Genomic DNA, 66427 nt, shown 5'->3' with positions numbered 1-66427 from the left:
CGAAGGTTATCTACGCTAGTCGTCTTTAGTTTTGACGTAATAAACTCGAAGCGAAGGTTAGTCAACACCACACACCACCAACTCCTGTAATTTAAAAACAAATAGAGAGATTTACCATGTAGTACAATATAATGTCCCCCACCGCTGAAAGGGTAAGCATGTTTGATGACGGGGTTCAAAATCTCGACCCCCAGATATCAAATCGAGTGGTTTAACTAACAGACCATGTTACACATGTTAAGACTAGTCTTACACTGCTAAATTAGGGATGGCTAACGCACATAGTTCTCGTGTAGCTTTGCGCGAAATTCAAAACAAACCAAGATTAGAGGGAAGGCAGCTAATCATCACCACTAATCGGCAACTCTTGGACTACACTTTTACTAACGAATAGTGGGATTGACTATCACATTATATCGTCCAAACAGTAATAGGGGGGAGCGTGTTCAGTGTACCGGGAATTACAACCCGTGATCCTCAGACTACAAGTTGAGTGCCCTAGCCATGCCAGGGCCCCAATAAAAATACTGCTAAAAACAGTTTCTTTACTTTTTTTATTTTAAATTTTCCTCGGAAGTACCGAGCAATTTGTGTGTTCGCAAAATTAATTAATGTTGCATTGTTTTTCCCATAAAATTCATAAATGCAACAGAGTGAAAAGGTTATTTACACGAGAAGAAGGTCCTTATTTATATTTACCAAAAGTTGATAGAATTATCTTATATTTTACAAAGACAAAAACAGTCTTAATACATTTCCTTCCTGCCTGAAGTTTCTCACTTGGTATTAGCTTTGTTTGTTATTAAATTAAACAATACTGCGGATATTGAACCCCAAGTTTAGCCTTATAAGCCTTTAGTGTTTAATGTTACGAATCAAAATAATTTCAATGAAAACAAACAGAATATTAGCTTTTAATTTTGTATTTCAACTTATTGAATAAGTAAATAATAATAATAATAAAATGCATGTTAATCTTTGGTAGCATCTTAAATTCTAATTTTGTGAAAATACTGAGCGAAACATTGACCGATTAATGTTTTATTTAGGACAAAATTAAATAATTTCAAATTATTAAGTTTTATTTAGAAAATATGCCATAGAGAACTGTTATAGTTTCTGAACAGATTTCCTTATTTAGATACTTTACCTTCATAGAGACAGCCGTGTGTTCTATATTAATTTGCATTATTGAAACAAATTCATAAAATAATCGATTATTTAATTTTTTTATTTAACATTAGCATACAGATCTACAGCTACGTTAATTGACAGTTTTACATTCTGTAACTCTCAAATAATTATTTTAAGTGCAGTTTAAATTTATCTTTCACATTTATTCATTCTATCACACACAAACATCACATTATAAACTATTTAAAAGTACAATCATTATTTGGAATTCGTTTATAATTTATAATTTCTTAGAAATTAAAAACAGTAATGTATATTTTAATTGTCAGAAAAGATAACTATATTTGTTAAATTGTTCAGAGGAAAAATTGTATCTCTAATTTATTAAATACATGTAATACTTCAACTATTCTTAAAATACTGAAAAATGTACATTAATTACATAACACAAGTCAAACGCATGTCTTAAAACCTATTCAATGAATCTAAAAAATATTTATGCTAACATGTGTTAGAAACTGCAAAGTGTGATGTCATATATTTTTACATTTGGCGTACAACAAGAACAGTCCAAAATATGCAAGTTTTAGTTTTATATATATATGTACAACTACAAGTACAATCCAAAACATTGAAGTTTATTTATAATATGAATTGAATTTAGTATTTTATTTGATAAGTGTGCAATCTGTATTTGGTTTTATCTGGAAAGAGTGAAATGTCCAACAAGATGGATATTTTGTAAATTGTTTAACAGCAGAGCGTTTTCTAAAAATTAGTATTTGCATTTAGAATGGTTGCATGGTTGTATTAAACATAATTTACTTATTAAAGTGAAAACATTATACGAAATTCGTAACTTCGCACGTTATTTAAAAATATTACTTGTAAACTTTTATGACAGTTTTTGGTAGAATCGAATACACATTTCATGTTGTTTCTATGAAAAGGTTCTCTTACGAATGTTTTTTACTTTAAAGTTGAAATACTGTAATTCTGATTCCACTAATGTTGATTGGATTTCCCATACTTTTATTTTACAAACATTCAGAAAAGCTTATATGTTATTAATATGCATATATATAGATGGATAGATGTTTATTCCAAATTAATGAAAATTAAGTACCTAATCCAAATAGAATGCAAATTTTGACGTATTCTGTTTGCGGTAAAGATGGAGCTTTGTTTGTTTTGAATTTCGCGTAAAGCTACTCAAGGGCTATCTGCGCTAGTCGTCCCTAATTTAACAATGTAAGACTAGATAGAAGGCAGCTAGTCATCACCACCCACCGCCAACGAATAGTGGGATTGACTGTCACCTTATAACGCCTCACGGTTGAAAGAGCGAGCATGTTTGGTGTGATAGGGATTTGAACCCGCAACCCTCGGATTAGTAGTCAAGCGCCTTAGCCCACCTGGGCATGCTGGGCGCCAAGATGGAGCTAAAAGGTTGTAATATGTTTATGTGTGATGAAGACCACAACAATGGAAGAACAACTAAAATAATATTTACTTATGTTGATGAAAATAAAAAATATTAAAGTTTTTTGAAAGCCTTATTTAACGTCTCTCTGTCAAGACATATTTTTATTCCAACACTGTGTTTGGCACCTGTTTTCAATAATAAAGCTTATTTAGTTTTGTCTTCTTATAAGCATTTAATAAGGGAGGGTCAAACGTAGGAGGGTGTTTAGCTTCTAGCCTGACATTATAATTTCAATCTTTAAACACTGAAATTCTTTTTTTTTCTGTAATTTTGGTTGGATTTTCAATACTTTTAAATTATGGTTTATCTTGAAAATTCAACGATTTCCATCCATCTCAGATTAACCAAAAAAGAGGATAAAGCTTTTGAAACTTCCAAGGTAAATCACATTAATCCACTATAAACGTTCTTGAAATGTCATACACCTGGTCTAATAATACTTATTATTTTCCAGTATTTCTGTTAAATTACATATAAATTGGAGGCGTCAAAATGTTAAAAATAGTTGTTTAACTATAGAGCATAGAACGTATTTAAGATTATACTTTAGAAATAGGTTGTATTAATTGAACATTTAATTGCCTGCCAAACTTTCAACAAAATTGTTTAGGTTCTTTCGTGGACCAATGGACAGAAACCAACGTTGAGGAAATCAAATGATAATATAATAGATGCAGCGTGGAGCGTTCCACGAACTAATCCAGTTTTATATAAGTATGTGAACATTTTAACTAGTCACAATAAATTGTGATCGACGATAATAAATTTACACAGCACACGTTATTACACAAACTACTAAGTTATATCCTCAGTGTTTGACACTCTAATACGTACACAGCACGCGCAAAATATACAACGTGCGTATAAACTGGTCATATCATTCTGGAAAACGTATCAAACGATATTTTTTAAACTGTCAACTTATTGGGTGAACTAAACATATCAATTCCTATTCACACACAACAAATTAAAACTGGTATAACTGAATATAACTTCAGATATTGAAATGTTACATCACCAACTTGTCTGAGCTTTACAGAAAAATAAAACCTTTTTCTGGCAGACGGTTAATTATTTTGCTCATCCATCTCAGGTTCATTTCTCTAGGGAATTTGATAATTAAGTTCAGCATTATTTTTCTGGCTGAGAATTCAAAGTGTTCACTGCATTTCAAGAACTTTGGTGATTGATGTATTTGCAATGTTTTCAAACGTTTAATATCCATCTCATCCTTATTTAAATACTTCGTTTTACTAATCAGTCCACGAAGCTGTTGTGATGACATGACATGCACAGCCACTTAGATTTAACCATTGTTTTTGTTAAGTGTGTGTGTGTGTTTTCTTGTAGCAAAGCCACATCGGGCTATCTGCTGAGTCCACCGAGGGGAATTCAACCCCTGATTTTAGCGTTATAAATCCGTAGACTTACCGCTGTATCAGTGGGGGACGTTTTTGTTAAGAATCTCGTTTGTAGTAACAGCATAGAAATACTTTTAACTTATAATTCTCATACAACTGTAATTGTATCAATTAACAAAACTTATTATCGATATTAAAAGAAAGGCAAACAAGCAAATAAAACCACGATTTTTGACACAGTAAAAGATAAAAATATTTAATAGTTGTTTCAACCAACTAGATTCGATAACATAGTTATCATCAGCAGGGTTAAAATGGCGCTAGATACATCAACTATGGTATATGTGTGTGTGTATGTTTCTTATAGCAAAGCCACATCAGACAATCTGTTGTGTCCACCGAGAGGAAGCGAACCCCTAACTTTGGCGTTGTAAATCTAAAGGCTTACCGCTGTCTCGGGAGGGGACCACCAGCTATGAGGCCCGGCATGGGCAGGTGGTTAAGGCGCTCGATTAATAATCCAAGGGTCGTGGGTTCAAATCCTTGTCACATCAAACATGATCACTCTTTCAGCCGTGGGGGCGTTATAATGTAACGGTCAATCTCACTATTCGTTGGTAAAAGAGTAGCCCAACAGTTGGCGGTGGGTGGTGGTGACTAGCTGCCTTCCCTATAATTTTACACTGCTAAATTAGGAACGGCTAGCACAGATAGTCCTTGTGTAGCTTTGCGCAAAATTAAAAAAAAAACAAAGAAACAAACCATCAGCCATGATGATAGTAACCATGACATCAAAAATGGTTCGCTTAAATAACTAATAAAGGCTTTCATTGTGCTAAAAAACTAAGCATTTTTATTACTTTTATTAAACAGTATTATAATGAGGCTGGAAAGAACTTACTCGTTATTTGAGACCACAGTCTATAAGCTTAAATATGTTCACCTTTATTAATTATTATTTACTTTCGTCGTTTTCTTTTTTCACTCTTGCGTCTCAGATTCGGCTTAAACACATTTTAATTATTTTGTGGAAAGTAGAAAATTGATACTTTCATAAATAGATTGGTGTTTTGTTTGTTTTTTAAATTTCACGCAAAGCTACATGACGGCTATCTGCACTAGCCGTCCCTAATTTTGCAGTGTAAGACTAGAGGAAAGGCAGCTAGTCATCATTACCCATCGTCAACTCGTGGGGTACTCTTTTAGCAACAAATAGTGGGATTGACTATCACATTATAACATCCCCACGGCTGAATGAACGAGCATGTTTGGTGTGACAGGAATTCGAACCCGCGATTCTCGGATTACAAGTTGAGTGCCTTAACCACCTGGCCATGCTGAGCCTTCATAAATAGAAAATAAAAAGTATATAGCTGACGACCAGACTTTAACAAGAAGCTTCTATGCTAAAAAAGACACGTTTTTGATTCAAGAAAATGATCTATATCAGGGTTGTGGCGGTTGTAATTAATTAATTATGGTAGAAAACTTTTTTTTTTTCCTTTCTGCGGGACCCGGCATGGCTAGGTGATTAAGGCACTCGACTCATAATCTGAGGGTCGCTGATTTGAATCCCCGTCACACCAAACATGCTCGCTCTCTCAGCCATGGGGGCGTGATAATGTTACGGCCAATCCCACTATTCATTGGGTGGTGATGACTAGCTACCTTCCCTCTAGTCTTACACTGCTAAATTAGGAACGGTTAGCTCAGATAGCCATCGAGTAGTTTTGCGTGAAATTCAAAATAAACCAACCAAACCTTTCTGCGGATCAACATAGTTGGTTGAGCTAGGCAAATTAAGGATTGTGAGGAAAAAAAACATGTAATTAACATGATTTTTATATAAAAAAAATAGGGTTTTTAGCGTTTAAACAATTATTTACTTATTTTACTTTGCTTTCAACTAAGATACTTGGAGTAATGTGCATACAATAAAGGATGTTTGCTAACTAAGGCGATGCAGGAATTACAATATAAAGCACATCGAAAGAAAAATACTACCGCAAAATGAATATTACTTCGTAATAAATGAAGACATAATGATATTTCCAATAACTCAAACATAATTCCTTATTTGTTGACACACAGTAAAATACTTTAACATTTTAGTTTCCTAAAATAGATTGTTTTTCAAGGTAATACGTTAGCAACTCCACGGCAAATACAAGTATAGTTAAGTCTAAAATATTCGGAAAAGGTTCTATTAATTATCAGTTTATTAATGTGTTGGTGTGGCATAAACCTCCAGAATGTTACAATGTGGCCGACTGCTCCTGGTTCTTTCGCTGCTGATGCACTTTGACCTCCAGACACGTGTAAGGAATTGCCACCAGGATGAACACTCCTGCTAGAATGTAGATCTCCATGGTTGGACAGAGAAACAGACTGCCAGAGAAGGCCAGAGTCAGGCCTAATGCTTGGACTAAGGAATAAGCGGCGAAGGGGCCATACCATTCATCTGTGTATGTGGTAACGATGAATGCTAAATGAAAGAATTACATGTTAGATAAGTATATCTGTATATAATGCTTTTAAATATTAAAAGTTATAACACTTGTGATGATAAATGGCGAGTTGGAAAATATTTTTACATGTTTAACTTTATCGCTTTATTGGGTTTTATATTTATACATCGGGCTCAAAGATAAGTTAGAAAGCAAAAAAAAAAAAAAAAAAACTCGGGTAAAAGTCATTAATTTGTTGACAGTTTCAAAGTTTCAAAAGTCATTAATGCTGTAATTATCAGTCATTTGATTGTAGTGCTATAAATTTCAATAAAATCGACCAGAAGACAATGTTTATACATTAACTATAGAAAGTATTGCTAAATGTTAGAAACCATGTAGTGACTGTAATATATTTCATCCGCCAGTAGTCTTTATGAGATATACAAGGCCATCGTTTTTTACAAATACCTTTCAATATGTAATATATTTTATGGTTATAAATCTATTATACTGATCGATAATTTCAGACATGACATGTTTCATCGATCACAGATCTCAGTCAAATGACGTAGGTGGAAAAGCTAAACCAATAGTAATGAAATGAGAATGACGTAATCAAAAGCCGCGTCTTGAATCAGAGGATAGCTAATCTGTTTAAAATGGTTATTGCCCGACATATATATATATATATATATATATGACTAGTTGATTTTAAATCGAAAAATATTTATCATAACTACGAAACAACAATAAGAAGCAGCAACAAAGCTAAGAAAACTTAATATCCTGAATAAAAAGGTTTGGTTACCCGTATGCAGTTTAGAGCGAACACTTTCTACTATGAAGTACGGTACACTTTGCCCACTGATTTGTCAGTGGTAAATTTACAGATTTTCAACTATGTTGAAACAGGGCTCAATTTCTCGTGGACAAAGCGCACATAGCCCGTTGTAGCTTTGTGCTAAAAATCATTCTGACGCTATCCAGATAGTTATTAAAACAATAAGTCCGACAGAACATGCTTACTTTCGGTATATTAATTTAAATTATGATATTAATACATACAAGATGTCATCTTTCTACTAGAAAGTCAGGATTTTAATGCTACTGGACCAACGTGTACCAGAATAACTACAGATACAACTATGACATGTAAAGAGCTGATTGTAGGAATGCCACAGTCATAGTTTCCAAAGGGCGTTCAGAAATAAAACTAAAAAAGAAGTAAGTAGTTCTTGTACGTGATAGAAGTATACAAATCGCGAAGAATACAGTTGCTTCAGGAAAAGAGAATGTTCACACATTTTTATTAATGTGTGCCCACAAACAATACAAGGTTCTGTTTGTTTGTTTTTGAATTTCGCGCAAAGCTACAGCGCCCCGCTAGTACAGCGGTATGTCTCCGGATTTACAACGCTAAAATCAGGGATTCGATTCCCCTCGGTTGGCTGAGCAGATAGCCCGATGTGGCTTTGCTGTAAGAAAAAAACACACGCAAAGCTACTCTAGGGCTATCTGCGCTAGACGTCCGTAATTTAGCAGTGAAAGCAGCTAGTCATCACCACCCACCGCCAACTCTTGGGCTACTCTTTTACCAGCGTATAGTGGGATTGGCCGTCATATTATAATGCCCTCACGGCTGAAAGGGCAAGCATGTTTAGAGGTTCTCTATTCATCCTTAAAATAACAAGAGCTTATATGTTAATCTTCAGGTAACAAGAGCTTATCGTATGCGCAATTCTTCAGATAAGAAGAGTATCTTTTGCACTATCCTTTAGATAACGAGACTACCTTATACGCTATTTTTTCAGGTAATAAGAGTTTATTTTGTACACTATTTTTCATATAACAATAGCTTATCTTACACATGTAACTGTGATAGTTGGTGGTTTTGGAGTGAAAAGGAAAAAACATGTTTAACGTTAAAGAAGGACATCAAATGAAAACAAAACGTTTCGAATATTTACCATCGGCATCTAGAACAAAACAATAACTGTGGCATAGATATATAAATACATTAGCTGCACATATCTCGTGTGAGTAATTTGTGATTGGTCAATAACCTTCGTAGTTTAAGCGTGAATTAAACAGTTCGTTCCAAAAACAATTATACGTAATTTTCCACAGTAAAAATTGTCATTTAGGATTAAATATAATGAATCATGCTCTAGGGAGTATGGTTAATTGGTATTAATTTGGAAAAGCAGAATCGAGCTATACTCTCATAAATTATGATTTACTTTCATAAAATAATCTAATCATTGATCAATATTTTTATCTAATTAAAGACTGACACTAACAAAATTCTTTGGAGATTTCACGTTTGAAGTCAAAATTATAATCCCGTGTCTTAAGATCCTATAGCAATCATTACTTGCATTTCATTTATTACACTAATAATCCTTTGGTAGTGAATTCTGTCATATTTAGACTTAGATATTGTATGACAGATAGGAGATCGAACAATGAGCACAAACTGTAGAATTATATTAATTTTTGCAACTATTTCAAACCAACTTTCTCTGTAATTATTATAAATTAGTTTCGATTGTTCCGTTCTCCTATTTATTAATCTTTTTGGTGCATCAATTGCCATTAGATAACGAGTGAAAATAACAATGATTATAAATTTTTTACTTCCTTTTCATCTAATTTACAAACGAATAATCTAAGAACATAGTTCGATTTCAAGATTATTTTTCAATTAATTTTTAAGCATCATGCTTTAAAGTAAATGTTTTTTGTATACTCACTCTAGCCGTCCCTAATTCTGAAATGATGAACTAGAGGGGAAGGTAGTTACTCTACAACAATCGCCACCAACTCCTTGGCTATTCTTGTCTGATTAAACAGTAAAATTAGGTCGTTATTCTTACAACGGACCAACCGGACCGAAGTGCGGAGCACGGTTTTACAGGAAAGAAACACGATTTTTAGCCCAGCACATTAACCACTAGGGCATAGCCGGCCCTGAAATCTACGGAATACTGTGGATAAACAAACACACGCTACCAGAAGAGGGCGTTAACACGAACAAATAAGTATATATATACACACGTATAACTACAAACAGAATTATTCTATAACTAATCAGCTTATATTTGACAAACTGGAAAATGTCATGTTCTTTAAAACCAAAAACTGAAGCTACACAAATATCTCTAACTCCTCACTTAGGTACCAAGCAGCGAAAAGAAATATTCAAACAATATGTATTCAAAGCTGTTGAAGCTAGTGTTTATCACATTATAATTCTGATACTAAAACTATAATCAGTCGAACTCCTGCGGCGGTAGAGGACAGCGATGAAAGACAGAAAATCAAAACTCGACAGATCTATGGATACATTTTGAGCTGTGTGAAATCGAGACGAAAAAAGAAAGAAAGAAAACCAATATATTATTGACAAAGCGCCTGCTTTAAAAACAGAAATTGCATAACTTAGCGAGTCACTTTGTCGCCATATTGTTTCATCAGGGAAATTTATTTTTTTCCAATTGCATAGAAATAAAAGATACATGTCATTGTTTTATAGTTATAATATATTCCAATCTTTGTTTACAGATTGATTTACTTATAAATTCTTGTTTATATTGTTTAAAATTATTGTTGAATATTTTAAATTATAATTATTCTTAGGAAGAGCACTTCGTATTATTCTTCTTCTGAAGAATAGTGGATTATTCGAAAGCGCTCGAGTTTTGGGTCTCGTTTAAAAACCATTACAAGTTTTGTATGTGATCCTGTGTGCTTACTTTTGAAACAGAACTTGCATTATTGGTGTAGTGTACAGATTTTGGTGTTACCTAGTTAGTTATCTGTTATGCTGACCAAACATCGAGGAATGTTCAGACTGATGACTCATCACATTCTAATGACTAGAGGTTGTAGTTTTTTGGTTTATTAATTTATGCCATTAAGTATGGGTAGTCAGTTCATTATACAAGAATATCGTTCTTAACTTACAAGTTAAACTCAATCTATTTTAGTTTTGTGTGTATAATGAACTTCTTTGGGTCATACGTTCTTAATAATAAACGAGACATATTTAAGAGATAAATGGATTGACACATGATCATTGAAATCAAACAATTTTGCATCACTCATTTGTTGAAGCTATCGACATGAATGTTTCAGAAGATTAAGCTACTTTCCTATAGAAATATTGCAGAAGGTATTTTCATTTGGTATTTAATACAAGGTTTTTGGACTCGTGATGCTCTCTCTCCCAGTAGTATCCAATAAATAAGCGTTATTTTAACAAGCATAATAAAAAATGTTTAGTTTGTTTGGTTTTTGAATTTCGCACAAAGCCACACCAGGGCTATCTGCGCTAGTCGTCCTTAATTTAGCACTGTGAGATTAGAGGGAATGTAGGTAGTCATCACCACTCACAGACAACTCTTGAGATACTCTTTTACCAACAAATAGTGGGATTGACCGTCACATTATAATGTCCCCACGGCTGAAAGAGCGAGCATGTTTGATATGACGGAGATTTGAAGCTACGACCTTCATATTACGAGTCCAGTGCCCTAACCACCTGGCCATGCTAAGCCGGAATAACGTTTAGATTTAAATTTTATAAAGACAAACAGGAGTCGATATATATATATAACCTAGCTAGCTATAAGAATATAGAAAGTTTTAAAGCAAGAAAATTATTGAAATAAGAAAGTCAAAACTAAACGAGTTACTTCAAACTTTAAAAAAATTATTATACTTGGTTCGGACTAGAACAATTAGGAAGTGTTACTAAATTAAGGATAAAAGTTTATGAGTTTTAAATAACCCGGTGTTTGTAGTTTTGACTTTGTTTCAATAGCTTTAGTAGCGTTAAACCTTTCCATATTACTCTAGCTAGCTTGCTACGTATATTCTGATCCCTGCTTCATCATACTTGTTCGTATCCTAATTATATGCTCAACGTGGTGCAGCGTCAGTTTTATATGTATACTTATACAAGTATTCTTTTTGGCATAAGAAATAAATCAATGGAACCCCAGACAGAAGAGTTCTGTGAAATAATTAGATCGATAGCTTTCGCCATTTTGTTTCTACATTTGCCTGAAAAAGTCACTTACATATTTACTTAGATGAAAATTTGTTAAAATAGCCAAGTTTTGATTAACACCATAAACATATATATACAGTAATTTAGGCAACCTTGTAAGTACAATAAGCTTTATTTTTATTCAGCGAACACTGTGAAACTGTCATTATTAATATTCAGACATTTTGAAGGTGGTTTTAGACAGGCGATTTTTACGGCAGCCATTTTGTTTTACCATGATCCCTATTGTCAATTACTATGTTTTTGTGTGGTTTTCTGACAGCAAAGCCACCGAGAAGAATCGAACGCCTGATTTTAGCGTTATAAATTTGTAGATCTACCGCTGTCCCAGCCGGGGACTGTTAAGTACCGTACGTAACGATGTTGAAATTATACATTAATTGAAAGAAAGTAAATTTAGTTATTGACCGTTGGATTTTTAAGAATGTTTAAATATTGGCAAGTGCGTGGTTGTCAGTGAACACAGTTCTGTCAAATTCTAGTAGCCATATTCATATTCAGGAAAGGTATGACGAAAGGTTCCTGTTTGTCAGAAACACTAGAGTAAGGTGTTTTGTCAATATAACTAAAACTGTAAAGTCACACCTTTATTAAACTATATATGTTAATAAAATGGGTGTAAATACTGTCATTACACTGCCATATAGTTCTAAGTTCAAACTGTAAACACTTCTATGACATAGTTCAAGTGAGTCAATTTTTCACTGAAAAGTAACAAGAGAATTTCTAATAACACTTTGTAAGACTCAATACGCTCAGAGAATAAATAAATACACGTTACTTTGCATTAAATTTTTTTTTTACCTTTCTATTTTTATACATAACTATTATGTTACGTACGTATTACAATTTCAAATAGCCAGAAGTTAAATGTCGAAACGTATTAAATTTATGATATTTATCAACAGGATTGATACACACAATTTTCTCTCTTAACACAAGTATATTTTGATATACAATTAACAATACAATTTATGATAGCGGTTATTACAAATTTATTGACGGTGCACTAAGAGCGAATTAATTTCAATTGATATACAAACAATATTAACTCCTCTATTTGGTCTGCAACTGAATATTTTATCGACGATCCAGGTGCTTGACCAGCGAATTACTTCCGAGTTGATACACTGTACACTTTCTTAACGGGAATGCTAGTTAGATCTATTCTCGTTTGGCCTAACGCGATTTACAAGCTTACTTTTCACAGCAGAAGATAAATATCTAATGTCCTCGTAAAAATACACTCGTCTGAAGTTAATTCACTGAAGTTGAACGGTTCGTAATGTTCGAAATCTATAAACGTTCCTGGTCAAATATCTGTAGTTTTCTGATTAACAATCGATTATAACAGTTATAACTTCTTTGGCTTATAGTATACTGCCTGTATGTAGCAGACCAATAATATTATGTATAATTGTGTTGCGATAGTTACCTTTTATGCACATTATGCGAGACTGTAAAACATATATTGTTGATTATTACTCTCGGGAATCTTCCACAAATTTAGAGAACAGGCGGGACTTGCGCAATACACATTTAACAAAATACATTATATGCATTAAACTGAGATAAACGTACATATTAAAATAAATCTATAACGATAAATCTGTTACAATAACATATAAATTACTTTGAATTTGAAGTAAAACTGATATTAACAAATAAGGAATGATCGAAGAAATGTCCTTTTTTCTACAGCAATATTAGAATACTGCGAAATCATTTGAGAAAGCAACGAACTATAGAAAATATTTACAATACATTGATTAATATCTACAACATAATAATATAAAATGTTTAAAGAATAAATGTAAGTGAAAATATTAAGATAGAAAAACTTACTTAAGGTCAGAGTTTCCCAAACTGCATTACAGAGCCCCCAAGCGGCAGCTATAACGTAGAATACAGCTACATCATCCCTGACGGGTTTCCATAACCAAAGAACCATGAGTAGTCCAGCGTGGAATACGAAACCTGCTGCCATAATGAGTGGTCTCTTGAAGTGTTTTGCGAACTGGTGGACTGCTAGCGCCCCCACGGTATTCATGGCCCCCATACACATCATAGTATAGCCAACTGCTTCTAGTCCCAGAGCGCAGCTAACGTAGGCCTATAAAAGCATTCATACCGTAAGTTTTAGAATGTTATCACACATTTAGCAAAACTTTATCTTATTTTGAAATTCAAATTCAATATTCAAATCTTATAATTGCCAAAACTTATACTTTAAAAAATTAATAAATAATTCTTTATTTCCAAAACTGCTAGTAATATGCATGTTAAAATCCTTATTTACTGTATGTCTGATATTTCTTCAAACATCTTTTTATCTGCATATTTGTTTGTCTATCTTTTTGTCTATATTTGTCTCTTATCTGTCTTTCATCCTGTTTATCAGTGTATCTGCCTGTCCTTTCAGTTTATCAGTCTCTCTCTGTTTGTCTTTCTATCTATCAGTTTATTTACCTCTTTATCTATTTATTTTTTTTATCTATCTATGCATATATTTCATAGTTTACCTAAAATAACTACTTTTTGTCTCTCATATTTCAACTCCGGAGACACAAGTTAATTCATTCCAAAAAACATAAGCTATTATAACTACTATCATTACAAATGGAAAAGTTTTAATAAAGTCACGTAAGAACATAAAATATGCTCACAGTTCTTCTCTGTTTCTATCTTCTATAATGAGATTGAATATCTTATACATTCGGAATTATAGCACCTTAGAATATGGAGAAAGTGGAAGTACGTTATATAACAACCTAATCTATAGGGCAAATAAGATCTTTATTAGCTGCATACTCGACTACTGTATTTTGGTAAGGCGTACGGAAAACTTTTAGGGGCATCTGACGGATTTATTTCCCTTTCACGGACTTTTTCTCTTCGAGTAAGACAGAAACAGCCTCGGAAAACAATAGCAAAAATTGTATAGAATGAGCATTTTTTAAATCGAGTGTCTGATGGACGTTCTGTTGTTGAAATGTTTAGTTTTTTCACACTGGCAGATTCACCACGTCATCAGAGCTTTCACTTTCAAAGATTTTTTTCAACATGACATCATTAATCTCTTACATATAATTATTAACGTTTTTATATTGTTGACAAAAAAGTTTCGGCTGAAGTTCCATTTTCTGAAATAAAAATTTATTGCTTTGATCATGGGCTAACTCCTGTCAGTTATGTTTCTGAGTTATTGGCTCTTAGGATTCAGTGCAAGCGTCAGTATTTTAAGGATGGGCATGGCCATCTGGTTAGCGTGTCAGGCTGCGAAGTTAAGGATCCGAGGTTCGAGGCATGTTGCTCCTAACTTTCACCTAAGGACAATCGACTCCTTGTTCGGTTCAAATAAACTAACAAATTCATTGTGGCGGTGGATACTGCCAGCTGTCTACCTCTTCTCTTTTCAGTAGCTCAAAATTAGAGATGGATATATATATATGAATACTGGAGATTTCTGGACTGGACGTTTTGGTCACTTCCGCATAAGGTTTTATTTAGGTTAAAATTTAATTTGTTTTCTTGTTTAGATTTCTCACTAAGCCTTTTTACCTGTATTTGTAGATTATATATTACATTGTTTTCACCAAAGAGATGACTACTTAATTCCTTATGTTAGTCGCATTTGCTCACTCGTTACATGTATTTTTTTCATTATAAAAATTATTAAGAAAAGGTAAAGAAAATGTTTACTTTTGCTCATATTACATGCAACAATTATTTTAATGTGTATGAGAAGGAGGACAACAGAAACTTTGGTGAGTAAAGGGAAACATTGGTTTAGGGAAATATTTCCTATTTTGCATATATTCGTCTTTAATTATCTGCAGTCTTCAATTTATTACTTATCCTTATCAGAAATGTATTACCTGTGGTATGCCAACCACCTAAGGTATTATTTGAACCTGATTTTTCGATTTAGCGGTTCTCAGGCTTATCAGTCCTCTCATATTTTCAACTGTTAAACCATTGCTTGGGTCGTTTTGCGCCAGTATCCGGAACAAGTAAACAAAGCTTATTGAGTGGCTTATAAGACTCGTATTGAATTGATGTTGCGAGATATCATTCAGTCATGACACAATAATATATGGGCGTCAAATGTTTTGTGAAGTATGGAGTTAAATGGAGAAGTGCCATTTAGAGCTACGTAATGGTGAACTAAGAACATGCCTTCAAAGAGGGAAGACAATTCCTGCTGAACATAATGCCATTGGTACAAAATGCCGTTAACAGTACTGTTATATTAAACAACGCTCATCTATTCAGATGCCAGTTAAAATTAACCTGCACCCATCCTCTACTTTTCACTCTTGATGCATTCTCGAACGAAGCTGATTATACGACCCCAAAGCATTTAGACTAAACATAAAGTCAATGGACAACATTCATGCCAATTGTGTTATAAGCTCAAGACGCACTCTGCTTAGTTGCTACATCATTTGAAGTACAAAATATTGTATTTATTACCCACGGTATTGTTATTTCTACTAGAACTTGTTACTACAAAAGCTATATGAATAGAAAAGGGTTTGCTTCTAAGTCGTGTCAGGTAATATACACAAAATAAAAACAAAACAAAATCAAATTGCCACAGTACAAATGTGAGTGTTCTTTTGAAAAACACCCTTACAGGATCAAACAGCACAGACTTTGATGGAGCACAATTATGAGTTTGGAAAATACTGTTTCTTTGAAGAAAGCAATAGATTTGGCATGATGTGCTTTGGTAAGCAATTAGATTTACTTTTACTTTTTCCTTTTCAATTGTAGCATCCGACAGTACATCTTAAATGGGACTGTTTTAGAAAGACTGGGTTAATAATGCTTCCACATTAGCTTAAGATGTCTTATACTGTGTGCATTGAAAAGTTCTAAGTGTGAAATTCAAAATCAAAGTTAGGGTATGCATAAGAAACAGACATACACCTGTCAAACTAGTGAGGATTGTATTTAGTCGTGGACATACTGTGGCTATCCTAGGTTAATATCTCGCTGATGGACAAAATAATGATGCAGAACTTACACATCATATATTTCTAACTGATAATTAGCATCTAAGTACAATCGTTTCACGTAAATGTTCTGGATATTATTTACAAAATGGGTGTGGATATTTTGATTCCTTTGCTTTATAAAGAAAGGGCGTAACCAAGATCCTGCAGAAAAATGTAAATGTGTTGGGTGGTGGAAATTATTATAGAAAACAATGGATTATGTGGGAATTGTTAATGCTAGTTGGAATTGTTTTTTTTTTTTCTAATACAGAGCATGGAAGTTGAATTTGTTATTGCACTATGCATGCTCGATCTAATAAATGACTCAATAGATTTTTCGAGCTAGAAGGTTTGGTGTGAAAGTTCCAAACAATAGTATATAACACAATCAAGAAGAATTACCTTTTAGAAACGAGACCAATACTGTATAAGTTAGTCAAGATAAGGCTTTCACTCAAACCTTTTGTTCAGCCATCGCATAGTTCAAACAGTCAGAGAACGTACTCATACTATTCTATACAGAGTCTTACTAATTAAATTGTCAGACACGATGCGCGTGGACGTCTGTGTGAAACTAACAGTTTAAATGGGCCCTGAAGAAAGTTACCTTTGTATCCTCAATGGATTATGAAGAGCAAACAGTGAGAAGTGGGATGCTTTCAACATGACAATTTTGCAAGATTATCTTTTGTAATGGAAATTACGCTGATGGGCCATTGCCAAGATTCATTGTCATCAGATAAAACACTAACTGGCGTGACGATATGGATTGTAACGTTTAGGTTTGTTTTGAATTTCGCGCAAAGCTACATGAGGACTATCCGTGCTTGCCGTTCATAGTTTAGCGGTGAAAAACCAGAGGAAAGGCGACTAGTCATCACCATCCACCGTCAACGAATAATATAGTTTACCGTAACATTTTAACGCCTCCACAGGTAATAGGGCGAGCACTTTTGGTAGGACAGGGATTCGAGCAGTAATGAGGGTTAAAGATCGTTTTAATAGAACATACACAACTGCTTTATGCATTCAGTTTATGTGTGAACATTTGGTCAGTCTCTATCTTAGCTTTTTTTCTTGCGAAAAAGATGATCAATAAATTCCTAATGAATGATAACCTTCCGTCCCATTTTTTGCCTCCTCAAAACTTCAACGAACAAATTCGATCATTAAAACCGTCCTTTGGTTCATTATATTAAACCACGTGGAATGAACTTTGTACGATTAGAGATTTTATTGTTCATGATGTTATTGGTCAGAATGTTATAACTAGTTGCGACTGTACTGATTCAACTGAGATTCTAATCATTATTCCGCTGCATTATTAATGATTTCCTTTCTTTTATACAAATAACGTGCGGCTCAAGCGTTATGACATAGCTCGATATCAATATCTCTGTTTATTTCTCGAAATTAATGGCTCACAATAGAATTTTGATACCAGCAATGGTCAATTGTGTAGCTTTGTGCTTAATAACTAACAAACAAACTTGACATTGGAATGAATTTAAAATGGAGTTAGAATAGAAACACATTAATTGCACTTTGGAATAAAATAAAAAAAAATTGTATTCAATTCACGAACGGGCATTCTTTCATTTTCTTAAAAGTTCCGATTATCACGCAGAATAATTTAATTACCAGCAGTATATTTATGTGTGTAATAAAAGTGTTAAGTCACTCAACGTATGACGCGACAATTCCATTCAATCTTGAAGAATGTTTTCTTTCAAGTTAACAACTAAATGCATGACTATGAATCATGATAAAACGTATGCCCAACTGAATTTCAAGTTATTTAGTATTGATAATCTGAAGCTTTTGCGTTGCTCAAAAAGCTTGGGCCAAACTATAACAGAGATGGCATTAGTAACTCCAAAATTTCCTTATATGCTTTGTAAGACTGAAATATCTGAGCTTTGGACTCAACACCCTTTTTTCATGGGAAAAGCTGATGCATCCAAAAAATAATACCGTCATATATTTTGGTTCTGGTGCAAAGGTTGAAAACTACATACGTAGATAATCATTGTGTTGTTACTTTATTATTATTTGTTGTAAAATTACCTGCAACAATGCGTATGAACAGCAGCATACTTCTGTCATTGGTTTTACGGTAATAATACATGTAAGAGTCTGAAAAATAGATTCAAACCATAAGAAACTGTTGATCATGATGCTAGAAAACAGACTGATTTCAAGTCAAATAGATTTATATCTAAGAAGATGTTGGTCCTGTAGACAACAGATATATATATATATGTATTACAAAATCGGACTGATTTCAAATGAAATGAACACATAGAAGAGATGTACGTTTGTCAGTATACATTATACTCTTAATACAAGACATGTGTTTGTCAGTTTACGTTAGTCTTGGTAGAACACACGTGTTTGTTAGCGTACATTATACCCTTGAAAAAACACAAGTTTTTGTCAGTATACACTTTACTCTTGGTAGAAAACATATTAATTCGTACATAAAGTTTCAAACTAATGTACTGAGAATCTATATTATAATTTTTAATTTCTCAACCACAAATACGTACTAAATCATCTCTGTATTGTTACATACATCTTACTTACACGTTCCGTCTATCTGTGTCATCTCCACTTGTTTGTAGTTTCTGAAGTAAAATTAACTATACATTGTTTTGCTCACGTTACTGCTCCCCTTTTTCTCATGTTGACAAAAATTCGGGTTTTCTCCAATCCCCAAACATATCCAATATCAAACCTAATAAGTACTTGGGAGGGTTACCATGTGCTAATTATGTCAGTAGTTCTGTTTTGACTCCCCTCTAATAAATCAAGGATACGTTTACAGGCTTACGACGATAAACACTGGGCTTCGATATACGTGGTGAGCAGAGCATAGATAGTTGTACGCTTAACAAGAAGCAAACATTCCTTTGTTTTTCACTTCTCTGTGTTACACCTCATGACTCCCTCTGTTAAGCCTCCTTGTGTAATGTCTTTCTGTATAAAAAACAGACATGTATATCTTTCTCTGTTACCTATGCATGTGCATTGTTTCTTCTGAACTTGCCCCCCAGTGGCTCAGCGGTATGTTTGCGGACTTACAATGCTAAAAACCGGGTTTCGATACCCGTGGTGGGCAGAGTACAGATAGCTTACTGTGTAGCTTTGTGCTTAATTCAAAACATCTTCTGAACTAAGTACCCAGACGTCACGTGTACTGTTTCACTCTATCAATTGTTTAACCTTTAGTTATTTAACAAAACTATTTATTCGTGCTTTGTTTATTCTTCGACCGTTTCGTTGTTGTTAATTCCCCACGTATTATTTATTCACCTTCTCCCCCTTTCCTGTGTTACTAATCCAAGTGTTTCGTTTTTCAGCGTTATTTATATAAGCGGCTTGTTTACTTACATTCCTTACACGTGTCATTTCACTACGTCACCTCTCAATTTGTTATGCAGCAAAAGGCTTTGTTAAACCAAGTGGAAAACTAAGTATTTAGGTTCTAAAATAATTACGTTTAAACATTATACTCTCAGCCCCGACAACACAAAGTGTTAGTATTACAAGCTAGGCAGTTTTAATTTTTTTAAATCCCAGACGACCCTAACACGTTCGCCCTTCCAGCCGTGGGGGCGTTATAATGTTACAGTCAATCCCGCTATTCGTTGGTAAAAGAGTAGCCCAAGAGCTAGCGGTGGATGGTGATGACTAGCTACCTCCCTCAAGTCTCACATTGCTAAATTAGGGACGACTAGCGCAGATAGCTCTCGTGTAGCTTTGCGCGAAAGTAAAAAATGAACAAACAAACAAAACTGTTTTTATGAAGAAATGATCATAGAAGTTACGAGCAATGACATACTGTTAACAAAAGGTGGACAGCTTGCTTTGTCCAGTATAAATATCTAGAAGTTTAAACAAGGTGCGTGCTTTGTTGTAGTAAAGTTACATCGGGATATCTGCTGTGTCCACCGAGGGAAATCAAAATCCTGGTTTCAGCATTGCAAATATGACGATCTGCAATTTAAGTATAAGAGAGAGCTATATCGATTGTTCTAGAACCCATGAGAAACACATTGCTAGTGTATAAACGGTTAACAGGTCGTATGACGTTTCATTTCTGGATAATATTTAAGTAAACGTGCACTTTAACCTGTTGACTGCAAAGTATTTCAGCTGTTACAATACAACTCTAATGCTTCTTCATTTGTAACTTTTTTCGTGATCGAAAGTGAAACAATTTGTAAGTAGGTCAAATGCGTTTATGGTGCTGAAATCTAGCGTTGAAGTTAGGTATTATTGAAAACGAATTAACTCGTCTGTGGCACTGTATTACCGATCGTCTTGGACGAGTTATCTCGTCTACGGCACTGAACAGGTTAACACCATTTTTTATTTCAATATTATTTATCTGTCGTTATGGCAACAAAACGTTGTATAAATTCGTTTTTGAATTTCACGCAAAGCTACTCAAGGGCTATCTCTGCTAGCCGTCCCTAATTTAGTAATGTAAGACTAAAGGGAAGGCAGCTGGTCATAACCACCCACCGTCAACTTTTGGGCTACTCTTTTACCAACGAATAGTGGGATTGACCGAAACATTATAACGCTCTCATGGCTGAAAGGGCGCGCACGTTTGATTTGACAAGGATTCGAACCCGCGATCCTCGGATTACGAGTCGAGTACCTTAACCACCTGGCGATGCAAGGCCTGCGTCAAGAGACAATCTATAATCTATATTGTTGGTTTTCTATACTTAGTACACTATAAATCTTGGAAGCTATAGCTGTGATTAACGCTTATTAATCAGGAAACTATAAATATTTGGCCAGGAAGGTTTATAGATTTCGAACGTTACAAAACATTTAACTTTATTGAATTCACATTAGACAAAAAATTTTACGATAACATTACATAACTTTAGCGGTGAAAAGTCACTTTGTAAACGGCATGAGGCCAACGAAGAATAGAGAGATAGCTGGATAGCTGTTAAGTGAACTACACTGATATCAACTCGAGATTAATTTGCTCGTCGTGAACCGTTGATAAAATATCTAGTTCCAAACATGATAGAAGACTCAGTATTGTTTGTAAGTTTGTAAAACGTTTGTAAATAAATCATTATTTCTATTAAATGTTATTATTAGTCAGTTAGTTAGTTATCACCATTAGATTCCATCTAGGAACATAGGGCCGCAATCGCTTGCGGATTCTTCAACAAGTATTTAAGTGAGTAGGTTGTTAGCCCACTGCACCGAGCCGTCCCTAATTTAGTAGTGTAAGACTAGAGGCAGCTAGTCATCACCACTCACCGCCAACTTTTGGGCTACTCTTTTACCAACGAAAAGTGGGATTGACCGTCACATTATAACGCTCCCACGGCAGGGAGGGAGAGCATGTTTGGCGCGACGTGGGATCGAACCCGCGACCCTCGGATTACGAGCCGCACGCCTTACGCGCTAGGCCATGCCAGGCCCAAACGTTATTATAAATTGTATTATATTTTGTATATTTAAAATATATTTGTTTTAAGGAAAAAATATGTGTGCATCAATATTGTTAGTAAATGTCATAAATTTGATACATATACACATTCAATTAACTTCTAACTTACAATTTCAGGCCATTTGAAATTGTAAACGTAACAGTGGCAACAGCGTACGAACAAATAATTAATTACCGGATTCAAAGAACAAGCATTCAAGATAGACTCTGCATTTATCTCTTAAATGAAATACAAGAGGGAATCTTCAATAGGCGCGGCACCTAAAATTCTTTTTAAGTAGGATTAGAGTAAATTTATCTACAATACCTTTTTTTTTCATTTTATTAGCTATATTTTTGTGCACCTGCAAAAGCAAGTGTGAGGCGCACGTATACCCGATTATTTTAGTGCTCGTCAGGGTCATTACTGGCCTACCCTCAAACCGAGATTCGTTTAGGCAAGATTAGAATAAATTAATCTATGAGACTTTGGGCGTGGTCAAACACATCAATCGAAAGGGTTTGGCTTCCGGAATCCAAAAATTAATTAAGCCTCAAATAGGTCAAGAGATGGCAGAACTATGAGCTAAAAGATTCCACTTAAAAAAAAAAATCAGAGCTGTTCTTCAAGTTGCTACTCCGTGGCTACTAATTTAACTTTAAAATAGAACGCAAAGCCATAAGAAAGAAAATCAAGATTGATATGTCGAGAAGTGATCATGTAGCGTGAGATTGAAATGTTAAATAGAGAATATACCTTTAGAACATTAAATAGGGGTAATAATAATGCTAGCTTAGAATAAACTACTAAGAACTCGAAATGTAACTTTGGACGAGTAATCAGTTGAAATAATGTAACTTTAGGATGGAACACTGGAATGCCAGAATTTGGCTTTGACGCAAAAGAAAAGAAACCTTTAATGTCGAGAATACAGCATAAAGTATAGTATTTTGCGCCAAAATAGGACATAGATCAGTAATAATTAGGGTTTCGAACACAGAGCAAAGAATATGTGGATTTAATTTGAAAACAGGAAATCAAAAACTTGCTTTGGAATATTAGATATATTTCACCAATAATGTAGCTTTAGAAAACAAAACTACGTATATCACCAATAATGTAGCTTTAGAATAAAGTATGAAAGAAGAATATGCCTTTATAATGAAACATATGGAAACAGAACAAGTAGATCTACAACAAAATATGTCCACAAGGTGGCTTCGGCATACACTGATATTTTGATACACAATAGGTTAGCAAGAAAGGCCATTCACAATAGAAACTATTTTCCACATAAAACATTTAAAAAAACACGAGAGGGTTAAAAAAAAGATAGAGAGTGAAAAAGGCAGAGCTCTTTGTGATCGTTAAGTAATATCACATGGAGACCGTATACTAATAAAGGGGAATCCAAAACGCTGGAGTGGCGGGTTTGTGGGTTTATGTATTTGATCCAATTATTAATGCAAGTAATTGTGCCCATGAGAGAATACAAGTTACTGAATGTAAAAGATTGAGCTGGAAAAATACAATTACAATTATAGTGAATGAACAGTAAAAATGGGCTATATGAAATGTGCTCATCATGGATATATAAACCCGTCTTATAACGTTATAAGCCATCAGACTTACCGCTAAATCTCTTGGTGATTGTGAATCTATTGACTCGACTTAGAACGTAAAAGAACAAAGAAGATTAAATTGTCATTTAACTTTCTACGTAATTTAACAAACTTTTTTTGATAAAGATAACGGCTGATTCGTGACATTTGCTAGAAAAGTGGAAGTAGTGAAACAAGGTTCTTAATTATAGTCGTTTACATCAACAATAAAAACGTCAGTGTATTGTTTCAAACAAGGTAATTAATGTGTTTTTTACATCAACAATAAAAACGTCAGTGTATTGTTTCAAACAAGGTAATTAATGTGTTTTTTCTAGTTTGTCGTTAGCCTTAGGACTAAACACGAAGGAGAATAATATATATACATATCCCTTAATTATTCACGACATGAAAGCTAATAACAAATAGTTTACGCAAAAAGAATCGAAAAATCGATATTATAAATAAACTAGAAAGAGTAAGGGAAAAAAATCATTTTTCGTTCACATACCAAGAGTTTCATTTATAATAATATTTCCCGCACGTTTTATCACGAAGGCAAGCATTCGATAAAGTGAACAAAGAACTAATTATATCATGTTCCCGATGTAGTTTAATCTGAAACCTATCTAATCTAGTGGGTGAATGTTGTTGGAGCGTGTTAAGAATGGCATGTTAAAGTACACACAAAATAAATAAAAAGAGAAGCTAGCTGAATCCGGAAGATATTTGGCAGATTCATGCTTGGAAAGTTTGAGGAAAGAGCGACGTGTTTACAAGAATAAGGTTCTTTTGGGAATTACTAGAGTTAGACTTGTGATAATGAGAACTCCGCCGATGTCATATTTGACTATCAGACTTGTATTAACGTGATCATGTGATTGTTCTTATTACATTCTACGCACTTTAATGGATAAAAGGATACGAAATTACGACTAGTTAACTAAACAACGGCAGTTTCTAAATTAAAGTTTATTAATAAAAACAGAAATGAAACAATTATACGTATTAACTTTATATAACAAACATCACAAGTTAAGTACATTTTAAATATATGACATCCTAGGTAATTTTTCATAAGATATATTTACTCTTCTTTTTAAAAAATAAGAGCAAACAGTAAACATTGAATCTAAAACAATAGTTCATTATTAAGTTAATATATTACATTACAATAACATCAAGAATAAATCTATATATTTATCTTACAACTCCGAAGATAACATATTCTGAGAATATAATGGAATGCTGTTGTAAGATTAAATAATTGCAAAGGAATTTTGCTAGGATATGAACATAAATAGCAAAGTAACTTTGTTGGAAGTTTCAGTGTTGTCTGCTAGTAAAGCTTTGGCATGTTTCATATTTAACATGCTTATTTTCTGTTTTCATCCAGAGCAGCACTTTTACCGATACGTGAACAGAAAGGCCAGGTCAAGCATAGCAGAAAGGGTTTCCTATATGTTCACTTTTTAGTGAATAACGGAATTAATTGTCGCTTAAAGTGCGAACGGTGCCAGTAATTTTACGTCTCAAACTTCGGGCCGTTCGATCCAAGCCCATGAAGTTAAGTGCTCGGCCACACCCGGCTCATATCTCGGAAAAAAAAATAAAAAATTATATGTCACATGTTATTTAGCTTTTATTCAGAACTTCGTCCTGATCCTGGCATGGCCAAGTGGTTAGGGCACTCAACTCACAAACTGCCGGTTCGTATCCCCCTATCCCATCAAACATTTTCGCCCTTTCAGTCATGGGGGTGCTAAAATAATGACGATCAATTCTAATATTCGTTGATAAAAGAGTCATCCAAGAGTTAGTGGTGTGCGGTGCGACTAGCTGCCTTTTTTCTAATCTTACACTGCTAAATTATAGAAGGCTAGCGGAGATAACTCTCGTGTAGCTTTGCGAGAAATTAAAACAAACAAACAAATTACGTCCTGTAGGTAATGCAGAAAATAGGAGAGGGTGATAAGTGAAGAGTGATGGAATGTGAATCTTAAGAAGGTTTTATTAAAAGTCATCAATAATTTGTTGTCGTTACTTCATCGATTAATATTCAAACCAATATAACTACAAATAATATATGGCTACATACACTATTTAGAAAAATTATGTATTGATTAAGTTTATCGGAAAAGTTTACGCCAAGTTATGTCGGAAATTATTAGAAACTAGGCTATGCAAACATTTACTACCTAGAGTACAAAATCATATTTTATATGAGGTTCAGTTTGGTCCTGTGGTGGGGCATTAAATTTTGGAGCCATAAATACGAAACACAGATTAATATTTTATGAGGTTTAGAAGAATTATCAGCCCAAACCCATAAGTTTTAATTTTACTGATAAATAAATAACCTTTCTTTACCCTGCTCTCAGTGGCTCAGAAGCACATCTGTAAGCTTATGACGCAAAAACTGTGTGTGGTTGGGGGAGCACCGATAACATCTTGTGTAGGTTTCTGCTTTACAACGGCCAAACCAAACCCACTCCTCTTAGCATAGGAGCCCAATGTTAAACTGTTAACATGTTAAGCTGTTCTTAGTTTTATAATGCAAGGCTACTTAATAGGATATCTTCTCTCTTTTCTCGCAGCGGAATCGAACTCCGAATTTTGATGTTTTAAGTGTGTAAACTTACCGCTGACCCACAGTTGAACCCCTGAAAAAGGGGACATTTAGAATACTGGTATTAAACCACGAAGAAAGCATTGCAGCCAGGATATGACTTTCACTTACTAAGCTGTTTAAAGCAGTTTCTTTTAGGTTTGGCAACACATTGGTATCACAATTAGTAATAACAGATTTCTGAACTTTGTTCAGACTTTCGAATAAAAAAAATATATACTGAATATTGGTGAAGAATTTTATCTTGATTAGTACGTTGAATTTACGTTCAAGTCACAGTAGTGAGCTTTACTTAAAAATTGATGTTAATTATTTGCTCAGATAGTCTTTGCTAAATCTACTTTCGTTGTTAACTGACCGTAAATTTGGAAGACTGGTTTAAAATAGTCTTTCCTAAGCTTGTGCTATTTAAGGCACATATAAAACAAGTAAACGGAAAATGCGTCACGCCCGTGGCAACACAAACACACCTGAAAAACACAATTTCATAGGTGAAATGGTTTACGATTGTATTTTCACTTGTTTATGAAATTGAAAGTATTGCTTTTAATTAACTTTATTGTAATCGTTTGTGAGTGTTTTTTATGTAGAAAAGTGGATTTTGCAACAATGGAAAATATATCTAGATATATAATTATTCGTTAAATCTGAATGTTTAAATTACGTAAGAAAATGAATCTAAAATAAATTTTGGGTTTTTAACCTTTAGAGAATCTTCGATTATCTTTCAGTCATGCTGACATTGATACGTTAATATATTCCAAATTAAAGGGTGTCAGTATCCTGTCAATGTTAGAAATGTGATCTTCCTGTAACTAGTTGAATTACATATATAAATCACGGGCTCAAACCTAACATAACATATATAAGTATCCTACAGTACTAAAGTTCCTCGACCCTTTCTGACTTATAAAAAATGTAAATTAGTATGACGTACCTGTGTAAATGTGGTAGACATGAATCCCTGTTCCAGTCCTATGAACAAGACGAAAGGCAGAAGAAGCCGTTGCTGAGGATCCACAAATGTGAGTCCTAGATTTTTCAATGTCCGCAAACATAATGATCTTTCAAGAGGATTCTGGTAAACATACAGGTCAAATTTATCTAGCAAGGTCGTTACTATGGCAACACCAGTGAGAGCTAGGCCAAGATATACGCTGACGAGCATGAGACTAACATTTGATGGAAGAAGAAAGATAAATTTTGGTACATCTCGTAAGATACCAAAGTCTTGACATTCATTGGTGGCACATAAGGAACGACTAGCCACTTCTCTGGACAGAGTAACTGTCAATGAAGAATCGTGTTTTTCTGAATCTGGGTCGTATCTGACTTCTGGCTGAGAATCCAGTTGTTGCTGAGTTGGATAGACGTAGACATCGCCGCCATAGCGTAACAACAGAGCCGTTAAGAGATTTCCACTGATTCGACTGATGTTAAGAAAGAGATAGAACATTCGCAGGAATCGCTGTTGCACTCTTTCTTGAGGTACATCTGTGAGACAAGTAATTTTTGACACCAGCTGCATCAAAATAGACGTATATGCGCTGAACATGGGGCCTAAGGAAAGGCCTAAGGGAACTGCGCTAGGAATAAGAGTATACAATCGAGGATAGAAAAATGTGGAGATCAAGAGAGAAATCATGACGAACGAGAGAGCAATTGTCCAATTAGGAGTCAGTTTCTGAACAAACATAGGGCCGTACACACTAGACAAGATCATTAGACCATAGATACAACAAAAGGCTTTTATTCCGAGGCCAGTTTGTTGAAATATGGAGCTCTGGATGTTCTGCAGTGCAAAGAAAGAACTGAAGACAAATACTGATGATATTCCTAAGATAATCATGTTTTTTATCAACTGTTTTTCAGATATGACCTGGTCTTGTCGAATTCCGTTGTGGTTATCATCAACAGCCGCGTGAATTTCAGGTCCTTTGGGCTTCACTCGAGCCGACACGTGGGATTTTGGCCCATCAAACCGTACTTCAATACTCAATTGGTCTGTTGTGGATTTTGAACGTGCACTGAGGAAACGGGCTTGTTCATAAAACTTGTGTCTTCCTGATGACGTAGACATAGCTGTATATCTTAATATACTACCGAAGCAATATTATTTATTGTGATTTGATGGCTTGGCAGTTGTTCACCGAAGTAAAACAGTGGTTTTATTGAAACTATTATATCTGGTTGTTTTAATAGAACGGCGTAATGGTTTAAAGATAGGCCAATTTTTTTCTGTTTACAATGCGCTTTGAAACCCGTAAATTGCGCAAAATATACGATAGTTTTGTAAAACGAAAAGTCAAGTATTTGAAACCATTTCAAGAAACATTTGAGATTGTTTTTCGTAATTCTTATAGAACGACTTGAGCACTAGTGTAATATAAAGGTCTGTTGTGAAGTTATGCTTAAAAAAATACGGAAGATGGGATAATTGTATCTATACCAATTGTTTTTTCATAAGCAAAATTAACATTCGATGGTCCATGTATCAAACCTGAATCACATGAATTACTATTACTTAATGACAGTAATTATCTTTCTTTTGTCCTTTTTAACTGGGATAGACGGTATGTTCATTGAATGAAAACAGTCACCACAGACCAGTATCTCTGGGTTCTTTTTAACTAGGATAGACGGTATGTTCATTGAATGAAAACAGTAACCACAGACCAGTATCTCTGGGTTCTCTTTCAATTGATGATCATAGTATAAATTCCTTTCGTCTATATATCATATATCAATACAGAAATTTCAACAGGCGCTCTTCAGGTAGTTTCCACCATTTAAATCCAGGGTGGATGTCGTAAAAACAACCTATTTTTGAAGAAATAAAACAAAGTTATTTCAAAAATGAACAACGTACTTATTATGCCATTTTTTGCTCATCCTTAGTGCATTTTAGACTATTAAATCAGGAAAGACAAAAATAAATTGTTCAGAACATATTTTTAAAAAAGTTATTTAAATCGACTAGAAGGGTAATTTATCCATAAAAGAAAGTGAGTAGGTTGGGAAGATCAACGTGGAAAAGTAAAACTGAATGATAAAAAGACGAGCTAGGAAACTGAGGGTGTAAAGACAAAGATTTTGAAATTGTAGGGTGTAAATTAAAAACCCTAAATTTAAGAAATAGTGAATCGAAAGTAAGAACAATAACATAGTAATTAATAATATAAATATTTCCCAATGGATCAGCGATACGTTATTAGATTTATAACGCAGGAGGCCCGGCATGGCCAGGTGATTAATGAACTCGAATCCCCGTCGCACCAAACATACTCGCCCTTTCAGCCGTGGGGACGTCATAATGTGACGGTCAATCCCACAATTTGTTGGTAAAAGAGTAGCACAAGAGTTAGCGGTGGGTGGTGATGACTAGCTACCTTTCCTCTATTCTTACACTGCTAACTTAGGGACGGCTATTGCAGATAGCCCTCGTGTAGCTTAGCGCGAAATTCAAACAACAAACATACAACACAGGAATCTGGGGATCGATTCTCCACCGTGGAAAGAGGAAATATAGTTTTGCGTAGCTTATCAAGCAATAATAACAGTAATAAAATAAATCATTTAAATTAAAAAAAATATGAGAAAGAACCATTCAAAGGAAACATAAGAGAAGAAATCTAAATAAAGTGCGAAAAAGTAGTCAGTCTTTGTATCTTAGCGCAAAGCTACAAAGTAGGTTATTCGCGCTGAAAAATAGTTAGTAAACAGCATATGACATTGCAGAAAAACACAGGTCTTCGAGAGATTGTTATAAAGTAGTTCTTTACTAATGATTTTTCATAATTTTTTACTGATTTTCTGAATCAGTGTTAAGTTGAGCTAATGATTTTGCTTGATGAGTATATATACAGCGCGTGTCTGCTCTTTCATGGCTCTTTCAGATGTCCCATGTTCCTCTACAAAGATAATTTAGTTTCTAACGTGAAACCTACGTGAACATGTTATGGCAGTTAGACAAGTCTTAGCTAAGAGAGAGAATATCTTGGTGTTTTGAGCTACAGGAAAGGAAAAACAAAAACTTTATTGATATCGATCGAACACCTTATTTACCCACACATGCGGTTTCTACCAAAATAGATTACTGATTCTTCATCTCCTATATGCTAAGAAAAATATGTTATTGTTAATTATTTTATATATAATGCGAACCGTGGTGTCTATCCCCCGTTTGAAAAGCTGCGCACGCAGGTAAAGCTCGACATTCACTTTTGAAATGAGGGGAGAACAGGTATGAATAATATTGATACAAAATTTTATTTCACAAACAGGATATTCTACATTACTTCATATTTCATAAAGAGGATATTTTACATTAAATTGTTAGGAATTAATCACACCATCATTCATATTTTAAAGTGATACGTAACTTGAATAACAAAAGCGTAGATTTATCGTAAGTTATTGTTGAATGACTTTTAGCATGCCTCAAATTTTCAATAACTACTTTTCATGGTGGACGATACAAATAGCTTAGAGATTTGGCTCTGAGTGAAGCCAAGAGTGTACCAGAATTAACTTTTTAAAGTCCGTGAGATACATGTACATGTATTTACACTTCTCCTATCACTGGAGACGGATACTTTTATTTGTGTAATTATAACCTGAGGCACCCGTCCATCATACGGATACATGAAGACTGAATACAAGACTAGAACTAATAAATTAAATCGATAATTTGTGTTTAGATGCATAATTTATTTTATACGTAATTTACTTTACAACTACTTTATTTCACACCTAATTTCGTTCACATCACATTACAGAAATGGTGTTACGATTACTTTATTTTATTACTTTTGCCAATCCCTCTACAGCCTCTTTGTTTATTGATACTCTGGATACTTCTTGATGAACCTTGATGAACTTAATTTTTAAAATGAAAAACAGAATTTAAAATAAAAAAATTGGGACTACAAATTGATCCAATCTTGTAGAGTCATTAGCTAAACTAATATATTTTGTGCTGGTGTTGACCAAGTTAGGTAAAGCTGAAGACTAACCACTCTATGACATGCCTTTCAGTTCAATGTGTCATATAACCTAGTTTGATTGAGGCTGGTCCAAAGAATACGGAGTAGTTCGTGGACTAATAAATAATTTTATATTTACCCTTACAAGAATATATGTGGTACATGCGCACATTTTTGGTATAATAGTACAGCCCTTTAAACCTTTTTTTAGGGCAAGGAAATTATCTTCCCCAAAGATAATTACAAATTTTGATGCGCGTGACATGCATAACTCCGGAAGTGTGGTGGGGTGGGAGGTAAAGTTTCTTAGATTATAGAAGGTTTAGTTCGTTATATTAAAACGACTTACAATATGTAAATAACCAAGTCAGGTGACAAATAAAAATCGCGGTGGAACGTCATGTATCAAAACTACAGTTTGATAGTGCTTGATGTATAAAAGTTGATGTGGTGATACTGAAAGCTGGTTAACTTTGGGAAGAGTCAGTAACATCCATTTCCAACGCCAAACCTTCATACCATCAGACGCTGTTAAAATCGAGAATTTATATTTTACAAAACTGGAGTATCTCTTATAATTAATGCTATTAAAGGAATGTGGATCAATTTGAGGTACCAGGACCACCTACAAACTTCAACTAGTCGTACCCGAGGTGTTGTAAGCAAAACGTGGAATTTTAAGAGAGGTGAAAATTCGCAAACTCAAAAATCATTGGCAAAATCTGTCTCCGTGACCTAGGCAACAGTACACAACGTAATGAAGAATAATCTTCTTCAGAAAAAGTGACACAAATCATGCGTACATATAACCCTTAAACCATTCCTTATGTCTTGAAAAGCTGAATAATGAAACTGGTATTCATGCTATTTCATACTAAGATATACCAGTCAATTCGCAAAAGCAGTGTTTATAGATTTTGGCGCAACCAGTGTGTTCAAACTGTATTTGGGGCAACTATCCTAGTCGTACACTAAATAGACTATGGTGTATGCTTTAGACTTGACAGAGTCATTTGCAAAGGAAACTGCACTGTATCGCTACTGTCAAGATGCAAGGTCTTCAAACAGAGCACGAACGGACTTAGCAACATGGTGGTTAGGCTCCAAAACCGTTTCAATATAGCGTACGCAACCTTCTTATAACCTTTAATTTAAATAATTTTTCAGTCAATTTAGTCGTTTTCGGTAAAAAAAAAAAAAACAACGAAAAAATGCTCCGGATACAGCTAAAATACACACGAGAATGTATTTTTTTAAACTACAAAAGTTGATTTAGGAAACAACCAATGAACAAGAAAGTAGTTTCAGTAATGTATGCCAATGTTATTCAACCCAGAGTTGTACGTATAGATTATTGACTAATTATTGGTTAATTCATACAATTTAAAAGACGTGATTAATTTGTTGTTGTTGTTTTTTACAATTTTCATATAAAGCTACACGACAGTTGCCCCTACTTTTGAAATAAATGACTAGAGAGAGAAATTGTTGTTATATTCTTCATGCAAAGCTACATAAAGGGCTAAGTGCATTATGTCCACATTTGGGAATCAAACCTCAAATTTAGCATTGTAAGTCCTTAAACTTAAGGCTGACCCAAAGGAGGCGTTTATGTAGTAGAGATCTTGTACAATGATTTCTTAGTTTGAATAATCTCCAAATAATCATTTTGCCTAGAATATTAGCTGGGGTTTTATATATATAAAACTATGGTTTTTAAATAAAAGCATAATTTTTAGGATTTATCTTCTATTTTTCTTGTTATCATTATTTATTACAAAAGTTTGGATCAGAATATGTCACAAAGTGTTAAGATAAAAAGCTTAGCTCAACGATTACTTAGGAAACAGTACTAGATGTATGAGTCTTAGAATAAAATCTGAAATCTAGCTGACAGCAAAGCGACCTTACCATTTTATGTAAAACCAATCACAGCAGCTGTTGCAATGCAACCATTAAATTGCCAACCTTATCTATCTACGAACCATTAAGTCCCTCCCTCACTAGTGACGTAAAAACCACTAACCTTAAACACTGACGTCTCAAAAACAGTTTACGGAATATACGAAAGTTAGTTTGTAAGAAAATAAGGTTTTGTTGTTTTCTCGATCTAGAAGAAAAGCACACATGTTAAAACCCATTAACTGAATTAAGGCACGAAAATTTATTAAATTAACAAAAAATTACCTTTTATTTGTCGAATGCGATCGATTAAAGCAAAGAAATAAAAGTTCGGATGAATATGAAAAGTAATTACAAATACTTACGTAATTAAAGTCTTGCAACGTTTGTGTCATGCTGTTTTAATGGCTCTCTCTGAAACATGTCATATCCTGTATCAAAACCAGTAAGTATTATTGTAGGAGAGAAAATATAACAGTATTCATATTGTGAAAGATATACTATAGCACCCTCCTTTTCACAATTTTGTTTATTAAAAAAAAGCTTTATTCTCCTACATATCATAAGAATGTATTGCGTTCGAGAATTCTGCGAGAAGTTGAACGTTATTTGATTGTTATAAGTAATAAGATATTTCATATTTTCTATTACTTTCTGTATCTGTTTTATTTCTCTAACACAAATTCCATCACGCGTAGGTCAATTTAAGAAATCATATATCTTAAAACCACTAAGAATACTTTACCATTAACATGGGGTTGTTTTAAAACTATAGGTATTTTGTTTAATGTTTATAGTCTATATAAATAAACGTCGGCATGTGTGTGCATCTGGTTCTTATACGTTTCCACATTTCTTGATCAATCAGCACCAAACTCGACAAAATAATACAGGATGACAAGAAGTGGGAGGGTTGGATACCTTCATATAATTTCATATTGACCAAATTCTTGAAAACGGTACGTTTTTCTCTTCAGTAATGATACCTTTACGTATTTTTATTACACTTTTAATGCTTATTGCGTTAAGAAAAGAAAACAGAAGCACAATTTCCTATTTTTTGTTACAAACGAAGAATTATTTCACCCATCCAACTGACAGATATTTCAGTCTAGAGTGATATGTAAGTAACTGGTATTTTTTATTAGAGAGGAGTCATATTATTAATCAATTCGTTTTTAAGGAACCAATATATATTGTGTTAATGTAAATTAGGCCAAAATCAAATATGCAAAATAAAAACACGTATACATTTAAATTTCAGATTAGTTTAACCCTTTATCATTAATTAATTTTTGATAGGTTCTTCTAGTAGAAGAAACGAGGAAAGGAAATTATAGATACTTCAAAATGTGAATGATGGACATTTGCTTAACCAATCATTAGAGTCTGATTTCAATAAAGAGAGCCAGCTTTTATATGAAAAAAATGAAAACAGTGTTTCTTCTGCTGTGTTTCTTGTGTTTTATTCAATTTTTGTAACTGCATATTTATTATTTACTTTCATAAATGATACTAAAATTTAATTGTAGAGTAAACCTGTTAGGAAATACTAGCTATAAGTCTCAACAGAAGGTATCACCAACACCTAATCGATGCTGTTATATATCTAAGGCAAAAAGAAAGTATACTAAATATTTTTTATTAAGTTTGTCTTACTGTAAAATGAGTTTTCTAAGCCTAATACTGTAACATAGAGTATAAACATAATGCACAAAATTCATAACTACAATTTTCTACTCAACTTTCCTTGAAAACTTGAGATATTATTCGTTATGCTCAGATTTCTGACCGATATTCTATTTTGCAAGGCATAAATGCAATATAAAACCTAAGTGTGAGATATAATAAAAATACTTTTTAAAACCTGTTTAATGGTTTGTGGTCTTTTTAATTTTTATGCTACTTTTTAAAAACGGTTTTGACATATTTAATGTTTATCAGTTTTACATGTTTTGTCTTATACTAGCAGTATATGTTCTTTCACTGGATTTTGTGCACTATTTCAAATTTATCTATTAAAATATCCCACGAGTTCTTAATTTTTTTTATTTTGTGGTTAGAAGTTACTGTAAATTATACGCATGATTTTAGTAGCTTTTCCATTCGTTTAGAGCTAAAACTTATGTTGTCTTTGAATTTTATTGTGAAGTATATTTTACTCGTTTCGTATTTGAAAACAGTTAAAAATTTGGAGAAAACGTAATGTTTTATTGAGTTGCGCCTCGATTTATAATTAAGAAATAATTGTTTCAACCACCACTTTTATGAATACACGAAACTTCTTACATTTTTAATGAATATTAGCATTATTCGAAAGACTAGTAGATAAATAAAATTATGAAACATTTCTAAGTTTAGGATTAACCAATAACATACCGGTATGGTACAAAATAGTTTTAATCTTACTTATAAAGTAATTTTATTGTCTCTTGCTCAAAACTGCCTACAACCAACCAGCATTATTCGTGTAAATGTAGAACTCTTTTAACTTTTTGAAACAAGGTTGATATGATTTCACAGATACATATCGGTTTGTAACGTAAGATATATTATAGAAAAATTAAAATTTTAAACTAAAAACGTGTGTTTCTTTCATTGATAAAACAAAGATATTTTAAAGTTTCCTCATTTCTTTTACAAAATGTGTATAATTTTTTGTTTGAAGGAGTACATCTTATAAGATGTATTTTGAAAAACAACAACAACAAAAAACAGTTTGGTTCGGCATTGCCTGTAAAAATGTTTTCCCTGCATGACGTATTATGATATATTTATAACAGTAAAATATTGTTCAAATTTATTGAATAAATGAAAAGTCATGTTTTATTCTGGAAACAAGTACCAATTTCTAAATTTTATAAAAGTTATTTAGATCAGAAATTTTAATACATAATTCCTAACAAGAAAAATGAAAGTTAAATCTGTTGTTAATATTAACACATTAACTTGCACAAATATTCCTTTGTGAAGACGAACTTTTATAAATATTTTTCAGTTGTACTTAAAAACAAGAAACACCTAAGATATTCCGTATTTTATTATTTGTGAGCTGAATTATTACAAGCACGTCTTAATTAATGTATTGAAACTGTACGTTGTTTTATAAATCTTGAGCCACTATCAACTTAATTGTAAGAACGTCTTAGATACTATTTAAATTCGTAAAGTTTCTTACTTATTTTTGCTCCAGAAACTGGTTTAAGTCATGTAAATAATGTTGTAAACTTTCATTCTACATGTGCACAACAGATGTTTAGAATTACAATAAACAGAAATTGCTTACCTTATATTCATACAAAACGAGAAATTGTTTCAATGATTCATGCAGTAACGACAGCACATGGAATGGAAAGCTGCTCGATTGAATGTCCTTATGCAGCCTGTGTGTCGTGCACCACCTAGTGCCACACCCGTACACGACGCGTGGTGAGAGGCAACTGTACATGCTATATGTAGCAAGGAAGACCTACACTGGGGGCGCCACAACAGGCGGTTGTCATAGCAACAGCTACCTCGTGACTTAGTGACGATGACAACTCGGCTTAAATCATGAAATAACGTTTGCCTGATATTAGTGATGACAAGTCATACAGAGATGGATCAGAATGTATATGTCTTTATCGCTTTGATCGATAAAATACCCCCTTCCATAGAAAAGCATATAGTGCGAATTCTTATATATATATTTCTCATTCTTCTGCGTATTTTTCCTGGTAAATAAACATTATCCGAGTTTCTGCACCAAATATCTAAGTTAACTTTTAGTTAATTCTTTTAGACTTCTCACTCGATGGCTTACATGTTTATTTAAAGTCGTATATTTCGTGCTTCGCTGACTCTTCTGACATACAATGGAAATATTCAGTCGCGTCAGACCAGCAGCTATTAAGAATTTAGTGCTTGAAACTTTGAACTTCGTACCTAGCGGGATTTTCTGATAACTTCCAGCTCGTTGAACGATTTTTAAGAAACGACATACTTACGTACAAGCATTTAGGAAATTACTAGTTAATTTAAAAGTCAAGAGGCCATAAAAGTATTTACTTGTAATTTGTAAGACATAGTGGAGCTCCGTGATGTTGGTTTTTTGGTTTACGTATTGGACTCAAAACATAAGCTATACTACTTTGCAGACTGAAACTGCATACATTTTCCATTGAGTGCTTAAAGAGTAAAAGAAACAAAAAACAGTGAGTTTCTGTCGATGAGTGACACAAAGTCTTTTCCCCATCAAAAATATGTAACTTTTTTTTTGAAAATGTACCATACCACTCGTCATATGTTTCTGATGAAGATTTCATCTAACGGTTTTAAACACTATCCTCAACGAGCAGATGTAACACATGAAATTTCTTAATTTATCGCATTGTGTTTCCCTGTGGGCCAGCGGTAAGATTACGAGCTTACAACGCTTAAAAGTGACATTCGATTCCCCTTGATGAGAAGATTGTAAATAGTCCATTGCGTGATTTTGCTGTAAAACAAATAAATCGAAAAATTGAAACCCAGTACAGTGGTCTCTGCTTAGCAGTTCTTTTAAGTATGAAGAGATAACGTTTTGTTATTTATGAAAGAACAATGAACAGAAATACTAAAATTATCTTACGTCTCTAGGTCACAGTTATTGTATAGCTTACTAGTGATCAATGTTGGGAAAACATGGTAGTTTTTGCTTACGTCAGTTAACACAGCATTAAGTACAACATGTCATCATAATCACAGAGTCACATGATCACTCTAAAGAAATTTTTTCTCTGTTTTGCGTTTTGCTTAACAGTTTGTTCCAAATAGTAAATAAAAGTAAAAGCAGTTTACTCGCCGTTCCAAAAACATTTAATCCAGGTTTATGCTGGTAAATTAGCACATTTTCTTTTTAATTGAAGATTCTGTTCATCGTTGGCCCTTACTAGGAACTTAAACCATCTAAAATGGGCAATAACTTTACATCCTCTTAAGCATGTTAAAATAAACTTGTCTTAATAGTGAAAGAACATGCTAACGTAAGATCCTCTATCGACACAAGTGTACTTGAACATTTCCTTGGAGGATATGATGCTGTTGTCCATATTAATTGGTTTAAGATATTAGCAAGGACCAATGACGAGCATAGCCTACAAATAAAATAAAGTTAGCCGTTTACAAGATGAAGCCTGAGATAAATGTTATTGCTGAGCAAGTTAACTGGTTTTATTTTCATAACAATGCAGTCTTTTGTAGAGGACAGTCTTCCAGGTAGACAGAAAATGTGAGCAAATAATATAATTTAAAGTAGTCATTTTTGTTATAACAGAAATAGTTAACAAACTGATTTATGCAATTTGACATTCGTGCAATCTGGCAGCACTAGAATGGCACCATGTTCGAGTAAATAAAAAGATAATGAGTCCCTATTATGGCCAATGAAGTAAATAACTGTACCTCAAGTTAAGTACAAGATGATAGATACGTATTAGATGAAAGATTGAACGTTAATAATTGGTTTCAATTTTTCCTTCTTCTGTAATCAAGAAACCAAACTAATGGAGCCACTATTCTCCGCTGTCGCTTGTTTGAAACTTACATAAGTTTATTCTATTTGTTTGATGAACTAGTATAGAAATACTGAGCCCTTGTAACCTCCACAAAAGTCTATAGAAAATTACTCTTACAGATGAAGTGAGTATCTTCATAGCGTATTCAGGCTGTTGGAAGAGAACCATGAAAACGAAGTAAGAATTGTGGTTTTCTATAGGAAAAAAATGTAAAGAAAGACGTTAGAATAGAAATGTCTGACACAATGTTTCTTGAAATACAAAAATGTTACACTAATATTTGTTAATATTTTATAAGGTAGTGAAATCTTACGTTAAAAGTGGGAATATTTTATTTTTATTTTCACCAGAAAAGGTTATTTGTGATGGACAGTTATATCTATGGAATAACTAGATTGTTGTTCAAAAATACATGATTACATATATATATATCGATTTCAAAGAATATTGATGATATACCTGAGTGTACAAAATTCGTAACATGTGAAAAAAGCTTTAATTACGTAGGATCCAATTATCGAAGCTGGTTCTCAATTATTCACGAAAATCGGGCAGGCCGGAATTATGTTATCTCAGTAAACGTAGAGGATAACATCAATGCTTCGAGAGTAACGTTTCTTAGGCTTATAAGAGCTGAACTTCATACATAGAAACACATTTTCCTTACTGTAATACTTCAGTACAAAGTTAATTCAAATTAATACTTTATCCAGATTGAAGTAATGTGAAGCAACTTTTATACAGATTTAGTTGGGGAAAATTCTACAAAATAATGAGTATTTTAAAATTAGTAAATCTTATTGTCTTAAATGTAACTGGGACCAGCAGAGAGGAAAACATTATTGGCAAGGTGTTCACAATTTGTTCTTAAACGAAAGGTAAGTATGGAGGATTAAGTTTAGATTAATGTTTAGATTTTTGATATTTTATATTTAAATTCCCACCCAGGTTGGTAAGTGATTAGTTTACGTATTTACAGTTTATAAATTCGCGGCGGACAGAGCGCAGATAGACCAATACATAGCTTTGCATTAAAACAACAGGTTTTAAATTTTTGTTGTTGCTCACTGTCCACTTCTGTTGCGTACTTAACCTGCTCAGTGCCGTAGACGAGATAACTCGTCCAAGCCGATCGGTAACACAGTGCCACGGACGAGTTAACTCATTCTCAATAATACCTAACTTCAACGCTAGATATCAGCACCATACATGCATTTGACCTACTTACAAATTGTTTCACCTTCGATACAAAATGGCGTCACGAAAAAGTTACAAAATAAAGAAGCATTAGAGTTGTATTGTAGCAGCTGAAATACTTGGAAGTCAACAGGTTAAAAGTGTTCTTCAAGTCTTGTAGCTACGTTACATTTATCACCAACATGTTGGTATCGACTTTGGAACTGCGCTATCTCTTGGTTGCTGACCAGCTTTCGGTACACGTTATATTTACTTTGTAATATGATTGTGAATAAAAGTAAAACTGGGTGTGTTTGTTGTAACTTGAATCCTGATAAGCCAGTACAGTTATATGACAGTAAATAAAGTTAGACAAGTTTCTGTTTATGTTGGGCGATAATCTAATGCAATTCTATACGAAAAACATTGAGTGAACCAAGAATCTTACAACAGTGTCACCGTTTTGGAACCAAACTGTACGTGTACTGAGAAATGATGGGTGGGCAGAAGAAATAACTGAATCATTTTGATACACAGGATTTGATTTTCTAATTATACCAGTGAGTTATTTATCCCAACACGCAAAAGCTGAGACAGGTTCATACTGTTTTAATTAACTGATGTTTGTTTAAAATTAAGTTAATTATCAAAGTGAATTTTAAGTAAAACATTTTAGCACAACTTGCCTTTAATACAATCAAAACAAAACTAAGTTGAAATGTCAAGCATAATGCCAAATAATATAGCAATTGTGGTATTTTTACTATAACAAAACTTTCTTGGAAACAATTCTGTATTGATGAGTCATGAAAACCCTATGTCACGTTGGGGCTGGGCGTGGTCCAAGTGCTTAGTGTCTGGTTATAAACCTAATTATTCAAAGTTCAGGACCTACTGCCGCAAAAAAGGCTAACCGCACTTTGAGGCTATAGTTCCGTTATAAGTGTGACAATTAAGTCCTACTATTCGATCAGACAACAGAGCCCAAGAGTCTGTGGTGAGTGCTGTACACCAACTACATTCTCTCTAATCTACTAATTCAAAATTACAGACGACTATGCTCTTATATTCCTTTATGTAACTTTGCCCGAAAATTTTGAAACAAACAAACAAACTATATTAAATTAAAAATTGTGTCACACTGGTGTCACATATCATACATTTTTATACTTTTTACCTTTAATCTAGTCATAAAAGTTGTAAGTGTTCACGGTTTTATTTCAGAACATGGTAAGCTTGAATAAGGCAAATCCAACCCTCGATGTTATCGTTCTAGCCATGACTCGGTCAATAATGTTATCTGCTGTTACATAGAATGGTTGTATTATATCCAACACGACCCTGAGTGTGAGGTTTTCATAACTTTTGGTTATTCGTAATTGGTCAGTTTAATAAAAAGAAAATTTAGGCAGTAAAAACAATTTTAGCGTTTTCATACATATTTGTTTCCAACTTTGTCCAAGAAGTATGTTACAGACTTGTATGTATTCATCCTTAGCTTCTGCTGGCACTGCGTAGTTGTTTTATGATTTCAACCTTTAACATCACATTTCAAATTCCAGCTACTGGAAAACGGTTTATTTTCTATCTCTTTTACAGTTTCTTTTAACTTGCGGTTAATTTGGATGTTCTAATACATATTCCCTAATTGAACCCGTTGGCTTTTTATTCTCCAATGGAACGTTTTACAATAAAAGTGATTTAGTTTTCTATTTCCCACTGAGGCTTGTATATATACAACAACGAACCACTACTGCACTTACCATTTCACATGCTAGACCATTGAGCCTCTTGTCACGAATGTAATAATCAGGTGATTGTGTGTTTTATCCGTTTTGAGTCATGGATTATCTTAATGTTTTCTGGATCCGTTTCGCTCTAGCTAATACAGTTTGACAGTTCATATTTTCAAAATTATTTTTGATCTCTTCATTAGGAAGAACAGATATTTAGATAGTTTTCTTTGCTATAAAAATAGAAAAGTCATAAAATCCATTCCAAATCAGCTTCTTTTCATCAAGATTTAATAATTTTTTCTCTTTATTGATTGCTGGTTGAACTCGTGGGACATAGAGGCAATAACTTGATTGAACTTTTAACTTGTTTTCTCTTTACCCGTGCATACGTTTACCTCTTAAGTACCTAAAACTGTTTTAGAAGCTGTATTTAACAACCTGATGTTTTTCAAAGACAAGAAACTTAAAATACATACGTCACAACAGGTGTTAACTCGTTCGTTTGTTCTTTTTTTACTAGATATTTATAGCGACGATTTAAAGTACAACTTATATTAAAACAGTACTAATTTATTTAGTCCATCTACCGAGTCTTCATGTCATATATCTTCTCCAAAACAAATCTCACTACTTTTACGTATATCTTCGTAAAACTGCTTCATTAATTTTATTTCAATACAGTGTTTGTCTACTGTACATTCATCTCATTCACAAATTGATGCTAGTACATTTAGAAGCAACTACGTGCACTAAAGTTCAGGATCAGTTGAATTATTAAATCCACCGTACCTCACGAGCAGCGTGGTAGAATGCAATGAATGGATAATTCATATATTACAAAATGCAGGAGTAATTAGTAGATAAAACTAAACACAGAATAAGAAAAATATAGGCAGTGTGTTATAGCATAAAGCAACGCGAAAATCAATAAAATTTAAAGCATTTAAAGTCAAGGTCAAATATAAACTGAATTTTTATTTCAAGTTACAATGAGTTAGATGATTTATAAGAAACAACTCATTTCGCTTTGACAGTTTTGTTTGGTTAATATTGTGCAATAAAAGTGATGTTTAATTTGTCATTGTAATGTAACTATAAGTTCAATATTCTTCCAGTAAGTTACATTATTTTATGGACTTACAAAACTGTTGTGTACCACATCATCTGATACCAGAACGATCAAGGAAATATTGGTTGTTTACATTGCATCTTCAAGTGTGTTAGAGTACTTCATTAAAGTCGAAGGAAAACTATTAACCAAATCATCATCAAATTTTTGTCACATTAGCCGTGTTTGTCACGCTGTATGCGTAGATTATAATGAATTTTTTATAACAAGAGTCGCTTCAATGACACTTCTCTTAAATCATTTGTTGGCAATAACGAGACAAACAGCGTTCAATAAAACTATTAAATGCAATTTGCATAAAACTTTTTTTTAAAGAATCACAGAATTATTCGTTGCTGTTTTCATTTATCTTCCTAACATTAGTTTTGAGAACTTTTGTTATATGAAAATATGATAAATGTAGTTTAGAGATTTAGAAACTTTTCAATGCGCTGGTGAGAGCATTACATCACGATTTTAACACAAACCTTTCGTAAAGTGAGAAATTTCAATATCGGCACTGTTTACAGTTTACAGTTAGGTTTAGGGTTTTTCCTTTTAAGTTTAAGGAAACAGTTCAAGGATAAATGTGAATGAACATAAGAAGTACAATGCAATGGAAGATAAACTTCATATTTAATAAAGAAAAGGTAAGACTTGAATGCTTTATCGACAGAGTCTACCATATTTCTTAATTGCGAAAGTAAGCACTAAACTTATAGAAATTATATATAATAACTGGTGGGAAACAATTATTTATGCATGACCCTGATAATTTCTAAGACTTTCATTACTGTTAAGTTTCTTCAGAAATCACGCAGCTTATAGTTAAATAACTTTCTTGGTAGAAATTGTCCTAGCGCTGTATTTTATTATTTTACTCTAAACTAAACTATGTAATGACTCTTTCTTAAATTCATAAATTATGTTTGATACACGTAATGTACAGTATGTATCTTTTTAAGACACCCTATCAACCAGTCGAAGTTTGAATACCGCTTTTTATTATTTTAAGAACCAGGTGCAGCATTTGCAATGAAATTTCTGAGTTGTCAGTAGCTATATTTCCATGTGTTAATTCTTTAGTTTATCGTATATTCAAATGAAATATTGGACTAGCATCTGAAGATATGCGTTTTATGTACTTGCTAAAAATAAACAAATGCAGTGTAACCCAAAGTTATTTTATATACCTATACACGTTTCTTCTAACAACTTATATCTATCATAATATTTAAGGTGAGTCACCAACTGGAATTACAAAAAGGAACGATTAAAAAAACCTGTAAAAGCAAAACTGGAATAATATATCTGAAAGATGGAAAACTACAAAACTTACAAGGCTGCAGGCACAAAATAGCAATAAATAACTAATTCAGTTTACGCTGCAGTTAGAAGTGGATGAAGACTTGTGAGTTAAGTCTTCTGATACCACTTAAATATCTTTACACATTTGTAACTGAATATAATGTTAGGCCATAAAATTTGAGAAGCCATGCAGTTCATAGCATTAACTTACAAAATTACATGATGGCTTTAGTTAACATGAGACGAAACTTCAAATACACACTCATTCCAATATTCACACACGCACACACAAGTGTGTTTATATACATATATTCATATTAAACGTGAATAATTAATTTGGTGTTCTACTATAGCATGTGTCACGAAATTTCAAGATATCATAATTTATCTCGGACGAGTCTCCAATTTATTATGTTACGTATTACGATTTCAAACAGCCTGAAATTGAATTAAATTGTAATTGGAATTTGTAAATAAATTAAATGTCGATATGTATCAATTTTATAATATTTACTGACAACATTGATACACACAGTTTTCTTTTTTAATACAAATGTATTTTAATATACAAAAAATAATACAGCTAAAATAACGATTATTAGAAATAATAATTTATATACAAAAGTTTTATAAACGATATTGATTCTTCTATTCGATCTGGAACTTCCTCAATATCTTATCGAGGGTTCACGACGAGCGAATTAATTTTGGAATTGATATCGGAGCAGTTGACTTAACAGCTGGCTTTTCACCGATCACACGTAAGTTTCTTTCTGCTGAACTTATGCAATGTCTTAATAGAAATACTAAAGTCCGATGGTAATCCGCTAAAGTTGAACGGTTTGTAATGCTCGAAATCTATAAACATTTCTTGTCAAGTATCTGTAGTTTACCAGTTAATAAGCGATAATCAAAGTTATAGCTTCAGAGGTTCATAGTATAACAACTGTAGCAAATCAACAATATTCACTTTCTCTTTGGGCGTCGGCTTATAAACGTTAGGCGAGGTTTGCAAAATTTCAGTTCGCAACAATACTGGTAATCATTAGTATTTACATACACACGTTGTTGATTCTTACACTCGAGAATCTTCTACAATTTTAATGAATAGGCGAGAATTTCGCAATACCGATTCAACATGCATTTCTAAATACACTGTTTATATTTAAGTGAAACAGAAATCAATATTAAAGTAAATATATAATAGTAGGTAAATCATACATGTAACTCTTAGTGTAAAAAGAAACAGTCCACATGAAAATGTTGTACGTTATTTTCGTGTATTTATTTAGGTTAAATACACTATCAATATTTTGCTTGGCTAAACTGTTAACCCATAAAAGGAATTTAGTTTCTTCCGTGTATTTATTATATTTTATTTTTGTCAGTGATCATCAAGGGAAAAACAAACACTTTCTGCGTTGCCATGTTCGACAAATAATTACTGCTCTGTTATAATAATGATAAAAATATCAGGTAAAGAAAGATTTATTCCATTTTAAAAGCCTTAGCTACTGTAGATACAATAATTTATTTATGTTTTTTCTCGTCTTTTAAATTCACAAAAATAATTTTCCATTAATTCATCCAAAGCACCAGATAAGTATAAACGAATTAATGATATATTTTCGTATTTTATTTTTATACTTCTCAAAGATGGAAACCTGACAGTTTGGATGTAATTTAATAAAGATCACATCTCTCACCTTCAAATCTAGAACACTTTGGCTCCTATTCATGTAAAATTCATCTACCACTGGAATAATTCCTAAACTGACTGATCGGTTAATCTGCTATGAAAGTAACCCTAAAAAAGTGATATAATAAATCCTTTCATAAAAATACAGTAACGTGCCAGTTATAGTAAAGATCATTAAGAAAAAGAACAAATTCTGATGAGTAAAATTAAAAGGAAATACATTACAAGGACGATATAAAGTTACTCAAACTAATGTGAAAATTATTTGACAAACCTACGGACAGAAATTAGCTGAAATAATCTGGTTTTATATGAAGAATTAGCTAAAATCTAACATATCAAAATTTATGTTGCAGTGTGGCCTAATGGTTAGCGTGCTCAGATTGAACCTGAGGTCTCACTGCTCGCGTCTCGTAGCTCCAAAAATGCGTTTTACACTTTGAGGTCGTAAGTGTGCTATAAAATACAAAATAAAAGCTACGGGGTCATTCAGTAGAGTGCATATTTGCACCACACAGCATTGATTACACTCGGTTTTCACTCTCTCAAAAAAAGGAAATGTATCCATAAGTCCGCTTTTATCAACAGACATGGACCATTTTTAGCAAGATAATGAGTAATAACATTCTACATATGTCCACCAAGTATCATTAAATTCCTATCACTTTTGACTGAGTTATAGAGCACAAATTGTTATAAAAATCGGTCTCTATGTTAACAGGTAGGGATGTTTTAGATTTTCGTGACCTTGCTGAGATCTCGATCTTGACCCTCCAACAAATAATCACTTCTTAGTAGCTTGGTTATAGTTCAAATGCATATCAAGTTTTCTCCAAATACATTGAATCGTTTTCGAGAAATCTTGCTGAAAATTACACACACACACACATACAGAGGAGTAAAAACGTAATCTCTGTCCACTTTTGGTGGCGAAAGTAATAAACAGTGGTAAGTCAAATCGTATAACTCGTTTAAAAACTTAATCAAAGAGATTTCGACTAGCAGCCTTCCTTTAGTCTGTCAGTTGAAAAGTAGGGGCGAGTATGCGCAGATGTAATCCTTCTATTTATGCAAACATTAGAAAAGATGTAAAAACATTTGTAACAACAACTTGTTACGCTTGTAACATCAAATGTAACAATATCATATAACTGAAATAGAAACCTTTATAACCCGAGCTCCTTCGAAAGGTGGACCTTTCTTCTTCACGGACAATCTGGGAAGAAGAAAGGTCCACCTTTTGAAAGCGCTCGGATTATAATAGTTTCTCTTTCCGTTTTATCAAGACTTCTTGGACCTACGTGTTTTTAGTATATCGTGAATATCGTATAACAGTTGTTATAAGATGAAAAATTAACTTTTGTGATTTATTATTCTTTACAAAGTTGTTTTTATTTTTAAATTATTTAGAAATAAAAGAGTCATAAAATAATATTATTTATTTTTATAAATATATTGTATATATGCATATTTTCCCTCTGGTTAGCGAATTCTGCTGTTCTTTGTCATACTTTTTTCAGCGTGTAAACTTGAAATAAAAACATATTTAACTAGGCTACATTTAGTGGAGGGTACTGTTGGCTAGCTACCTTTCTTCTAACATATCAGGGCAGCTTTGAATAAAAGTTATAAAACAAACAAAAACCAAATAAGTTTAAATCGTTAAAATAATGAGTGATTTGATAAAAACAACAACAAACAAACTGTCAGAATAAAATTAGAACAATATATCTCTGAAAGAAAAAACTATAAAAATATTTCGTTCAAAGCTACATGACCTATCTGCGCTACCCGTCCTCAATTAAGCAATGAAAAACTAGATGGAAGGCAGCTAGTTATCACCACCCACTAGGCTACTTTTTTACCAATGGACAGTGCGATTGATTGTAATATTATAACGACCCAACAGTTGAAAGTTCGAACTTGCTTTGTGTAAAACGGATCCGAACTCGCGCTCTGCAGAATCCGAGACAAACGCCCTATTAAAATAAAGTATTTAAATGCAGAGTTGCATCTGTGGTTTTGTCGGTAATTATACACTTGAGCACTTTGTAGATATTGAAGTTTTTACCAGTGAAATTATCAAATTGTTAAATAACTGGTGAGAAATTATTATCGAAATATATTCCCATGGTAATAGGAAAAAAATGTTACGTTCGTTTTAAGCTTTTCTGTTGTCTTTTTTTTTTTTCAGACTAATGTATCATTTCCAAGATACGAAGTTGATTATTATGCCACAAGTATGAGTATATTAAAAGATGTGCATAATTTTCGTTAACTAATAATTTTTGTACTGATTACTATATACTTTCTAATAAAGAGTTATTATAATCTATTATGAGACCATTACTGAGCCGTTTCATTGTAATTGGATAAGTTGTTATCTTAATTGCTTCGGCCTTACATTCATTACAAAAAAAATTAATTTCAAAATAATATATAATCAATATTCAATCAAGACACGTAGAATAACGCTACGAAGATAGCATTTTCAAAACATCATCGATAATTCAAGATTAAACTAGAGTAACTTGAAAGCCAAATCGAAATAAACTGAAATGAAAAATAAATTCCCGTTGTTGTGTTTTTATTATTTATAAGCCTTCAGACTTACATTTAAGCCACCGGGAATAATAATTTGAGGACTGAACCTAAAGTAGTTCTTATGTTAATTCAAGGTTATCTAGATGTTAAAGAGCAACTTCGAAATTAGAATAATTGAAGAAAAAACTCAAAGTAAATTGTAATGTTATGTGGAGATTGTACATGATGCACTACAAATAAGGTGAAGATGGAAACAATTTTATGGTTAAGTCTAGAAAACTCACGAACAAGTTCGTTTCGAACTTTGATGAAAATAAAAAAATTGTGGTTTTTAATACATCATCTTGTTTTGCAGCTAAATATACGATCACATGCTTGTCTCTGAACGAGTCTTTGTGTGTGTTTGTTTTAAAACGAAGCCACATTGGTTTATCTGGGGCATCATCGAACTATTAATTTTTTTGCTTACAATTAAACAAAAATTTACATAATGAGCTATATTTGCTCTGCTCAACACGGGTATCGAAATCAGGATTCTAGTGTTGTAAGTCCTCAAACATACCGCTGTGCCACTGGGGAACACCGATGATTTTAGTGCTGAATCCGTAAGGTTAACGCTGTCCCATCGGAGAACTCAATAGAAGCAGATGAGACGATATCCATTGTGCAGCTTTGAATATTCATAAAAATATTGTTCTCTGAACTTACCACGATAAAGGTAGTATAAAACTGGGACCTTGTCCAGTAGCTCAGAGGTAAATCTGTAAGCTCAAAAGTGTAAAAATCTGGTTTAGATACTCGTAGTGGGTAAAAAGCAGATATTCCATTGTGTAACTTTATACACGTTTTATTCTTCTTAGATACTGGAGGTTTACGGATATTTCAGGGAAACATTTTTTTTACACGCCACTTGTGTCGCTTTTCTGGACTAAGATCCTTCTTGAATAGGTAATATACTGGTTCCTGAGACATCTGGACGGCTCTTACCACTGATCTCTTTATTTGGATTCTCGTCTGTTCTAGAACACCACATCTTGCTCATCACAATTGTGGATACGACTTTTTTACAAGTCTATTTCTAGGTGGTCTTGCTACCAAAAGATAATATGTATTCCTTTGTTTTTTAATACCATTAAAAACGAAATATATCCCAACGTGGTCATTTTAAATACATTTAAGTGAATACATATTTTGCATTGGAAAAGGGTATCACACACCCTTCTCAACAGCATTTAATATATGGTATTATTTCACCAATTACGTTCCGCCAAACAATCTAAAAATAAAGTTTTAATACATATCGTTCCCCTGCGACTATTTATCGGTTTTGGTTCTCATTTATTTACTGAGTTTCATTTTATAAATCATTTTAAGATAATATACTCAACATTCTGTAGTAGGATTAATGCTACAAATTCATATGTTTAATGACTGTTTAAAATACCTGAAAGTGTCACTTAGCTGAAAAATAAAGACAGAAAATAAAACTAAACACTTGTAATAACTTATAGAAAGTGTTTTTCTTTTTCAACGAAAACTTGATCTGAATACATTTTAAGTCCAAACTATTGCAGAGTTCTATGAGTTCCACAGAGAAGTCAGTGTTAGTCATATGACAAATGTCCCATGCTGGGACAGCGATAAATGTCCGGGTTTACAACGTTAAATTCAGGGGCTAAATTGCCCTCGGTGTACATAGCAAAGAGCCCGATGTGGCTTTGCTATAAGAAAACACATATATGACAAATGTTCTTCAAACAAATCGTACATTTCTAAGCTTTCGTTCACTTGAATTATATTTTTATATTGATTAACCTTCTCAGTAATATATTTGAAATTTTTCATTAAAGTTGTGTGGAATTCTCAGTGTGACTTTTAACATATTTCTGTACATTTCTGATACAGGACTTTTAAAATAAATTTAAAATAAATTTTAAAATAAATTCGAATGAGTTTTCTTATTACACATTTTGCATATTTCCACAGAACGTATTGGTGCAAGGCAACTTGAAATACTAACTGTAATGAAAGTGTTATTAGATAATAAACTACAAAGATGGTGATTAGAACGAAGGTTATTGTTTCGGAATACATTTATCCCTTTATCAGTGAAATCTGAAAACGAGACGCATTAAAATACCTTAGTATAAATTAGATGAAATAAGAACCTAAAAACCTGAACGCTTTCGAAAAGTGAACCTTTCTTATTCAGGAGCAAACTGGGAATGTTCCTGAAGAAGAAAGGTCCACCTTTCGAAAGCGCTCGGGTTACGGGGTTTCTATTTCATTTCTATCAAGATCTCTTGAACTTACGTGTTTTCTAACTCCATAAATGATTATTACAAATAAGATAATATTCGAATGATATTTAAAACTATGAAAATTAGAAAACAATCAAGAAAGTGAGTAGTTAAATATAATTATATCATACATCAAGTAAATTAGAATATACGATCAATATATTAATGTTTGTTTGAAATTTATTGTAAAATCAGAAACAAGAAAAATGAAATAGAACAACTGAAAACTTCAAAAAATATCTCAGAATGTGCTTACAACTAAACACGTCAGCATGTGTTCTAATAATTTTTAAAGTGGAAACATTAGGTATTAATTACAACAATAGCAGGATTATAATATAGCCCGAAAGATAAAGAGAGCATATATATATTCTACGAATTAAAATACTCTTTTATTGTAGCTGTGGCTCGGTGCAAAAATAAGCCTGAAAAAAGATAGTAACTGGTTTTTTTAAACACCAGCTAACTATCACCATGAAAAAAAAGACATGTTCTACTAAGATATAAGACAATAGCGTATTCTGATCGTACAATGTCCTCTTTTTTTTAATTGTTTAATGGTGTCAACAATTAGCCAGCGGTTAAAATAACAAAATAGTTAAAACTAATTATAGCTAAACCTATTATCCTATGGTTATTGTGGAAAGAACTAAAAAACTGATTTAAGTAAACAGTTAAATATACGTAGCACAGGCTCACTAAAATCATTTAATACATGTCTTTGAACGATAAATAGCTGTGAGTATTGAACAAATATCTTATGGTATAAATACCATCTCGACCACTGTTACGTCTGTTATATAGCTGGTATTGAACGAAAGGCTTTGTCAGTACAAGATATAGCAAATATAATGTGATTGACCTATTTTCAGAGAGGTGTCTCAGCTTTGGATGTGTTATAAATGCGGAAGTCAAACCCTCTATTTAGTTAAGATTATTCATTTCAGGTAATGTGGATTAGTGGCCAGTTAAAAATTAAAGGGCGACTATCATTAATCATGAGAGTCTCTAACCTGATTGTTTAGCTCATTCTGTGCATAAGTTGTAGTTGAGGTAAATAAATAAAAAAAGAAGCTGTATTATTGTATTTAAGTTTGTATTTGTTAATATATGGATCACTCTATTTCAGGAATATGAAACGACAAATCTGCTCACATTTTCAGTTTCACACTATTTAGTAACCACTTCAAACGATATACGTAGTAGTCATAAGTCTATGAACAATAGTAAAAGACCAATTCTGTTTTAAAAACCTGTAAGACCGGGTGTTACTTTAGTAAGACCCGGTATGGCCACATGATTAGAGCGCTCGGCTCGTTATCTGAGAAGCACGGGTTCGAATCCTCGTTGTACTAAACATGCCCCCTTTCAGTCGTGGGAACGTTATAATGTTACAGTCAATCCAACTATTCGTTGATAAAAGAGTAGCCCAAGAGTTGGCGATAGTTATGATGACTAGCTGCCTTTTCTCTAGTCATACACTGCTAAATTAAGGACGGTGCAAATAACCCTCGTGTAGCTTTGCACGAAATTCAAAACAAACAAGACAATAAGGTTATATTCGCGAGCCGTTTCTAACTTTGAAATAATAGACAAAAAGAAATATAGCTAGTCAACAGATCCCAACTTCTAGGCTACTCTAACTGAATAGTGAGATTTCACGATCACTCTTATGACGCATCCACCCTTACAAAATGTGGAGCGCGATTTGGCGGCACAATGGGATACTAATTAAGAGCTTTCTTCTTATTAGGAGACACGACATATAACCTAGTACGGCTATGTTCTAAAACAAACTATTTTATGTTTGTTTATTTACTTTACACCACACAGGTCTTTAAATAAAAATAAAATACAAGTATAATATATTTCGTCAATTGAAAAAGTTTTCTCTTTCTTGAAATAATGTTATCTTATTCCACTGCTAAACGAATTTTTAAATATTTAAAAAATATATATTTATAAAAAATTCCCCCTTGATAATATGCTAAAAAGGTATATATTTTCGTACTTTGTTTGGTGGGGCTTTAATATATCAGTTCCTTATTAGTAATTGTCATTGCCGTCTCCTTTTTTCTTCTTTTTCATCTTTTGTAAAATAAACCGTCAATATTTGTTTAGTAGACCCCCTAGTGGCACAGTGGCATGTCTGCGAACGTATACTGCTAGTAAAACAGTTTTAATGGAGGGCAGAGCACAGATAACCCATTGTGTGGCTTTGTTCTGAATAGCAGAGAAGTATTTGGCAGGCCCGGCATAGTCAGGTGGTTAAGACACTCGAATCGTCATCTGAGGGTCTCAGGTTCGAATCCCCGTCACGCCAAACATACTCGCCCTTTCAGCCGTAGGGGCATTACAATGTGATAGTATTCATCACGTTATTTGTAGGTAAAAGAGTACCCTAAGAGTTCGGCAGTGGGTGACTAGCTGCTTTCTCTATAGTCTTTCACTGCTAAATTAGGAACGACTAGCACAGATAGCCCTCGTGTAGCTTTGAGTGAAATTCAAAAATAAACAAACAAAAAATGCTTTAGAAAAATACCCCCTAGTGGGACAGCGATATGTCTGCGGACTTACAACGCTAAAAATTTGGTTTTGATACACATGATGGGCAGATCACAGATAGCTCATTTTGTAGCTTTGTGATTAATTCAAAACAACAACTTTGGCAAAACAATAATAATATATCTCCTGCTGTGTCAGGGTGCGTTTTGCACATTAGCATATACTGTTTTGAATTATAATAAAAGAATAATAATTCAGTCCATGAATAGTTTCGTAACATAAACGACTTCTATAACATGTAGTTTGATCCAGGTATTTTTCTAATGGCGCATTTATTTTGCACCTTTATTTCAAATAACCATCACTGTGAGTTAACTGTATTGAATAACTAGTAAAGTATCAACATCACTGAAAAGTTTTGGAGGCTTTAAAGCCGACAAAAATAAGGAAACATTTTAAATCAAACACTAGAAGTTTGTCGAATTTTATTTCGCTAAGAGTTACTCGAGGACTATTAAAAGGTTATATATATAAATATTAAGACAGCTAACCAACATCACCCATAATAAATTGTTTGGCTTTTCAATCGAACAGAGGGATTAAATATACACGATAACGCCCCTACACCCGACAGAGAAACTACTTTCGGTGATGAAATAAAAACCCACGGCCTTCAGATTTTGCAATGAACGGTCTAACCACCTGATCATGCTATGGTGAATACGTTGTCTACATTGAAAAATTACAGCCGAGACTTAATGTTTCATCTGTAAGCATAAAAAAGTGCTTACGCTACATTAACTACCACAGAAATTCTAAAAACAGTGTAACAATGTGCTGTAGACTGAAGAAACAAGGGTTAAGTTGTTTGGAATATTCTTTTTTTATTGTTGTTGCTCGGGAAGACGAGTATTATAAGTTTCAGTGCTAGTATATAAAGCAGAACAGTAGTATATGGTGGTGGGCTGTAACGGTGTAGAGACATCTATGTACTGTTAAAGTGAAGGATGACGTCAAATTGATGTTATGATAAAGAACTATTAGAGCAATGTCACATAGTTATGGTTCGTCATCCAATAAGACACTGATTTTGGTAATGATCCGAAACATAATTTCGTGTTGAATATGAAGAAACTGAAGAAGGAAGAAAGAGTCAAGCACAAATAAGTTATGAAATGGTCAGTTCAAAACCCTCGATGATAAATTGGATGAGAGTTTATAGAATGAGCTGTAAAATAATGCTACAAATACGAAATTCAATTCATCTACGAAAACTTTGGAAGACTGTGCAGTAGAAATGGAAGAAATACTAGTTAATACATAAGCACAAGATCTTATTAATGTCTGAATGATGTCGTCAAATGTATAGTAGAGAAACTACTAGGTATTTTTATTATTGTTTTATCAGGTAATGATATTTTGCCTAATAATATTTTTTATTTTGTTTTTCTGTTCATATTTGTGTAAAGCCTCTCGATAGGTGTTTGATTTTGAAGTGGCAGGCTAATCAATACAGTTTACCGCCAACTCTTGAGCTACTATGATCAAATAGTGACATCTGTACATTTCTATTGTAACGGTTCCATCGCCTCAATGAGCGGAGCAAAATTTTTTTGGCGTTAACGGGACACGAATCTTATATTCACAATCAAGCACGCCAGTCACTTTGCCTCATCGTTAGTTGTAGGGTTAAACGCCCTCAAATCACTTCGTTCAAAGATATTTTCACATTTTATATATCTTGCATGAAGAAGAAAAAGTTTAATTTACTAGTTAGAGCATTTCGAATTATTATTAACTGATCTTAGAAATAAAGGACTGAAACGTAATAGAAATTACACAAACATCTCATAGTCGATCAAAATTGTATAAGTGCACTTGTTAATGAGTAATTATCAATCAAATTAACAGAAAACCGAAACTATATGCTGTAAGACCGTTTACAGTTTCAATACAGTTTTATGCTTTTGTTGTCGGACACGACACTTGGTAATGGTATTTTCAACATGAACGATATCTTATGTGGCACATGGGTTCTAAGGGTCAAGTACAGCTATCACTGTCTTGAATTGCTGAACATATTAAAGGAAAACACTCAGAAGTTCCCATCGTAGAGTATATGGTTAGTCTCAAGCGTTTGCTGTTTTTAATTTTGCGCAAAACCACACGAGGGCTATCTACGATAGCCGCTCCTAATTTAGCAGTGTAAGACTAGAGGGAAGGCAGCTAGTTATCCACTGCCGAGCTTTTGGGATACTTTTTTACCAACGAATATGAGATTGACCCTAATATTATGACGTCCCCGCTGTTGAAAGGACGAGCATGTTTGATGTGACAGAATTTGAACCTGTGACCCTCAGATTACGAGTCAAGCGTCCTAACCACATGGCCATGCTGAGATACTTTTAAGCGAACAGCGGATTTACTGTCAGTTCATAGCACTCCCATAACCCAAAGTGGGTAATTTATTAATTAGCATATCGCAACTCGAACCACGAACCCTTCTGGTCTGTGACAGTGTTAACCTGTCTTCATTTGATCCTTCCTTTTTGCAGTTCTTAAGTACAATAAAATCACTTAACTATGTTTATTTGTTTGTTTTGTTTTTTGAATTTCGCACAAAGCTACTCGAGGGCTATCTGCACTAGCCGCCCCTAATTTAGCAGTGTAAGACTAGAGGGAAGGCAGCTAGTCATCACCACCCACTACCAACTCTTGGGCTATTCTTTTACTAACGAATAGTGGGATTGACCGTCACATTATAACGCCCCCACGGTTGAAAGGGCGAGCATGTTTGGGGCGACAGGGATTCGAACCCGCGGCTCTCAGATTACGAGTCGAACGCTTTAACCCACCTGGCCATGCCGGGCCCACTTAACTATTAGCAAGACAGTACGACAAGCTCTAAACTTTTTGTGTTCTGAACCAACTCGCATAATTAATTAAGGATAGCTTAAATAGACCCAGATATGTTCCTTATGATACAATAATAATACAAGTTAAACTGTTACATTTTTAACATTTTACAGTCTCCCAAGATTTTGTAAAACGGCTTTACTCTAAGAGTCTTAGCAACCTTCCAACAAACTTTGTAAATCAGATGTGTTTTTAACATTTTAGAATATTCCATACAATACAATAAAACAACTGTATTTTAATGTTCCAGAATGTCTTCCACATATTAATTATTGTAGAGTATATTTGCTTTAAGGTTTTGTTGGTTTTCATTTCGGTTTTGCGAAAGTCTTGTTCTAGTATTCACTCAATTTTAAGCTTCAACTTATAAGGCTAGAGGGAAGGCAATTAGTAAACATCACCCATCATCAATTCTTGTTCGACCGAATAATGGGATTTGTTTGTGATTTTTTCGCCGCATCAAATACCAACTCCAAATTGAAGCATATTTCTGTCGCAATGGGCCGCTAACCACGATTTTTCTTATTTACAGTCTAAGCACAGTAACCATTAAGTTATTACGTTCGGCCATAACACTTTCGAAAGTGTCTTATACATTTCGTAAAACATGTTATGTTTTAGCATTTTTAGATCCAAAAATAAAATAAAAATAAAAATTTATAGCTATAACCTAAAATGCATCAAATCAAAGTAAATAACATTATCCAGTAAAAGCCAATGCATAAATTCACTAAATCTTTCTAAATATTTCACCAATAAGACTCAATCTTGGTCTGAAAAAAAACAATCAAATCGCGGGTTTAACTTTCTTTCTCCGCACGTACACACACACACACACACGCACATATATATTTATTTATTGATGTTTTACAAGGGAATCGCAAAGGATAGCTTAGAAAATGTCGTATACTTTACGATAAAAGACAACTTGATATAATAGAATTAATGCTATTTAGTGTTATTTTTTTTCGTATTCAACTTCGAAATACCTCGATTATTTTTGTTGTGCTTGTAAGATGCATTTATCATATTCTAAATTATTTAAAGTGAATTTGATTGTTCTTTTTTATTATAAATGTATTTGTTCGCGTGGAACATTACGAGATTGCTTCGATAGATTGATGAAAAAAACTTGCATGGGTAATAGGCCTCTAACTGTTTTACTAGCTATTGTATCATAATCATATGATTATTGTAATTTCATGAAGAAATGAATTTTGAGTACTTTTACAAAGCTACTTTAATACAGGGTAGTCAAAAAGTAACAAGGCCCAACATTATATATATATATATAAAACTGTCTGCTGGTAGTGAAGGGTAATATAGATGTGGGCTTGAGCACAGACATCTTGCTCTCTTAATTTTGTTTCAATTGTTATTCCTTTATTTTATTTCTTACTGTGAGACTGGCGAATGGAGGTTAAGACTCATAGACGGTGTATCCCCACCGCAGTGTAGGTCCTACGTCCGCAGTCACCTCCAAAACCTAGGTTAGATTTTATAATCCCACATTATACACCTGTACCCTGATGATCCTTTCAATTGGTGCAGTGGTTTTAATTTTTGTTTCGGGCTTGCTTTTGCCTACAACAAACTAACATTAGTCAGAGGTTTGGATCTGCTGTTTTTAACGCAGTCCTTCATTTCGATTTTGTTTCATTTTACTTAAATTTTTATTATCAATATTTTTAATGTATACGCATATATATGTACGTATAAGTATTTTTCTCTAATCACATAACACACTGTAAACATACACCTAAATGTTGTTGTTGTATATTAAGCACAAAGCTACACAAATGTCTATCTGTGCTCTTCCCACATTGGATATCGAAATCCTGCTTATAGTGGTGTAAGTTCACAGACATGTCACTTTGCCACAAGGAGGTAAACCTAAACGAAAATGAATCAACTCAAGTAGATTTATTTGACAGTGGGAATCGCCGGTGTTGCTTTGCTTGTACTGAAACTAGAATTAAAAACACATTTCGTTTATGAGTTAGCAGATTCATATTACTTATGGACCACCCTGTAAGTAGGCAGCGTGTTTATTCGCACATTTTCAACAGTGTTAACTTGTGCAATATACTTTCTCGTTTTTAAAGTATTCTAAGTATTTATGCACATAAAATTACATATTAGAAACCTTTTATCATCTATTCAAATATAACAAAAAATCGGAAATTGGGATGACAACTGACATCTCACTTTAGTAATGTTCGGACTGTGACACAATATCAGGCTAGTTATAAATCTTAACGTTTGATTTATCGTAGTAAAGCTTTCTCATGCATACAAAGAAAATTAAATCCAGTAGGAACATTTTTCTTGAAAGCTGGAGATCTTTAACTCGAAAAAAACAACAACATAGCTGCGCAACATTGCGACTGCTTTTTAAAGACAAAGGTCTTTGTCCAGCTGCCAAATTACCAGTTTGTTTTTTGGATTTTTTTACCTTTACGTTCAAAGCGATGCCATCTTAGGAAACACTTCCTCCCTAGAATTACAAATGAAATTTTTATTGTTACTACAATGACACACAATGATACGACAATTTTAAGATTACATTTACTTCAGAACTGATACAAAGAAATGGTCTCAAATATCCGATTGCATCTGTAGACATCACGACATAACTTTTCAATGTCATTATCAACATAATTTAAAATTAAACAAAATAAAACTTTACGATGTCTGTTTTACAGTTTTCTACGTAGATTCCTCATTATGTAGTGGTTATAGTTGTCATCATACGTCATACGTGTAATGTTTTAACGATCACTTCTATGTTTCCTTGCATTTTTGTTTTACAGTTTGACTCGAAGATTTAAGATGTGTAAAACTTTAGCGTAAAATGTAGCAAATGTGTCCTTAATATCTGGGGTTTTAGTTCCCATCCAAAACAAATACCATAAATCCTATTTAAATCCACGTGAAAAATAAATGTTTGGCAATGTGTACAACCCAATTAATACAGGTGTATGCTTAATCTTTGTGACAAAATTAATGATGATAACTGGGTAATTTTTTCGCACATGATGACATTCAAATCAGTATAACATTTCTGAGTAAAACTTAATGCTGAGATGGTACTGCTTTATTAATATTGTTATATTATTTTCATTTTTATACATATGTAATCAGTCCTAAGGTAAAATGTTTTCACACTGCAACGAAGTTCAGCTACTAATTTTTATACATGTAAAGGGGTAAAGAAGAGATATGGTAAAAAATATATAAACCAGTTAGCAAGAAAGGAAAGAGTGGTTTTAAAGAATTGACGTTACATAATATTTTCGAAATTATTCCTCTCATATACAGGATGTAACAAAAATATTACTCGTAGATGCAAAACTATCGAGTACTTCAAACGTTCCAGGTTATTTATTTGGATACCAAACACGTGTATAAGTTTCGTGTTATTACTGCAAACACGGTATTTCAGTCTTTTTTTCTCCTAAAAACAGAACAAATAAGATATACATTATCAAGACTACTTCTGTACTGTCGCTACTGTAATATATAAATCAATATTACACAACTAAAATATACTGTCGTTATGAGCCAAATATAATTTTGGTTGATACAAGAAGAGAAATTTTCAACCTGCATATAATCTTACGTGTAGGTATGCTGAGCGGTTAGAACCCCCTCAGGTTCAGGTATAATTGCCTCTAATTTGCCAAAAGAATTCCCTGCTAAAGAGGCTTTGATCTGGCTCTTAACTTAATAACTGGCTTTACAGTTAGTTGTGTAAATTGTGGAGTATGCTTAACATCATCACACCTTAAATATTGGATCTTTTGATCCACACCCCCAGGAACAGGTCAGTTCATTTCATTCTAGCAGGATCAAAACTAAACGAATATGTATATTGCATTAAATGTTCAGTCAGTAAGTCGTCCAGCTTCTTCTACTTTCGAGATAAACAAAACAAATTAAAAATATCACTAAATATTTTTCTGCTAAGTAGTTAATAATTATCATGCATTTACTTTGTTCCGAAACTAATGATATAAGCAAAACAAAAACACAGACTTGAAGAGAGGATAGAAGGAAAAATGAGTAATTTCGTTTAATTCTGTTATTATGCGATATAAGTAGAAACAAGTTGTTATTAGAAAAACATGTACGCTTTAGCCGGAGTTTGTATAACAACACTTTTATATTAGTTTCAGTTCTCGAAAGCACCTGAAACTAGGTTATCCTATAATAGCCTTTTGAATATAGCTATGCTGTCACCGATAGAATCATGGACTGGACGTAGTTTAGTGGTGTGAGTACTTGGATTGTGAATCCTAGGATTAATAGTTCAAGCCCCGTTGCAACAAAAGTTATTTAAAAATGTAGTACCCATTTTGGGGCCAAGGGTGCTCTAAAAAGACTACTTTTCGGTCAGACAAGAACAGTCCAAATGTTGTCAGTGGATTTTGTTGCGTAACTGTTTTCCCTGCAGTCTACCAGTCCTAAATTAGGAACAACGATGCGCAGATAGTCTTTGTGTAATTTTGCGCAAAAATTGTAGAAGAAACAAAAAACCCGGAAATAACGAATTATCTCATGTTGATAAACAATAGTGTTTATTCCTTATCTTAGGTGGCCCGGCATGGCCAAGCGTCTTCAGTCGTGCGACTCGTAATCTGAGGGTCGCGTGTTCGCATCCCCCTCGCGCCAAACATGCTTGCCCTTTCAGCCGTGGGGGCGTTATAATGTGACGGTCAATTCCACTATTCGTTGGTAAAAGAGTAGCGCAAGAGTTGGCAGTGGGTGGTGATAACGAGCTGCCTTCACTGCTAAATTAGGAACGGCTAGCACAGATAGCCCTCGAGTAGCTTTGTGCGAAATTCAAAACAAACAAAAACAAACAAACCTTATCTTAGTTCAGTAAGTCTTTGTTAGATTATTCTCGAAAGATTTGTTTCTCTCTAAACGAAATGAGTGAAAAAATTAATTCTAATCAGGCATATCAGTTTCATTTACACCACCTTTGAATATAATTCTATTAAAATATTGTAGTAATTTTGACTACAAATGTAACATGAAAATAAATCGTAAATATCTTCAAAGAATTTTCTATCCTTAAGCTACGAAGTTAAATTGTGAAATATATTTGTGTTTTCAATGTCAGATTTGCTTGACTAGTTTTATTTCACCAAACTTTTACGTTAAGAAGATATTTAAAAAGAACATTAAAGTAGCAGTGGAGTTTTCATAGAAGTATGCGATGAAACAAGATACCCGTAGATGTCAAAACTAAAAAAGAAAAAAGTAGTTTACAACGTTTCCCCATTTAGCTTGTCACGATAAGCTGATTACCTGTTGAAAACGTTGCAGTTTTTAGATACTTATTTCTTTTATAGTGCGATGGATTTTATATCTGCATGTACCCGCATGACAAAGGTATTGATTTTTATAGGACTAAACGAGGCACTTTGGGACAGCAAAACCGGTAGAACGCAGCTCGTAAATCTTTTACGCTTCTTATGGTGCGGTAAATTTGATAAATGTGAGGCAAAACAAGTGAGTTGTTTGAGGTTCAGAACCCACGAGCAGAAAGGGATTTAATTTAAACCTGAAATTTTCTACTTTCCATGCAGTCTTCTTACGTGCAAACTACCATTTCTTTGAAGACTATTTCGTAATTATGACAACTGGCCATTCTGACATAGAACTACTGATAAAAAACAAACATTTTACCGAGGAACGTAACCTTTGCTTAAATATCACAGTAAGTTCGTTCCAGCTAAATATCTCATAATTCTCTCTTTTTTTTCTCCTCTATATGATTTATACATATCCTCTGGCATGTATGTATATAAATATATAATGGGATACATTTAGAATATCTGTTGAAATTTATATATACTATGGGATATTCAGCATTGTGCGTGCGTTTTCGCTTTTACTGCACCCTATAAACATTTAAAAACGTAGTTTTCATCTACAAATATTTTATTTTTGATTTTAATTTGTTTAATTCTGAGGATGAAGTTTGTTTTTTTATGAAAACTTTAATTCTACTGAAATGCAAATACACATGTCACATTGTTTGTCACATGTGAGGTGCTTCCATTTCTTTCTATATTTGTTAAGTTTTCGTATGTATAGGAGTTAATTTTCTCTTAGATGGAAAACGCCTGATCAAGTTATAAGAAAGATTTTAAAGAAATTAACTTATTTAATGAATGAGCACAGACCGTCTTTAGGTCTATACATCACTAGATACTTTCAAGTAAGTATCACAGAAACAACTGTTAGAAAATAGGTAAATGATTGAAGTTTATATATATGGCCAAGTGATTAAGGCACTTGACTCCTAAAGCAAGGGTCGCGGGTTCAATTCCCTGTCACACCAAACAGGAGGGCGTTGTAATCTGCAGTTAAGACAATTGTTCGTTGGTGAAATATTAGCAGAAGAGTTACACTACAAAATTAGGGATGACTAATGCAGATAGCCTTCGTGTACGTTTGCGCGAATTTCAAAACAAACAATATACACGTTTTTTGAGTGGCACCCATCATATATAAAGAAAGGAAGTGATAACGTACGTAAAAGCTAAAACGAATGGTACCAAACCCCCCTGGCTTGAGTACATCAACGGTCCGTATAATTTCTTGTTCGAATCCATTGTTCTCTCACTTTTTACTTCTTTAAAAATAGCTAAAAGAACACTGGGAGACAAAGTGCTACTTTGATTAAGATGACTTGTTAATTAACGAAGTAACTCATCCAATATGAATTAAGGCATTGGAAAAACTTGTGCCGAAAGAAATGACTTTAACAAGATTTATTAAGATTACTAGCAGCGTAGAAAGAGAGAGAGAGAAAAAAAAAGAATAAAATTTTGGACTTTTAAATCTTTGTGCTGTCGTTCGTTTTTTTTTTAAAAAACAGATAAAGTTGGTTAATTATAAGTTGCCTATTTATTTGCAAGTCTTCATGTACAAAATTGGTTATAGTATGTTTTACGTAACATAGAACAAATACACCACATTTTTTATTTTATTTCTTACAACGGAATTAGACAGATTATAACGTCAATTGTTTTCTTTTCAAATAAACTTACAAAAATTAGGTTTTTACAAATATTAATGAAAATACAAAACTACCACAATCGCTTTCAATGATAAACAAAAAGAAAACGATTATATCAGCTTACGACCATTCTTTTCCTTGTATTTAGACTAATTTTAATCATTCTTTATTTTAATATTGTTTATTGTTTTAGCATATTTATTAACTCGTGTTACACTTTATGTTGAGTGCTTAATGTCCCCCGCTGGTACAGGGGTAAGTCTACGGATTTACAACACTAAAATCAGGGATTCAATTCCCCTCGGTGGACTCAGCAGATAACACTATTGTGCCTTTGCTATAAGAAAAACACAAACACATAGACTGCTTAAGAGATAGCCCAGCATGGCCAGGTGGTTAGTGCCCTCGACTCGTAATTTGAGGATCACTAGTTCGAACCCCCGTCACATCAAACGTACTCGCCCTTTCAGCCGTGGGGGCGTTATAAGTTTCGATGAATCCCACTATTCGTTGGTAAAAGAGTAGCCCAAAAGTTGGCAGTAGGTAGTGATTAATAGCTGCCTTCGCGCGTATAACTTTGCGCGAAATAAAAAAAACAAAAAAAACAAGCTTAAGATATATAATATCAGCTCAAGGAATTTTTCTTTTCATTATTAAGTAGATTTTAAGGCAAAAACTGTGTTATTTGGCTTGTGTTAAGACGGAAGTAGTTGCAGATGCTGATAAAATAAAATGTTTCATTTCTATAATTAATATTGTCCTATGTTTGATTGAATAAACATGTTTTTATTTTTCACATAATATTGTAAAACCATAAAAGAAAGCTTTGTAAGTTATTAAATACTTTATCTGTATGATTAACTTTCATCTATTGAATTTTTTTTTATACTTGATATCCTAATGGAATGATCCGTTTGCTCTTTTAATAAATATTGTACAAAGGTACTCGAGGGCCATCTGCACTAACTGTCCCTGATTTTGAAGGTATCTGCACTCTGTTCACCAAGGAACTCGAACCCGGGATTCCAGCGTTGTAAATCCGTAATATTGCCGTTGCCACTTCGGGATATGATAAAGGGAAGGTAGCATATCTTCACTATCCGTGAGGTTTGAGTGTCACTTTTATAACGCACTCATGAATCCACAGTGAGAAGGAGGATTTTTTTTGTGTGTATGTATGATATCGAGGTTAAAACCACGGAACATCAAATCCACAATCGAATGATTTTCTTACTCCCCAAAGTAGTTCAGTAGAAAATCATTGCAGAAAACTTTAAAGCGTAACTAACAATAGGAGTATTTGAAAATAAAATATCACCGTTAAATTATAGTAAAAACTATAAGTAGTCAATAGCATTTTAAAACTGGGTCAAGGTCAGATCACCATGAAATGATGAGCAATAATTTTCCAATAATTTCCAAATTCATTGATTTTTAATTATTCCCTGATAATAATAATTATTCAGTATTTTTTACAAAATATCCCTAGACATATTTTCATCTACTAATTGCATAGAACACACTATGTTATTTTTGTAGAACATTTAAAGTATAGTAATATCCTTGTACTAGAGCATATCTTCTTGAACTATTTGCCAGGAGATAATAAAATGTTTTGTAGAACCTTACTTATTTATTATTGTTTTTTTTTTAAATTTCGCGCAAAGCTACACGAGGGCTATCGGCGCTAGCCGTCCTTAATTTTACAGTATAAGACTATAAAGAAAGCAGCTGGTCATCACCACCTACCGTCAACTCTTGGGCTACTCTTTTACTAACGAATAGTATCATTACAATGCCCTCACGGCTAGAAAAACGAGCATGTTTGGTGTAACAGGGATTCGAACCCGCCTAGCCATGCCGGGCCTCACTTACTTATCTTTAAATGTTTTTGTAATCATTCTTTTCCACTGTATCTGTTCATGACGAATACTTTTCTCGAACTATTTACCAAAATAGTTATGGTCTTTCAGGCATGAAAATACTGTATGTATTATCATTCGCGGCTCCAAAAGAAAGGTTTTTTTGTTTTCGTATATCTTGAAATATAACATTTTGGTATTTTAGGAGGACATGCAAGGTTGATTTTCTTAAGATCTTTCTAATCATTCCAGTAACAGATTCGTGATATATTTATTTTTACATAACTATTATCGTCATAAACAATTTTCCACCAGTAGCATAGCGGTATGCTTATGGACGTACAATACTAAAAATCAGACTTCGATATCTGTAGCGGGAAGAGCATAAATAGTTCTTTGTGTAGCTTTGCGCTTAATTACAAACGACTAACATAAACAACGACTTTATAACCAGTATTATACTAGTTTTTATGCTTTCGTCGCAGAAAGTTGATTATGACAATCAAAGTCAATACTAGCAAACAAGGGCCCGGCATGACCAGGTTGTTAAGGCACTCGACTCGTAATACGAGAGTCGCGGGTTAGAATTCCCGTCACATCAAACGTGCTCGTCTTTTCAGCCGTGGGAGCGTTATAAGTTATGATCAATTCCACTATTCGTTGGTAAAAGAATATCCCGAGAGTTAACGTTGCCTTCCCTCTAGTCTTACACTGCTAACTTAGGGACGGCTTGCGCAGATACCACTAATGTAGCTTTGTGCGAAATTCAAAACAAATCAAATCAATTGGCAAACAAAACTAGTTTCTATAGCACGTTGCGACTCGGCAATAAGTCTGACAGCTTATAAAGCTACAATTTGAGTTTTGACACCGGTAACGAGCGCAGCACAGACAGCCCATTGTGTAGCTTTGCGCTTAGTAACAAAGTACAACATGTTGCATGTCAGTTTAAAATGTTCTGTATCTTGAAAATATTAATTGACGTGTTCGTTCTCTCATCACGTCCTTGCGTTACTTACCATTCTTTAAAAAAGAAAGATAAATGATTTGTGTCGGACCATCATTACTATGTCAAATTACTGTTTTTATTTTTCAAATATCCGTTACGGAACATTTTATGTTTCTGTCATTCAAATAGATGATTTACTCTTCTTTGTTATTTGCTTGTTTTCTGCTAAAAAACGTAATGCTTGGCGATTTCTTTTTACTCTAGCGTTTTTCTTTCTTAGACTGCTTCCAATCTATAAATCATAGTTATAAATGGTCATTTAGTAGTAATATTTGGGGGATAATCGATTTGTACCATAAACGTACAATCCCCCGTATATTTTATTACTCGTATCACGCCAAGACGCGTTCGTTTTTGCTTGTCGATAGTTAGTTATCTTTGAGGTATCACGTCAAGACTGATAAGGGATTTGACTGAGTGCATAAAAAAGAGAGAGAAACGAAGAAGGAAAACCTCGTTTATTGAGACCTCAAATCACATATTTCTAATAGAACCCTATGGCTGACATGTTGAATTTAAGTTTTTTATCTTCTCATTCTCTCCTACTGATATTCATTAACGACGAGTCCACAGACCGTCCATGATAAAATTTAATCACGAT

General features: G+C 33.4%; 1 protein-coding gene across 1 annotated transcript; it reads right to left on the bottom strand.

Moving 5' to 3' along the window:
• Nucleotides 1-6182: 6182 nt before the first annotated feature.
• On the bottom strand, nucleotides 6183-36521 carry LOC143222688 (protein unc-93 homolog A-like). The gene is made up of 5 exons (XM_076449531.1): nucleotides 36380-36521; nucleotides 33459-33524; nucleotides 27144-29026; nucleotides 13351-13618; nucleotides 6183-6466 (listed from the first exon to the last, which is right to left on the bottom strand). Exons 3-5 carry the CDS (start codon nucleotides 28284-28286, stop codon nucleotides 6237-6239), a joined length of 1641 nt encoding a protein of 546 aa, XP_076305646.1. The 5' UTR covers nucleotides 28287-29026; nucleotides 33459-33524; nucleotides 36380-36521; the 3' UTR covers nucleotides 6183-6236.
• Nucleotides 36522-66427: the final 29906 nt, after the last annotated feature.

This window comes from Tachypleus tridentatus, chromosome 1, assembly GCF_004210375.1.
Source record: "Tachypleus tridentatus isolate NWPU-2018 chromosome 1, ASM421037v1, whole genome shotgun sequence".
Classification (NCBI taxonomy): Eukaryota; Metazoa; Arthropoda; class Merostomata; order Xiphosura; family Limulidae; genus Tachypleus; species Tachypleus tridentatus.
The sequence above is the reverse complement of the archived record's forward strand: the minus strand, read 5'-3'. Positions and strand labels throughout refer to the sequence as shown.

Excerpts from the sequence above, each read along its gene's own strand:
- LOC143222688 (XM_076449531.1), bottom strand. The coding sequence starts at position 28,286 with ATGTCTACGTCATCAGGAAGACACAAGTTTTATGAACAAGCCCGTTTC. Across the intron at positions 13,619-27,143 it reads TGTCTACCACATTTACACAG|GCCTACGTTAGCTGCGCTCT; the intron begins GTACGTCATACT and ends ATGCTTTTATAG. Across the intron at positions 6,467-13,350 it reads TTGGGAAACTCTGACCTTAA|CATTCATCGTTACCACATAC; the intron begins GTAAGTTTTTCT and ends TCTTTCATTTAG.